Source organism: Ornithorhynchus anatinus, chromosome 1 (assembly GCF_004115215.2).
Source record: "Ornithorhynchus anatinus isolate Pmale09 chromosome 1, mOrnAna1.pri.v4, whole genome shotgun sequence".
NCBI lineage: Eukaryota > Metazoa > Chordata > Mammalia > Monotremata > Ornithorhynchidae > Ornithorhynchus > Ornithorhynchus anatinus.
Window position 1 is genome coordinate 34,419,918 of NC_041728.1, and position 60,948 is coordinate 34,480,865.

Here is a 60,948-nt window from a genome sequence, read left to right on the forward strand (position 1 = left end):
ACTCTCCCCACCTTCAAAGCCTTACTGAAGGCACATCTCCTCCGAGAGGCCTTCCCTGGCTAAGCCCTCCTTTCCTCTTCACCCGCTCCCTTTTGCATCGCCCTTATTTGCTCCCTTGATCTTGCTGAGGTTTATCTGTCAATCTATCAGTCAATCTATCCACGACATTTATATCATTCATTCATTCATTCATTAAATTGTATTTATTGAGCACCTACTGTGTGCAAAGCACTATATTGAGCGCTTAGAAGAGTACAATTATTGGCTCTTACGAAGTGCAGAGCACTGTATTAAAGATTTAGGAGAGTACAATTCCACAGAATTAACAGATACTTTCCCAGCTCTTTATGAGTTGACAATCTAGAGGGGGAGACAGACATTAATATGAATAAATAAGTAGTTTATAATATTTAATTTAAAGATAGGTCCACAAGTGCTGTGGAGAAGGGGGTGGGGTGAATATCAAGCACCCAAAAGTCACAGATCTGAGTGCATAGATGACGTAGAAGGGAGAGGGAGCCAGGGAAAACAGGGCTTAATGGGGGAAGACCTCTTGGAGGAGATGGGACCTTAGTAAGTCTTTGAAGGAGGAGAGAGTGGCGGTCTGGTGCCTATAAGCGAGGAGGGAGTTCCAGGGTAGGGGGAGGGTGTGGGAAAGGGTTTGGCAGCAATTCAGATGAGATCGGGGCCCGGTGAGTAAGCTGGCACTAGAGGAGCGGAGTGTGCAGGCCGGGCCAAAGTAGGAGGGGGCGAGCTGATTGAATGCTTTAAAGCAGATGATAAGTTTCTGTTTGATGCGGAGGGATGCGGAGGTGGCTGGGCAACCACTGGAGGTTCTTGAGGAGGTGGGAAATGTGGACTGACCCTTTTATAGAACAATGATCCGGGCAGAAGAACCAAGTATGGACTGGAGTGGGAAGAGACAGGAGGCAGGGAGGTCAGCAAAGAGGCTGACGCAGTAATCAAGGCGGGACAGAAAGAGTGTTTGGATTGATATAGTAGCGGTTTGGATGGAGAGGAAAGGGTGGATTTTTAGCAGTGTTGTAGAAATGACAGGATTTAGTGACAAATTGAATATGTGGTTGGAATGAGAGAGATGAGTGGAGGACGATGTCAATGTGATGGGCTTGAGACATGGAGCAGCGTGGCTCAGTGGAAAGAGCCGGGCTTGAGAGACAGAGGTCATGGGTTCTAATCCCGGCTCCGCCACTTGCCAGCTGTGTGACTTTGGGCAAGTCACTTAACTTCTCTTTGCCCCAGTTACTTCATCTGTAAAATGGGGATTAAAACTGTGAGCCCCACGTGGGACAATCTGATCACCTTGTATCCCCCCAGCACTTAGAACAATGCTTTGCGCATAATAAGCACTAACAAATCCCACCATTATTATTATTACAGAGAGGATGGTGGTGGTGTCTAGAGTGTTTGGAAAGCCAGGGCTAGGACAGGGTTTGGATGGGAAGATAAGGAGTTCAGTTTTGGACATGTTAAATTTGAGGATGTTCCAGGGCATCCCTCCACTGGGGTTTTCTAAATAACCCAGGATTCATTCATTCAATAGTATTTACTGAACGCTTACTATGTGCAGAGCACTGTAATAAGCACTTGGAATGTTCAATTCGGCAAGAGATAGAGACAATCCCTGCCCATTAACAGGTTTACAGTCTAATGGGGGAGAAAGACAAAAAACAAGACCACTTAATCATGATAAATAGAATCAAGGGGATGTACACCTCATTAACAAAATAAATAGGGTAATAAAAATATATACAAATGAGCACTGTGCTGAGGGGAGGGGACGGGAGAGGGGGAGGAGCAGAGGGAAAGGGGGGAAAGGGGGCTTAGCTGAGGGGAGATGAAAGGGGAGCAGAAAGGGAGCAGAGGGAGCAGAGGAAAAAGGGGAAGCTCAGTCTGGCAAGGCCTCTTGGAGGAGGTGAGCAGTCAGTAAGGCTTTGAAGAAGGGAAGAGAGTTAGTTTGGCAGAGGTGAGGAGGGAGGGCATTCCAAAACAGCGGTAGGACATGGGCCAGGGGTCGACGGTGGGATAGACATGAACGGGGGGTGGCGAGGAGGTGAGCGGCAGAGGAGCGGAGCATGTGGGGCGGGCAGGAGAAAGAGAGAAGGGAGGAGAGATAGGAGGAGGCAAGGTGACGGAGAGGTTTGAAGACCAGAGTGAGAAGTTTTTTTTCGTGTGAAGGTTGATAGACAACCAGTGGAGGATTTTAAGGAGGGGAGTGACATGCCCAGAGCGTTTCTGCAGGAAGATGATCCGGGCAGCGGAATGAAGAATGGACTGGATGGGGGAGAGACAGGAGGAAAGGAAATCAGAGAGAAGGCTGACACTGTAATCCAGTCGGAATATTATGAGAGCTTGTACCAGTAAGATAGCCGTTTGGATGGAGAGGAAAGGGTGGATGAAAAAGCAGTGTGGTCCGGTGGATAGAGCCTGGGTCTCGGAGTCAGAAGGACCTGACTCTGCCACTTGTCTGCCACTTGACCTTGGGTGAGTCACTTCACTTCTCTAGACCTCATTTACCTCATCTGTAAAGTGGGGATTAAGACTTTGAGCATCTTATGGAACAGGGACTCTGTCCAGCCTGAATATCTTGTATTTCTCCTGTTGTTTAGAATGGTGCTTGGCACTTGGAAAGCCCTTAACAAACACCATAATTATTATTTAGGCAATAGCTAGCAGACACATTCCTGTCCACACAGGCTTACAGTCTACCAGAGAATGAAAACTGCTGTAGTTATTAAGTGCTTACTGTGCGTCAGGCCCTGTACTAAGCGGTGGGGTAGATAGATACATGATAATCAGTTTAGGGGACTGTCTCAGTAAAAGGAGGAGGACAGGTATTGATTCCCCATTTTGCAGATATTCAGTAGGAGGTCAGGTGAGAACAACCCACTCATGTTGGAAACTTCAGTGATAGTGTTTTTTCCCACTGAGAGGTTTCTTCTAGCCCTGGGCTAACAGAGAGGGGAGGAGGTTTGGGAGCTCAGGCTCCTGGGTTTTGCCCCTGATGGATCTCGTGGTTTCTTCCCATTGATAAATCTTACCCTGGCAAGGGTTGGTTTACTATTAATAATAATAACAATAATTTTGTTAATCACTTACTATGTACCAAGCATTGTACTAAGCACTGGGGTGGTTACAAAAAAATCGGGTTGGACACAGTCTCTGTCCCAAGTGGGGTTCACAGTCCCAATCCCCATTTTACAGATGAGGTAACTGAGGCCCAGAGAGTGAAGTGACTTGCCCAAGGTCACACAGCATACAAGCAGTAGAGCTGGGATTAGAACCCATGACCTTTGGACTCCCAGGCCCATGCTCTATCCATTCCACCAAGCTGTTTCTGGGTTTCTTCATTTTGCCCCCGATGGATCTCATGGTTTCTTCCCAGTGATAAATCTCACTCTGGAAAGGGTTGGTTCAAAGTCTGGAGAGGAGAGAGACAAGGCCAGTGTGCTTCTGAAACAGGCCATCTTGGAGAAGCGTCTGAGGCAGGGCAGGAGTTTCAGATTCAGGCTGCTTGGATTCTTTGTCCCTGCTGGGGAAGTTTCAGGGCTTCCAGAGACCATGGTAGTTCCAGAGGGGAAGCCAGACCCTCCCCACACACAATAATATCCCAGCGCTTGGGTGCCACGGAAGCAAGGCAGGGAAACCATCTTCTGGTGGAGCCCCCTTCAGGGTGAGATCTGGGATCTGGGTCCAAATGCTGGGTTGGAGGACCAATCAATCAATCAATTGTATTTATTGAGCGCTTACTGAGTGCAGAGCACTCTACTAGGTGTTTGGGAGAGTAGAAATAATAATAACCGTGGTATTTGTTAAGCGCTTACTCTACCAAGCGCCGGAGTAGATACAAGCAAATAGGGTTTGGATACAGTCCCTGTCCCACATGGGGCTCACAGTCTCAATTCCCATTTTACAGAGGAGGTCAATGAGGCCCACAGAAGTGAAGCAACTTGCCCAAGGTCACACAGCTGACAAGTGGTGGAGCCGGGGCTAGAACTCACGACCTTCTGATGCCCAAGCCCGGACTCTATCCACTGTGCCGTGCTACAGTATAACACAGTTGGTAGACACGTTCCCTGCCCGCAAGCAGATTACAGTCCGGGGGGGAAAGGGATGTTAATTTTAATCAGCAAATGACAGATATTGACTTAAGTGCTATGAGGCTGAAGGATGGTGCGGGGGGCGGGAGCGGGAGGGAGTAAAGGGAGAAAATCAGGGAGACGTAGAAGGGAATGGGAGAAGAGGAAATGAGGACTTAGGGAAGGCCTTTTGGAGGAAAGGTGCCTTTAACAAGCCTTCAAAGGTGGGGAGAGCAACTGTCTGTCTAATGTCAAGAGGGAGGGCATTCCAGGCCAGAGGCAGGACGTGAGTGAGAGGTCAGCAGCAAGATAGAGGTAGGCTGGCATTAGACGAACGACTTGTGAGGGCTAGATTGTAGTAGGAGAGCAGCAGGTGAAGTAGGATGGGGCAAGGTGATTAAGTGCTTTCAAGTGGAGCGTGAAGAATTTCTGTTTGATGCGGAGGTGGATGGGCAATCACTGGAGGTTCTTAAGGAGTGGGGAAATGCGGCCTGAACATTTCTGTAGAAAAACAATCTGGGCAGCGGAGTGAAGTATGGACTGGAGTGAGGAGAGACAAGAGTCAGCGAGGAAGCAAGGCAGGATAGATCAGGGGTGAGCATGGGGATAGGACACCCCTGAAACCCAAGAAAGCCCCGCGGGTGGGGAGGCTCACATGAGTCCTTAACACCACCCAGCCAGGTTCAGCAGTTCAGGAGGGCGTCACATGCCCCGGAGCTTCAACCTCTACTGGGCGCTGGGTCAGGGTGGCAAGCCGAGGCATGACCGGCCTGGCTCTCGCCCGCGGTGGCTCACCTCGCCTGGCAGTGCCCTCGTCTACAGGTCGGAATGTGCAAGAGAGGTCCCACCCCCCGGCCGGCCCCACTTGGGCGGATGCCGACAGCGATTATGAGATTCTGGCTTTCAACCCCGGCTGCGGCCTCTTTTATTCCCTTTATGGTATATGATAAGCACTTACTATGTGCCAGGTACTGTACTAAGCACTGTGCTAGACACAAGCTAATAATGATAATTCTGGTATGTGTTAAAGCACTCACTATGAGCCCGGCACTATACTAAACCCTGGGATGGATACAAGAAAATCGGGTTGGACACAGTCCTTGCCCCACATGGGGCGCACAGTCTCAATCCCCATTTTACAGATGTAGGAAGTGAGGCCCGGAGAAGTGAAGTGGCTTGTCCAAGGTTACACGGCAGATAAGTGGCAGAGCTGGGATTAGAACCCAGGTCCCTGTGACTCCCGGGCCCACTGGGCCACACTTGCGTTCACCTGTATACTGTAAACTCATTGTGGGCAGGAATGTGTTTGTTAATTATTTTGTACTCTCCTAGCACTTAGTACACACAGTCTGCACACAGTAATCACTCAATAAACATGATTGAATTGAATGACCTGCAGAGTCTATTAGTGGGCTTCCAATCCCCCCTTTAAAGCTGGAACCTCCAACGCAGGTCTTAAATTCCCTGGAGTTTTTTAATGATATTAAGATTTACTATGATATTAATATATGATATTGATTATATTAATATTTACTAGATATTGAAGATTTACTATGTGCCAGGCACTGTATTAACAGCTAGGGCTAATAGAAGTTAATCAGGTTGGACACAGTCCCTGTCCCACGTCGGGCTCACCATCTTTATCCCATTTTCAGATGAAGCAGCCGAGGCCCAGAGAAGTGAAGCGTCTTCCCAAAGTCACAAAGCAGATACGTGGCAGAGCCAAGATTAGAACCCAGGCCCTTCAGACTCCAAGGACCGGGCTCTATCCAGTAGACCACGCTGCTTCTCAGGAGTTAAGGGATGACACAATTTTCAGTGGCTTCCTAACGGTCCTCAAAAAAACTCCATCAATCTGTTGCCCTGAATGAGTTCTTCAATTCTCTTTCTTCTTAGTGGACATCGAGCGGTAGGCATATTTCCCTTAGAGAGAAGAGAGCGCTTAGTTGGACACTGAAAGGCAAGTAAGATCTCTGGCTTGGCATCTGCACTTAGCCGGCCTCTCCGGGGAGGTCCAGACAATCACCATCACCCCATCTGGCGAACCTGACTGGCCAGAGGTGTGGGTATGAATTGATTTCTCTGGCTTTGGACATCCTGGTACAATGCAACTATAATCATAATAATAATAACTGTAGTATTTGTTTAGCACTTATTATGTGTCAAGCACTGCTCTAAGCGCTGGGGTTGGTACAAGCAAATCAGGTTGGACACAGTCTCTGTCCCAGTGAGGCTAGCAGTCCTCATCCCCATTTTACAGATGAGGGAACTAAAGCCCGGAGAAATGAAGTAACTTGCCCAAGGTCACACAGCAGACAGGTGGAAGATCCTTCTGACTCACAGGCCCATGGTCTAGCCCATGCTGCAGTTGGATTTGAGAAGGAGCCTGTCCGAATGGGAAGAGTATGGGCCTGGGAGTTAGAGGATTTGGGTTCTCGGCCTGGCTCTGCCACTCATCTGCTGTGAGACCTTGGGTAAGTCACTTCGCTTCTCTGGACCTCAGTTCCCTCGACTGTGAAATGGGGATTAAGACTGTGAGCCATGTGGGATAAGGATTGTGTCCAACCTGACTATCTTGGAGCGTGACTTAGTGGAAAGAACATGGGCTTGCGAGCCAGAGGATGTGGGTTCTAATCCTCACTCTGCCACTTGTCTGCTGTGTGACTTTGGGCAAGCCACTTAACTTCTCTGTGCCTCAGTTACCTCATCTGTAGAATGGGGATTAAGACTGTGAGTCCCACGTGGGACAACCTGATCACCTTGTACCTCCCCCAGCGCTTAGAACAGTTATTGGTACATAGTAAGCACTTAACAAATATCATAATTATCATAATTATTATTATTACTTCAGAGTTTAGTACAGTGCCTGGCACATAGTGAGCACTTAACAAATCTTCATCCTCAAGTTGTTTCCGACCCATAGCGATTCCATGGACATACTCTCTTCAGAACACCCCGTTTCGGTCACAAACTCATTCTGGGATGTGTGGCCACAGAGTTTTCTTGGTAAATATACCGAAGTGGTTTACCACTGCCTCTTCCATCCAGGAAAATCTCCAGTTTCTGCCATTGTCTTTGATCAAAGCTTTGATCTACCCCAGTGCTTAGACCAGCGCTTGGCACATAGTAAGCGCTAAACAAATACCATAATTATTATTATTATTATTATTACCCACCTCTGACTCTTTCCCGGGCCGCTGGCTGCCCCAGCACAGGTGAATCGATTTCATCCACCACTTTGGCTTAGACCTTTCCATTATGGGTAGTCCTACATGGCTTAACTCTTAGCTTCATCAGCGGACACAGACTCTCCTGCCCTGATGAGACATGGATTCATAGGAGAGGCTTGACAAATACCACAAAAAGATACAGATAATGGTTCTTGCTTTGCAACTAGGGGCATTGAAGTTTCTTCAGTCTGCTTCTTCTTCTTAAGTGCTTACTATTCATTCATTCATTCAATAGTATTTATTGAGCGCTTACTATGTGCAGAGCACTGTACTAAGCGCTTGGGATGAACAAGTCGGCAACAGATAAAGACAGTCCCTGCCGTTTGACGGGCTTACAGTCTAATCGGGGGAGACGGACAGACAAGAACAATGGCACTAAACAGCGTCAAGGGGAAGAACATCTCGTAAAAACAATGGCAACTAAATAGAATCAAGGCGATGTACAATTCATTAACAAGATAAATAGGGTAACGAAAATATATACAGTTGAGCGGACGGGTACAGTGCTGTGGGGATGGGAAGGGAGAGGTGGAGGAGCAGAGGGAAAAGGGGAAAATGAGGCTTTAGCTGCGGAGAGGTAAAGGGGGGATGGCAGAGGGAGTAGAGGGGGAAGAGGAGCTCAGTCTGGGAAGGCCTCTTGGAGGAGGTGATTTTTAAGTAAGGTTTTGAAGAGGGAAAGAGAATCAGTTTGGCGGAGGTGAGGAGGGAGGGCGTTCCAGGACCGCGGGAGGACGTGACCCAGGGGTCGATGGCGGGATAGGCGAGACCGAGGGACGGCGAGGAGGTGGGCGGCAGAGGAGCGGAGCGTGCGGGGTGGGCGGTAGAAAGAGAGAAGGGAGGAGAGGTAGGAAGGGGCAAGGTGATGGAGAGCCTTGAAGCCTAGAGTGAGGAGTTTTTGTTTGGAGCGGAGGTCGATAGGCAACCACTGGAGTTGTTTAAGAAGGGGAGTGACATGCCCAGATCGTTTCTGCAGGAAGATGAGCCGGGCAGCGGAGTGAAGAATAGACCGGAGCGGGGCGAGAGAGGAGGAAGGGAGGTCAGAGAGAAGGCTGACACAGTAGTCTAGCCGGGATATAATGAGAGCCCGTAATAGTAAGGTAGCCGTTTGGGTGGAGAGGAAAGGGCGGATCTTGGCGATATTGTAGAGACTATTGTACTATTTGCTAGGTACTATGTTAAAGGCTGGGGATAAATACAAAATAATCAGCTGGATATAGTCCCTGTCCCACATGGGGCTCGCCATCTGAATTTAAGTGAATTGAATCCTCATTTTACAGGTTAGGTAACAGGTACAGAGGATCAGTCAATCAGTGGTATTTATTGAGTGCTTATTTCATGCACTTGGAAGAGTTCAATACAGCAGAGTTGGTAGGCGTGATACTTCCCAACAAGAAGTTTACAGTCTATAAGGGTTTGCCCAAGGTCCCACAGAAGACAAGTGTCAAAACTGGGATTAAAAGCCCCCGCTCCTTCCCCTGATTTTGGGATTTAAAAATCAACGGTTATTCATTCATTCATTCCATGGTATTTACTGAGTGCTTACTGTGTGCAGAGAACTGTACTAAGTGCTTGGGAGAGTACAGAAAAAAAACAAAACAAAACAGGATCAGGGTTGGAAGCAGACCTGAACTCCCGCTTGGGAGTTTGTTTGGTATCTTTAAATCTCTTCTTTAAAATCCTGGTGCTGACACAGCCCATCTGCAGATTGCTGTCAAGATTAGGATGAGGCTCTGATGTCTATTTCCGTGTCACTTCACACCTCTGAGGTCAATCAGTCAGTGGTATTTATTCATCCAATAGTATTCATTGAGCACTTACTATGTGGCAGAGCACTGTACTAAGCACTTGGGAGAGTACAAGACAGCAGAATTAATGGGCACATTCTATGCCCATAATGAGTTTACGGTCTAGAGAGGGAGGCAGACATTGATATGAATAAACATGTCACTCATACTATATTCACTCATTTACTGAGCACTTACTGTGTTCAGAGCACTGTACTAAGCACTTGGAAAGTACAATTCAACAACAGAGACAATCCCTAACCAACAGTGGGCTCACAGTCTTTAAAGATATGTACATAAGGGCTTTGAGATAGGGATGGGGTGAACATCAAATGCCAAAAGATCACAGATTCAAGCGCAGAGATAGCACAGAAGGGAGAGGGAGGTGGGGAAAAGGGGGGTTAATCAGGGAAGGCCTCTTGGAGGAGATGTGATCTAAATCAGTCTTGGAAGATGGGGAGACAAAAACCTTTGCTCCACCAATGAATACCCCACCTGCTCCATGCATCTCAAGCAGCGTGGCTTAGTGGAAAGACCCCGGGCTTGGGAGTCAGAGGTCATGGGTTCTAAATCCCAGCTCTGCCACTTGTCAGCTGTGTGGCTTTGGGCAAGTCACTTAACTTCCCTGTGCCCGAGTTACCTCATCTGTAAAATGGGGATGAAGACTGTGAGCCTCATGTGGGACAACCTGATAACCTTGTTATCTTCCCCAGCTCTTAGAATAGAGCTTGGCACATAGCGCTTAACAAATACCATAATTATCATTATTATTACCATCGTCAAATACCATCATCATTATTATTTTCACATCGCGAAAAACGCACTAAGCGGCAAGTGATCCGGTCAGATTCATTCAAACGGAAAGCTTCTCTCTCTTTTATTTCCTGCCAATGGTTTACTTTACGTAAGGGAGGGTGCCTCATTGCTTTGAGCTCTATCAATCCATAAATGGTCTTTACTGAGCACTTAGGGAATGGAAAGCACTCACTGTACTAAACCCTCTGGAGAAGTGCAACGGATTAAGAGGCATGGAGACTGATGGTGAGGGAAATGGTGTTTGTTGAATCCTTACTCTGTGCTAAGTGTAAAGAGGCTGGGTCGATTTAGAAGTCACCTGAGCTGCAAACAGTGGGAGTCGGGTGGAGGGAGGAGAGAGAGACAGAGAAAGAGAAAAGGAGAAAGAGAGAGAGAGGGAGACAGAGAAAGGGAGAGAGAAAGAGGGAGCGAATGACCATGGCCTAGAAAAGCAGTGTACTCCAATGGACAGAACACGGGCCTAGGTGTCAGAAGGACCTCCATTCTCATCCTGGCTTCACCACTCTTCTGCTGAGTGACATTGAGCAAGTCACTTCACTTCCCTGTGCCTCAGTTACCTCATCTGTAAAATGGGGATTAAAACTGAGAGCTCCCTATGGGACATGGATTGTGTCCAACCTGATTATCTTGTACCTATCCCAGCACCTAGTACAGTCTGGCACATAGTAAGTGCTCAATAAGTACTATTGAATGAATGGTAAGCACTTAATAGATACCATAAAAAAACAAAAAGCACTGGGGCATATACGAGGTCATCAGGTTGGACACAGTCCCTGACCCACATGGGGCTGAATGTCTAAGGGGGAGGGAGTAAAGTTATTGAATCCCTAGTTTATTGCTGAGGAAACTGAGGTGCAGAGAAGTGAAGTTAATTGCCCAAGGTCATACAGCAGGTCAGGGTCAGATCAAGGAGCAGAACCCATGTCCTCTGACTCCCAGGCCCAGGCCCTTTCCAGTGGACCGCACTGCTTCTCTCGAGGAGTTTACACTCTAATGAACAGATCTAAGTATGCTCCAATCAATCAGTCAATCAATCGAATGCATTTATTGAGCACTTACTGTGTGCAGAGCACTGGACTGAGCCTTTGGGAGAATAAAACAGAGTTGGTTGATACATTCTCCGCCCACATCGAGTTTACAGTCAATCAGTGGCTTTTATTGAGTGCTGTTGTGTGCAAAGCACTGAACTAAAGACCTGGGAGAGTACAATAGAACGGAATTTGCAGAGACTTCTCTGCCCACAACTAACTTACAGTCAATCAATCAATGGTATTTACTGAATGCTTACTGTGTGCAGGGCACTGTACCTAAGTACGCTTAGTACTTAGTACGCTGGGGAGAGTACATGCCGCCGACCCCTGGCCCCCATCCTGCCTCTGTCCTGGAACTCCCTCCCTCCTCAAATCTGATGGACAATGACTCTCCCCCTACCTCAAAACCTTACTGAAGGCCCATCTCCTCCAAGAGGCCTTCCCAGACTAAGCCCTCCTTTCCTCTTCTCCAACTCCCTTTTGAGTCAACCTGACTTCTTCCCTTTATTCATTCCCCTCTCCCAGCCCCACAGCACTTATAATAATAATAATAATGTTGGTATTTGTTAAGCGCTTACTATGTGCAGAGCACTGTTCTAAGCGCTGGGGTAGACACAGGGGAATCCGGTTGTCCCACGTAGGGCTCACAGTCTTCATCCCCATTTTACAGATGAGGTAACTGAGGCACAGAGAAGTGAAGTCACTTGCCCAAGGTCACACAGCAGACAAGTGGCAGAGCTGGGATTTGAACTCATGACCTCTGACTCCAAAGCCCATGCTCTTTCCACTAAGCTCTTTCCACTTATGTCTGTATCTGTCATTTATTTATTTCTATTCATGTCTGTCTCCCCACCTCTAGACTGTGAGCTCACTGTGGGCAGAGAATGGGTCTGTTTATTGTTATGCTGCACTCTCCCAAACGTTTAGTGCAGTGCTCTGCATATCGTAAGCGCTCAGTAAATATGAGTGAATAAATAAATGAATGAATACAATATAACAATATCGCCAAGATCCGCCCTTTCCTCTCCACCCAAACGGCTACCTTACTATTACGGGCTCTCGTTATATCCCGGCTAGACTACTGTGTCAGCCTTCTCTCTGACCTCCCTTCCTCCTCTCTTGCCCCGCTCCGGTCTATTCTTCACTCCGCTGCCCGGCTCATCTTCCTGCAGAAACGATCTGGGCATGTCACTCCCCTTCTTAAACAACTCCAGTGGTTGCCTATCGACCTCCGCTCCAAACAAAAACTCCTCACTCTAGGCTTCAAGGCTCTCCATCACCTCGCCCCTTCCTACCTCTCCTCCCTTCTCTCTTTCTACCGCCCACCCCGCACGCTCCGCTCCTCCGCCGCCCACCTCCTCACCGTCCCTCGGTCTCGCCTATCCCGCCGTCGACCCCTGGGTCACGTCCTCCCGCGGTCCTGGAACGCCCTCCCTCCTCACCTCCGCCAAACCGATTCTCTTCCCTCTTCAAAACCCTACTTAAAAATCACCTCCTCCAAGAGGCGTTCCCAGACTGAGCTCCTCGTCCCCCTCTACTCCCTCTGCCATCCCCCCTTTACCTCTCCGCAGCTAAAGCCTCATTTTCCCCTTTTCCCTCTGCTCCTCCACCTCTCCCTTCCCATCCCCACAGCACCGTACTTGTCTGCTCAACTGTATATATTTTCGTTACCCTATTTATTTTGTTAATGAATTGTACATCGCCTTGATTCTATTTAGTTGCCATTGTTTTTACGAGATGTTCTTCCCCTTGACGCTGTTTAGTGCCATTGTTCTTGTCTGTCCGTCTCCCCCGATTAGACTGTAAGCCCGTCAAACGGCAGGGACCGTCTCTATCTGTTGCCGACTTGTTCATCCCAAGCGCTTAGTACAGTGCTCTGCACATAGTAAGTGCTCAATAAATACTATTGAATATTGAATATAACAGAGTTAGCAGACTCTTTCTCTGCCCACAACCATCTCACAGTCAATGATCGGTGGTATTTATTGCCCTGTGAAAAATGCAGAAGGGACTGGGCCATTTTTGAGTGCGTCCACGGCCCAGAGGGATTCCCACTTTGGGCCTACTTCCCCCTTCTCAGTCTCAGTTTCAGTCAAGAGCCCACATCCATCCAGAGTCAAAGAACCTGGGTTCTAATCCTGATCCACCACTTGTCTGCTGTGTGGCCTTGAGCAAGTCACTTCACTACTCTGGGCCTCAGTTCTCTCAGCTGTAAAATGGGAATTAAGGCTTGTGGAGCGTGGGCTGGTTTCCAACCTGATTAGCTTGGATCTACCTCAGTGTTTTGTAGTACAGAGCTTGGCACATAGTAAACACTTAACAATCCCCCCAAAAGGTAGTATGACCTAGTGGATAGAGTATAGGCCTGGGAGTCAGAAGGACTGTTTTCTAATCCCGGCTCCACCACTTGTCTGCTGTGTGACCTGGGGTAAGTTGCTTCACTTCTCTTTGGCTCGGTTACCTCATCTCTAAAATGGGGATTAAGACTGGAAGTCTTATGTGGGACAGGGACTTTGTCCAACCTAATTATCTTGTATCTACCCCAGTGCTTAGTACAATACCTGGCACATAGAAAGCGTTTAACAAATATCAAAATTATTATTATTATCATTATTATTTTTAAAAATGGTAGGAGGGAGAAGGAAAAGAGAAGCGGCATGGCCTAATGGAAAGAGCACGGGCCTGGGAGTCATAGCAGCTGGGTTCAACCCTGGCTCTGCCACTTACCTGCTGTGTGAGCTTGGGCAGGTCACTATGCTTCTCTGGGCCTCAGTTCCCTCATCTAGAAAATGGGAATTAAGACTGTAAGCCCCTTGTGGGACATGGATGGCATCCAACCTGATTTTCTTGTACCTACCCCGGACCTTAGTAGTGGCACATATTAAGCACTTGACAAGTACCATTATAAAAATAAAAAACAACCACCAAAAAACCACACAGACACAAACATCTTGAAGGAAGTTTTTGATGAGCGTGCCGGGGTGTGTGAGGAAACCAGTTCCTGGAGCCATGAGCCAGGAAGTAGCAAAACAAGTTTCCCCGTTATTTCACTGGATTCACTCTCCTCCTCCTCCCCTTCCTCCTCCTCCCAGAGCCCCAAATCCCCAGAGATGCTGCATCCCTCCTGGTCGGCTCCCACCTTGCCTGGTGCCCACACCCCCAGCAGTTTTTGTGTGGCGAGGTTAAGGCATTATGTAAGGAGGGAAATAAATAATGGATGATTAGCTCCACTGGTGACAGATCGTTGCAGCAGCAAAGTCTGCAGGAGCTACGGTGCAAATCGAGCTACGGTGCAAATCTGGAAATGCTCCTCTTCCCCCGCTCAAAAGCAGGGACTCAACTTGCGTGAACCCCACGGATGTGGGCCTGTGAATCGGGGCTGGGGGAGGTCAGGGGCGGGGTGGGGAGGCCTTCCAGATTCTAGTTTCTAATCAGCCACGGGATTGCTGGGAGGGGCAGCTTCGGTCCTGTAGGGACAACCCGATCATTGGAGTTTCCGTGGGATGAGGAAGCAGCATGGCTTAGTGGATAGTGCACAAACTTGGGAGTCAGAAATTCATGGGTTCTAATCCTGGCTCTGCCACATGCCTGCTGTATGACCTCAGGCAAGTCACTTCACTTCTCTGGGTCTCAGTTATCTCATCTGTAAAATGGGGGTAAAGAATGTGAGCCCTATGTGGTACAGGGTCTGTGTCCAACCTGACTAACTTGTATCTTCCCCAGCTCTTAGAACAGTGCTTGGCATATAGTAAGTGCTTAACAAGTACCATAATAATTATTATGATTATAAATTGGGTAAGAGGGAACGCTGATGGGGAGGGGGGAATCCGAAGCAGGGTCATTCCCAAGAGCAGGTTCATTCAGTCATTCGACTGTATTTATAGAGCACTTACTGTGTGCAGAGCACTGTAAGCTCTTGGAAGAGTACAACAGAACAATAAGGTTCTAGGGTGCTATCCCAAGGTCAGTGCTCTGATGAGGGAGAGTGAATCTCCTGGGGGTTTTTATGGTAGTTGTTAAGCACTTACTATGTGCCAGGCATTATTCTAAGCTCCCTTTCTAGACCATAAGCCCACTGTGGGCAGAGAATGTGTCTGTTTTATTGTTCTATTGTACTCTCCCAATGCTCTGCACACAGTAAGCGCTCAAGAAACATGGTTGAATGGTCAACTGGGGAAGATCCAAGCTAATCGGTAGAACACAGTCCCTGCCCCACTTGGGGCTCACAATCTTAAAACCCATTTGACAGATGAGGGCACAGAGAAGTTGATTGACTCGCCCAAGGTCACGTAGCAGACAAGTGGGGGAGCCGGGATTAGAATTGGTCAGGCAGTCGGTCATAATTATCGAGTGCTTATTGTGTGCATAGAACTGTACAGAGCTCTTGGGAGAATACATTACCACAATTTAACAGGCACAGTCCCTACTCAAAGTGAGCTCACAGCCTAGAAACCAGGTCCTTCTGACTCCCAGACCCGGGATCTATCCACTAGGCCCTGCTGGCTTCATTCTGTGGTCCTGGGCCTCGCACAGCTCCTTGAAGATGGTGGTTGCCCATTCGATGTTATTCTCATCCGACCTTCCTCTGCCGGCTCTTGCTCGGCCTTTTCCATTTTATTCCGGGCTCAGGCACCCACCCAGCCGGGAAGCAGGCTGGACAGGTCTCCTGGATGTGGAAAATTGGAAAACGAAATGGAGATAAAAACAGCAATCGAAAAATCAGGCCTCCTGGTGGCGGGAAATACCACCCCCTAGTTGCACTTATGTCTGTAGATGAAATTGTATTTATTTTGGTTAATGTCTTACTTCCTTTCTAGACTGTAAACTCGCTGTGGGCAGGGAATGTGTCTGTTATATTGTTCTATTGTACTTTCCCAAGCGCTCAGTACAGTGCTCTGAGCACAGTAAGCACTCAATAAACATGATAGACTGAATTACTGCAACAATTTTCAAAAAAAAACCCCAGTTTTCCTGGCGGCTATGGTATTAAAAACATGGCTAATTAAGGATCCCATGAAACTTCTACTCAATTATTAATGGATTTAATATCACCATGATCATCAGTAGCATTAGAATTAATTGAACGCCTACTCTTGGCTCAGTGGAAAGAGCACGGGCTTTGGAGTCAGAGGTCATGGGTTCGAATACCGGCTTGGCCACTTGTCAGCAGTGTGACTTTGGGCAAGTCACTTAACTTCTCGGTGCCTCAGTTACCTCATCCTCTCTGCTGCCTTTGACACTGTCGACCATCCCCTCCTCGTCCATACCTTATCTCACCTTGGCTTCGCGGACTCCGTCCTCTCCTGGTTCTCCTCTTATCTCGCTGGCCGGTCATTCTCGGTCTCCTTCACAGGCGCCTCCTTCCCCTCCCATCCTTTAACTGTTGGAGTTCCTCAAGGGTCAGTTCTTGGCCCTCTTCTGTTCTCCATTTACACTCACTACCTCGGTGAACTCATTCGCTCTCACAGCTTTGACTACCATCTCTACGCAGATGACATGCAGATCTACATCTCTGCCCCTGTCCTCTCCCCATCCCTTCAGGCTCGCATCTCCTCCTGCCTCCAGGATGACTCCACCTGGATGTCGACCCGCCACCTAAAACTCAACATGAGCAAGACTGAGCTCCTCATCTTCCCTCCCAAGCCCGGCCCTCTCCCAGACTTCCCTATCACCATGGATGGCACGACCATCCTTCCTGTCTCTCAGGCCCGCAATCACGGTGTCATCCTTGACTTGTCTCTCTCGTTCACCCCACACATCCTATCCATTACCGAGACCTGCCAGTTTCACCTTTACAATATCGCCAAGATCCACCCTTTCCTTTCCACCCAAATGGCTATCTTACTGCTACAGGCTCTCGTTATATCCCGGCTAGACTACTGTGTCAGCCTTCTCTCTGATCTCCCTTCCTCCTCTCTCGCCCCGCTCCGGTCTGTTCTTCACTCCGCTGCCCGGCTCATCTTCCTGCAGAAACGATCTGGGCATGTCACTCCCCTTCTTAAACATCTCCAGTGGTTGCCTATCAACCTCTGCTCCAAACAAAAACTCCTCACTCTAGGCTTCAAGGCTCTACATCACCTTGCCCCTTCCTACCTCTCCTCTCTTCTCTCTTTCTACCGCCCACCCTGCACGCTCCGCTCCTCTGCCGCCCACCTCCTCACCGTCCCTCGGTCTCGCCTATCCCGCCGTCGACCCCTGGGTCACGTCCTCCCGCGGTCCCAGAACGCCCTCCCTTCTCACCTCCGCCAAACTAATTCTCTTTCCCTCTTCAAAACCCTACTTAAAACTCACCTCCCCCAAGAGGTCTTCCCAGGCTGAGCTCCCCTTCTCCCTCTACTCCCTCTACGCCCCCCTTCACCTCTCCGCAGCATAAACCTCTTTTCCCCCCATTTCCCTCTGCTCCTCCCGCTCTACCTTCCCATCCCCTCAGCACTGTATTTGCTGCTCAACTGTATATATTTTCATTACCCTATTTATTTTGTTAATGAAATGTACATCGCCTCGATTCTATTTAGTTGCCATTGTTTTTACGAGATGTTCTTCCCCTTGACTCTATTTATTGCCATTGTTCTTGTATGTCTGTCTCCCCCGATTAGACTGCAAGCCCGTCAAATGGCAGGGATTGTCTCTATCTGTTGCCGACTTGTTCATTCCAAGCGCTTAGTACAGTGCTCTGCACATAGGAAGCGCTCAATAAATACTATGGAATGAATTAATAAAATGGGGATTAAAACTGTGAGCCCCACGTGAGACAACCCGATTCCCCTGTGTCTACCCCAGCACTTAGAACAGTGCTCGGCACATAGTAAGCGCTTAACAAATACCAACATTATTATTATTACTGTGCACAGAGGACTAAATTAGACGCTCGACATTGGCATAGATACTCATTTCTCTTGATCTGTGTTGCTCGGTTTTTCCAAATCTCTAATAATGATAGTATTTATTTAGTGCTTACTCTGAGTCAAGCACTGTACTAAGCACTGGGGTAGATTCAAGTTAGTCAGATTGGACAGAGCCCCTCTCCTTTATTGCGTTCACCAACTCAGTAGGAGGGATTGAATCCCCATTTTATAGATGAGGAAACTGAGACCCAGAGAAGTTAAATGACTTGCCCAAGGTCACACAGAAGACAAGTGGTAGAGCCAGGATTACATCCCAAACCCTCTGACTCCCAGGCCTGTGTTCTTTCCACTAAGCCACGCCACTGTCTCTCTCTCTCTCTCTCTCTCTCTCTCTTGCTGCATGGAAATTCTGTGGTGGTCCAAATGAAAGGAGCAGTGAGGCTTAGTACAAAGAGCATGGACCTGGGAGTTAGGCAGATCTGGGTTCTAATCGCGACTCTGCCACTTGTCTGCCATGTGACTTTGGTCAAGTCACTTCACTTCTCCAAGCCTCAGTTCCTTCATCTGTAAAAGGGAATTAAGGCTGTGAGCACCATGTGGGACGAGGACTGTGTCCAACCTTATTAGCATGTACCCGCCCCAGCGCGTAGTACAGTGTCTGGCACATAGTAAGGGCTCTACAAATACCATAAAAAAAAGGAAGCAACACTCATGAGTTCTGCTGTTCTAATGGTCCACAGGCACTGAGGGAAGACACACTACCAACGTGAGATATCATGGCCTAGTGGCAAGATTATAGTCCTGGAGTCAGAGGTCATGGGTTCTAATCCCAGCTCTGCCACTTGTCTGCTGTGTAACCTTGGGCACAAGCCTCAGTGCCTCAGTTACCTCATCTGTAAGATGGGGATTGGGACTGTGAGCCCCATGTGGGACAGGGACTGTGTCCAACCTGATTACCTTGTACATACCCCAGTTCTTAGAACAGTGCTTGGCACATAGTAAGCACTTGACAAATACCATCATTATTATTATTTTCATATCTTGCTCCACCACCAGGGCCTGCATAAACAATTTCCCCACAACCAAAATGGAGCCAATAATATCGCTTCATCACACTCTTCATTTGAATGATACTCTCAAAATATCTTTTTTTCTCTTCAAATTACCTTAATATTAGGCAAACGGCTTTGCATAAACTACAAAACCTACCGCATACTAAATGCTTCAGCTGCTTTGGAGTACAGTGAAATGCTTTCCCAGAGGGAGAAAATGTTGTTAGAGATGCTACATGGGGGCGGGGGAGGCGGGGGCGGGAGGGAGAGGGAGAAAGAGACAGAAAAAGATAGGGAGACAGAAAGATAGAGAGAGGGAGAAAGAGCAAGATTGAGAGAAAAAGATAGGGAGAAAGAGAGGGAGAGGAGAAAAATAAGAGAGAAAGAGAGAGTTAGAGAAAGAAAGAAAGCAAAAAGAAAGACACACACACACATACATGCTGGCTGCCTGGGAGTTTGAGAGTTTAGACTCCCAAGCCCTCTGTCCTGCATTGTTGAACACTGGCGAGATGTTTCTTCCCCTTGACGCTGTTTATTGTCATTGCTCTTGTCTGTCCGTCTCCCCGGATTAGACTGTAAGCCCGTCAAAGGGCAGGGACTGTCTCTATCTGTTGCCGACTTGTTCATCCCAAGCGCTTAGTACAGTGCTCTGCACATAGTAAGCGCTCAATAAATACTATTGAATGAATGAATGAACACTGCAGAGCCATGACCCCCACAAGAAGGATGGACGGGTGAAGATTTGGTCAGTTGGCATTTTTCTTCACTGGGCTGGGAAGTGGGGGGAGATCCAGGGGAGGGCAGAAGGGAGGGGAGAGGGGGAATGAGGAGAATGTCTGTGTTACTGTGATCAATCTCACAGATCACAGGTAGGTTCCACTGTTTGTATTTTGTCTTTCCCTCACCTGCCTAGAGTGGGTTCCTAAAGGGCAGGGACTGGCTTATCTCATTTTTACATATATTTTCACATACCCAGAATGACCTCACGCTCATAGTAAGCATCCAACAGATGTTCAGGACGAGGACAGGGCCTCCAACATCTGACATGTCTACCGACTCTGTCATATTGTTCTCTTCCAAGCACTTAGTACAGTGTTCTGCACCCAGTAAGCGCTCAATAAATATCACTGATTGAACACAGCTAAAAGTCAAATAAAACAAAAAAACTAGCATTCTTAGAATCAAAATGAGATGGTTCTTCTGGCTTTTGCTGCTCTTGCAGGTTGGGGCCTGTTGAAAGGCAACTTTTTTATAATATGGAAAATATGATGTGTATTTTTTTTAAAGGCATGGGGTTCTCGAGATTCTCGATCAGGAGAAGGATGGTTATTATTTCCTATTTCTAAAATTCAAAAATAACCGCCCAACTACCGGTCCTCCTCAGAAGTTTCAGACAAAGTTCTGAGCTATGATCGGAGCTAAGACGGGAAACTACAGAACTGTCAGAACTAGCCAGGATAGCGTGAACGATAGCATCAGCCCCCTGAGACTTTCCAATGATCCATCCTTCCACCCATAGTATTTAGCAATCGCTAACTGTGTGCAGAGCACTGGATTAAGCCCTATCCAGCCTGAAGCAGTGAATGTTTCTGGAGTTGGGTAAAAGCCGGTGATGGAAATGCTGTAATTTTCCCAGGTAAACCGTGAGGTAGGATGCAATTAGAAACACTCCAAAAATAGCTCTAGTTGGCATGAGACCAAGACCTGCATGACTGAGGTTACAGCAAGAGCGATTCAAATATATACTTTTACCATTTGTAAGGACAACCACTTCAAGGAGAGAAGAGGCAAAGCTTGGGGAGAGGATTATTCAACAGGCTAACAGAACTTTCACATGCAGAGGTGAGGTTGGAGAGGCAGACTCCTCCCCACCGCGAAAGACACAAACACAGAGAAGCAGCGTGGCCTAGTGGCTAGAGCCCAGGCCTGGACTTCAGAAGGACTTGGCTTCTAATTGCTTGTCTGCTGTGTGACTTTGGACAAGTCACTTTACTTCTCTGGGTTTCAGTTCCCTCATCTGGAAAATGACGTTGAAGGCTGAGAGTTCCACGTGGGACCTGATTATGTTGTAATAATAATAATAACTTTGGTAAGCGCTTACTATGAACCAAGAACTGTACTAAACCCTGGGGTGGATACAAGCAAATCGGGATGGACACAGTCTCTATCCCACGTCGGGCTCATGGTCTCGAAACCCTATTTGACAGATAGATAACTGAGGCCCCCCTCTCAGGGTCACACCTGGAGAGTTTCCAGTCCTCTACCAGTCCTCAGCTGCAGAAGGGAGAGTCAAGCAGAGGCCTACCCCTTCCATTCCTAGTTTGGGCAGTGGTTAGCGAGTAGAAGGCCATCTGCTACAAATCAAAACTCACCCGTAGTGGGTGGCAGCAGCATGGGAGAGTCGAAGTGGAGACTCGAGTTTACTGAGGGGAAGATGGTGATGGAAAACCGTTTCTGGCTTTTGACGAAGAAAACTCTACGATCCACTACCAGAACGACTGCTGATGGACAGCGGGGCATTCTGGGAGAGATGTGTCCGTGGTGTCACTATGGGTCTGAAATGACTCGATGACATAAGACAAGACAACTGAGGCCCAGAGAAGTGAAGCAAATTGCCCAAGGTCACACAGGAGACATGTGGCGGAGCGGGATTAGAACCCATGACCTACTGACGCCTAGACCCAGGCTCAATCCACTATGCCATGCTGTTGTTTCTGTCCCAGCGCTTAGTACGTTGCCTGGCAGAGACTAGGCACTTAGGAAATACCAAAAAAAAAAAACAGAGAGAAAGCTTCATGGGTACGAAGTTTTCCTCTTGTGGACATGTACACAGCAGAAGGACATACTGCAACCCAGGTGGGGACAAACTCAATGTCGGTGTGGAGTGGCTGGGCCTAAAAAGGCCTCTTTAACCATGACAAATTCTCATTAAAAATTATTTCAGCTCTAGCAAGGAGAGGGGTCTAGGCAAACTTGGAGAAACACTCCCAGATCCAGCTCAGGTGACAATGACTCCCCCTTAAGAGGCACTCAATCAATCAGTCAATCAATCGATGATATCTATTGAGTGTGTACTTTGTGCAAAGAACCATACAGCTCCTAGGAGAAGACAACAGAATTAGCAGACAGGTTCCCTTCTCATAATCAATCAATCAATCAATCAAGGGTATTTATTGAGTGCTTACTATGTGCAGGGCACAGCGTGGCCTAGTGGAAGGAGCATGGGCTTGAGAGTCAGAGGATGTGGGTTCTGATCCTAGCTCTGTCATTGTCTGCTGCTGGGTGACCTTGGGCATGTCATTTCACTTCTCTGGGCCTCAGTTGTCCTGTCCTGTCTTATGCCATCAAGTCGTTTCTGATCCATAGCGACACCAAGAATGCATCTCTACCAGAATGCCCGGCTCTCCATCTGCAATCGTCCCGGTAGTGAATCCATTCAGTTTTCTTGGTAAAAATCCGGAAGCGGTTTACCATCGCCACATTCCGCACAGTAAACCTGAGTTTCCATCCTCGACTCTCTCCTATGCCGCTACCGCCCAGCACGGGTTGAGTTTTGATTTGTAGCAGATGGCCTTCCGCTTGCTAGCCACTGCCCAAGCTGGAAATGGAATGGACAAGCCTGACTCTCCCTCCTGTAGCTGAGATTGGAAGAGTACTGGAAATTCCCCAGATGTGACCCTGGGGGGTGGGCCTCAGTTGCCTCATCTGTAAAATGGGGATGAAGACTGTGAGCACCACATGGGACAGGGACTGTGTCCAACCTGATTACCTTGTATCAACCCCAGTGCTTAAAACAGTGGTTGGTACATAGAAAGCGCTTAATAAATACCATTATTATTATGACTACTATTGTGATTGCCGATATAAAGCAGACACTTTCCCTGCCCATGAGTTTACAGTCTAGAGGGGCAGATGGTGAGTTTAGGGTCTAGAGGGAAGAGGGAGTGCTAAGGTGAACAATAAAGACATGTACATATATTTAAATTATATACTATAAATTACTCCTTTATCTCTATTGATGTCTGTCTTCCCCTCTCGACTGTAAACTCACTGTGGGCGGGGAATGTAACTGCCAATTCCGTTGCAGTGCAATAATAATAATGTTGGTATTTGTCAAGCGCTTACTGTGTGCAGAGCACTGTTCTAAGCGCTGGGGTAGATACAGGGGAATGAGGTTGTCCCACGTGAGGCTCACAGTCTTCATCCCCATTTTACAGATGAGGGAACTGAGGCACAGAGAAGTGTTCTCCCCCAAATGCTCAGTAAGGTGCTCTGCACACAGTAAGCACTCAGTAAATACTATCGATTGATATAAAAATGAGCTCAGTGAAATGCAGCATGGCCTAGGGGAAAGAGTATGTCTCTGGGAGTCAGAGGACCTGGGTTCTAATCCCAGGTCCACTAGTTGACTGCTGTTTGATCTTGGGCAAGTCACTTTGGTCTCTGTTACCTCGTATGTAGAACAAGGGTGAGTACCGCGAGCCCTTTGTGAGACAGGGTTAGTGTCCAACCCTATTATCTTGTATCTACCCCAGTGCTCAGTACAGTGCCTGGCACAGAGTAAGCGCTTAAATACTATTCAAAAAAATGCAAACACTGAAATGACCACCAATATTGACAATGCTGCAGTGTGGCACAGAGAAGCAGCATGGCACAGTGGCTAGAACATGGGCCTGGGAGTCAGAAGGTGGTGGGTTCTGATCCCAGCTCTGCCACTTGTCTCCTTTGCGCCCTTGGGCAAATCACTTCACGCCTCAGTTTCCTCATCTGGAATATGGGGATTGAGACTGGGACAGGGACAGGGACTGTGTCCAACCAGATTTGCTGGTATCCACCCCAGTGCTTAGTACAGTGCAAAGAAAGCACAGAGCAAATACCACAGTAATGATTATTATTGAGGAGCTGGGCAGGGGGATCCCACCTGGCAATGTGCCGCACACTTGCCACTCTCTCAGAGCCCCTACCCCAAAATACAGAAACGGAGGAAAGGCCAGTGGAAGCCACCCAGAGCCCTCACTTTGCCCTCCTTCAGCTAAGGCCTGGTCTTTCAGCAGCCAAGAACCCCCACCTCGTTCCCGGCCCCTTGCTGTAACTCCGAGACCGGCCCCCCCGTCCCGCTTTGGCAAGACAGCAGTAGGCCGAGACGTAGACTTCAGCCTTCTATACCACACTATTTTTGCCCCTTATGTATTTGTCTGCTAGTCTCCTAAGGATCAATTAGCTGTCTCCAGAGATCACCGGCAATTTAGAATGGGGAATAACACTTTAAAGGTATAGCTGTTGCCTCAGCTGCTCTCCCAAGCGCTTGATACAGTGCCCTGCACCGTTGTAAAGGCCCAATAAACACCACTGGATTAACTGGACCAATCAACCAATGCTATTCATTGAGCACTTACTGTGTGCAGAGTACTGAATTAAACGCTTGGGAGAGCACAGTAAAAACAGAACGAGCAGACAGGTTCTCTGCCTAGAAGGAGTTAACCGGTGAACTGGATGACCAAGTGGGAACCGGTGTTTTCTTTTTTGTTGTTTGTTTGATGACTCAAGAAGAACACACTCTCACTCTGCCTGTGTCTGCCCCACCACCCCCCGGCAGGTACATTCCACACCCCACAGACACCATCCCGAGGGCCTTGCTCACCTAGTGAGGGGCCCACCCCGGAAGAAGCGCTCAGTACAGTCCCTCCTCCCCCACAACCCAAGCCCAGCCTGAGCCCTGAAAAGGCAGGCGGCTCCTTTAAGGATCCGTGTGCCTGCCTGAAATTGCAAGAAGGTGTCGGGGGCTTTTTTGTCGCCTGTCCCCCTCCTCCATCCGATTCACGTTGTGTCTCGTGTCGTGTCCTGTAGTGTTGTGTGTAGGGCGGCCGGCCACACGTTCATTTCTTTGCTGTTTCCCCGTTGTGTTCCAGAGGCCGACTGTGTGGACGCCGGCCTGGGGTGGGGCGGGGGAGACACCTCTCTCTCTCTCCCTCACGCCTCAAAACCCAGCATCGCCCCAACCACCCCAGCGACTGGACCCCTCCATTCATTCATTCATTCATTCATTCATAGCCGGGCGGGGCAGGGCGGAGAGAGGACGAAGGGAGGCCTTGGGGGGAGGGGGGAAAGAGGGAAAAAAGGGGGAAGAGAAAAAGGGGGGAGAGGGGAAAGAGGGAAAGGGGGGAAAGAGAGGGGAGGGGAAGAAGAGGGAGGGGAAGAGGGAAAAAAGGGAGGGGGGAAAGAGGGAGGAGGAAGAGGGAAGAAGGGGAGGAAAAGGGGGAAGAGGAAAAGGGGGAAGAAGAGGGAGGAGAAAGAAGGGAAGGGGAAAAAAGGGGGAGAGGGGAAAGAGGAAAGGGGGAAGAAGGGGACAGGTGAAGAAGGGGGGGAAGATGGGAAAAGGGGGAGGAGAAGGGGAGAAAAGGGTGAGGGAGGAAGAAGGGGAAGAGGGAGGGAGGAGGAGGGAAAAGGGGAGGGTAAAGAGGGGAAGAAGGGCGGGAGGAGGAAAGGGTGAGGAAGAGGGGAGGAGGGAAGAGGGGCGGAGGGACGGAGGAGGAGGAGGAGGGCGGAGGGAGAGAGAGGAGGGTGTGCAGGCAGGCAGGCGGGCGGGCAGAGCGGGCAGACGGGTGGGCAGGAGCACTCTCCGGCCGCTGGCAAGAAGAATGGGCGGCAGAGGCAGGAGGTCGGCCAGGGGGGCGACGGCCAGTCTTGAGCTGGGGAGGCGCTGAACCCGACCGGACCCCCTCGGGACCCTCCCCCGGACATGGAGAGGAAGAGCCGGGCCTCGGGGAGGGCTGCCCCCGGCCCCCCGCCCCAAGACCCTCCAGCCGCCGCGGGCCCCCAGGACCGCCCCCAGGACCGGCCGCAGGACCGGCTCCAGGAGGAGCTGCAGGAGGAGCTGCAGGAAATGCAGCAGCTGCAGGAGGGGCAGGGCGGGGAGGACGAGGAGGAGGAGGGGGCTTCGGGGCGGGGAGTCCGTCCGTCGGGGTCGGGGTCCCGGGGAGGTGATCCAGCGCGCCCAGGACTTCAAGAGCCAAGGGGCGCAGTGCTACAAAGACAAGAAATTCCGCGAGGCCATCGGCAAGTACCACCGCGCCCTCCTGGAGCTCAAGGGCCTGCCCGCCCACCCCCGGACCCCCGCCCTCGCCCACCATCAGGCCCAGCTCGTCGAAGCAATAGAGGTCGACTGCTACAACAGCCTGGCAGGTCAGTCGCCCCCGCCCAGGGACCGGCTCGCCCCGCACCTGGCCCCCTTTGGGGGGGGGGGAGGCTCCTCCCCGCCAGGTCCAGGGATGGCCCGAGGGCGGGATTCGGGGCCACCCACTCCAGGCGTCCGGTAGGGGCGCCAGCGACCAGCAAGCGCTGACTACATACCCCGGTGGACCGCTTCGTTCATTCGGTCGCATCGACGGAGCGCTTACTGCGGGAGGACCCCTGGACCAAGCCGTTGGGACCTGACAATAGAACCACAAACGGGCACATTCCCTGGCCACCCCGGGAGGGATGGATAGAAGGAGGAGGGAGGGATGGAGGGGAGGAGGGGAGGAAGGGAGGGAAGGATGGATGGATAGAGGAGGGAGGGATGGAGGGATGGATAGAGGAAAGAGGGAGGGATGGATGGATAGAGGAAAGAGGGAGGGATGGATGGATATAGAGGAAGGAGGGAGGGATGGAGGGAGGTAGAGTGGGTGGAGGAAGGAATGGACGCTGGACTCGCCCTCCCCTGCCCCAAATAACTTGGGCGGGCAGGTGGGGTCTGGAAGGGGCGAGGGTGGACCGGACCGACCCACCCTGCGGCAACCGCTCCACCTGTGAGGGGTAGGGGGAAGGGGGTGGGCATCCCCGGCCTGGACCGGCCAGGAATGGCCCGGCCTCCTCCGGGCCGGAGGGTCACCGCGGCTACCGGGCTCCCTGGACCACAGCGGCTCGACGCCTCCCCTCCCATGTGACGACCCCTCTAAGACCACCCCCTTCCCCTGCTTGTCCTTCTCCTCCAGGCAGAGGGCAAACCTCCCTTTGGTAATAACAATAATAATAATAATAATAAGCGCCTTCTTTGTTAAGCACTTACGATGGGCCCAGGCGCTGTAGTAAGCGCTGGGGTAGATGCAAGCAAATGGGGTTGGACCCAAACCTTGTCCCACGTGGGGCTCAAACCCTATTTGACAGATGAGGGAGCTGAAAGGCAGAGAAGTGAAGTGACTCGCCCAAGGTCACAGCACAGATAAGTTTCAGCCATCTCAGGGAGGAGAAGGTGGCTTTGCTCTCTCCTTTCCCCAAACGGTCCTAGCCCCTCTCCCCATCCCGGAGACTCCGGGTTGATGCAGGGACTCCTCCCATTTAAAGGATTAGGGTTCAAGCTTCGACCTGGATTATGCCGCATTCTCTCCCCGCTTATCCATCAATCAACGGTATTGAATGAGTGCTTACTATGTGCTGTACTAAGCGGTTGGGAGAGGACAATGGAGCAGAATTGGTGGACAACTTTCCCTGCCCGCAATGGGCTTACAGCATAGAGGGGAGAGACGGGCATTACTATAAATCAGTGGTATTGATTGAGGGCTTCCTATGTGCAGAGCGCTGTACTGAATGCTTGGGAGAGGACAATAGAGCAGAGGTTGTAGACACATTCCCTGCCCACAACAGGTTTACAGACTAGAAGGGAGACAGACATTAATATAAATCAATCAAGGGTATTGATTGAGCACTTAATTGGACACTGTATACTTATTATGTTAATAACTATTTTGCATAATTATTATGGTATTTATTAAGTGCTTACTATGTGCTTGGCATTGTTCTAAGCGCTGGGGTAGATAGAAGGTAATCAGGTTGTCCCCGAGCACTTGGGAGAGGACAAGTATAATAGAGTCAGTAGATACATTCCCTGCCCACAGCCAGCTTACCATCTTTTCAGCCAAGTCAGACATTTACTTCTCAGGGCTGGGAGTTCCCTCCAGGAGATAATAATTATTATTATTATGTTGATCATGGTATTTGTTGGGTACTTACTATGTGCCAAGCACTGTTCTAAGAGCTGGAGGAGATACAAGGTAGTCAGGTTGTCATTCATTCATTCATTCAATAGTATTTATTGAGCGCTTACTATGTGCAGAGCACTGTACTAAGCGCTTGGGATGAACAAGTCGGCAACAGATAGAGACAGCCCCTGCCGTTTGATGGGCTTACAGTCTAATCGGGGGAGACGGACAGACAAGAACAATGGCAATAAACAGCATCAAGGGGAAGAACATCTCGTAAAAACAATGGCAACTAAATAGAATCAAGGCGATGTACAATTCATTAACAAAATAAATAGGGTAACGGAAATATATACAGTTGAGCGGACGAGTACAGTGCTGTGGGGATGGGAAGGGAGAGGTGGAGGAGCAGAGGGAAAAGGGGAAAAAGAGGGTTTAGCTGCGGAGAGGTAAGGGGGGGTGGCAGAGGGAGTAGAGGGAGAAGAGGAGCTCAGTCTGGGAAGGCCTCTTGGAGGAGGTGAGTTTTAAGGAGGAGGTGAGTTTCCCATTTGGAGCTCACAGTCTTAAGGCCCGTTTTGCAGATGAGGTGACTGAGGCACAGAGAAGTGAAGTGACTGGCCCAAAGTCACACAGCCGACAAGTGGCAGAACCAGGATTAGAACCCACATCTCCTGACTCCCCAGCCCATGCTCTTTCCACTGAGCCACGCTGGAGGTGGAAGGATTCAATTCAATCTTATTTATTGAGCCCTTACTCTATACAAAACACCATACTAAGCGCTTTGGAGAGTACGATACACCAATCAACGGATGCATTCCCTGCCCACAACAAGCTTACAAGTCTAGAGGGATCTAGAACAAGATTGTAGAAAGGTTTACTGATCAACCAGGCCGGTGGGGGAATCATATCTTACACTAAATGCCCAAGTGAAAACCTGAAAGCGGCCGCTACCTCAGCATTTTCACTCTACCCTAATAATAATAATGATAATAATGATATTTGTTAAGCACTGACTATGTGCCAGGCACTGTACTGAGTTCTGGGGTGGATACAAGCAAATCAAATGGGACATAGTACTTCGGGCTCACAGTCTCATTCCCCATTTTATAAATGGGGGAACTGAAGCCCAGAGAAGTGAAGTGACTTGCCCAAGGTCACCCAACAGACAGGTGGCAGAGGAGGGGTGGCACCCCGGGCAGGGGGAAGCCAATCGATCAACCACACTTATTGAGCACTTACTGTGTGCCGAGCAGAATACTAAGCCCTTGACAGAGTACAATACGACAGAGAAAAGCAGCATGGTGTAAGTGGATCGAGCAGGGGCCTGAGTGTCAGAAGGTTGTGAGTTCTAATCCCGGCTCTGCCACTTGTCTGCCGGGTGACCTTGGGTGAGTCACTACACCTCTCTGAGCCTCAGTTCCCTCAACTGTCAGATGGCAATTGAGACCGTGAGCCCCACGTGGGACAGGGAATATATACAAACCCTATTTCCTCAGATCCACCCCAGCACTTAGAAGAGTGCCTGGCACATAGTGCTTAGCAAACACCATTATTATTATTATTATTATTATTAGTTAGAAGGAAAGAGGGGCCCTTTCCGGGGGGGGGGGCAGTGGTATGCCGGGATCAACACGGTCCAACCTCACCTGGGAGAGATCCTGGAAGAATCAATCTGCTGTTGCGGCAAGAACCCACTTTCCCGTAACCTTTCGGAATGGCCGAGGGGAGGCAGAATTGGGGGGGCGGGAGGAATGCGTGAGCCTTGGAGTGTGGGCGACTGTGTGAGGGAACTGGTATGGCTGCATAATGGTGGCCTATGGGGTATTCCAAGCGCGTGCTCTCTTTGTTTCTGCTCCTTGCCAAAAAAAGCGGGGCACTGCCCTGTCCCTCCGGGGCAGAACCCTGGCAGAGGGGGCTCCCCTCTCCACCCCTTCCCAGGCCCGGCGGTCACCCCAACTAGCAGCTCTGAGCAGGCCAAGTCCTCAGGGGAGGGGGGAGAGGGGTATCCCCTCCTTTTGTTGACCATGCAGTGGGTGGGCTCCAGTTCTAACCCACCCGAGGGCCCTTTGAGTCTCCCCTTCTCTCCCGCAAACACCTTGGGCCCAGGGCTGCTGTAGTAGTAACAAATCCAGGGAGGAGGAGGAGTCAGGACTGTCTGTCCCCTCCTAAAAGCTGGAAATATCAGCAAAACAGCGTCTCCCCCCCCTCCCCCCCCCCCCCCCGATCCATTAGGCTGCCTGCCAGGCGGCTGATGCTTTTGCTTCTCCACCCCAGATACAGTTGCATTTTAGAAGCTTCTATTCTCCCTTACCCCACCCCACCCCAAGTACTCTTTGGGTAGTAGGAATTAGGGACCTCTAGTCTCCACCCTTTTTTTTTTAAAGGTATTTGTTAAGTGCTTGCTACGTGCCAGGCGCTTCACTAAGCGTTGGGGTAGTTCCAAGCTGATCGAGTTGGACCCAATCCCTGTCCCACGTGGGGCTCACAGTCTCGATCCCCATTTTACAGATGAGGTAACTGAGGCATGGAGAAGTGAAGTGACTTCTCAAGGTCACCCAGTGGACGCGTGACAGAGCCGGAATTAGGTCTTCCTGACTCCCAGGCCAGTGGTCTTCTCTTCCAGTAGGTCATGCTGCTTCCCTTCCCCTTCATCTCCTCCTCTCCCCCTTGCCCTCCCCACATTCCCAGCCTTTGCCCCCACGCCCGGAGGGGGATTCTCCCAGAAGGCCCTAAGCTTCCTCCCGCCCTCTGCCTCCCTGTGAGTTCCAGTTAACAGGATCAATGAAATCAGATCCCCTTTTTAAAAAAAGAACAAAGCAATCAGAAACCGGCCATTTCACTATCCAGTCCGGACCCCCCGGACCACTGAGAGAAAGGGAAGAAAGCAAAGATTTATGTGGCAAGAGCAATGCAGTTGGGTCCAAGGACCTCTCCAGGAGGACAGCAGTTTGGTTGTGGAATGCTTTGGCACCAAAGTCACCTCGGGGGCTGTTTAAGTCCGTCATGGGGGATTCCCCCTTAGAGTTTGGCCCGGCTCCGTTAGAATGGTGGGTTTCTGGGAGAATGGATCGTTTCTGCTTCCGAGACTTAGTACCCCCAGCCCCAGAGAGTGGGAAAAAGGATTTCTACCTCTTGGCCTCGCTTTTCGCTGCTGTGGCTAGAAGTCTCAGAAAGAGGAGTGTGATTCTTCCCAGAGATGGTAATTTGGCTCCCAGACCCGCCATTTGCCCTTTTAATGTTGAAGAGCTGGGGAGACCGTGGATAAAAGCAAAAAGCCACCATCGGTCTCCATCCGGGAAGGGAGCTGGTCACAGAGGAAGGACTGTCTCGCTCTGATCTCAGCATGTCCCATCGGAAGAATTTGGGTTCTAATCCTGGCTCTGCCACTTGTCTGCTGCTGTGTGATCTTGGGAGAGTCACTTCATTTTCTGTACCTCGGTTCCCTCATCTGGAAAATGGGGATTAAGTCTAGGAGACCCATGTGGGACAGGGACTGTAGCATCCAACCTAATTTGCTTGTATCCCACCCCACTGCTTAGTACAATATTTCAGTGCTTAACAAATACTGCAATTATTATTATTATTATCTGAAGCTCCCCTCGGCCTCAGGGTAGCGTCCGGCTGTGTGTGAAGGGTGGAGGCTGAGAAGGTAGTGGAAACCGGGAGGGCCCCAGGATGGGGCTGGGTCACTGAGGGAATCAACCCCTGGCCCTTCGGGAGCTGAGACTGGAAGGCCCCAAGGGGACATCGCCACAAAGCATTCGGGATGGGACACCAGAGGGACCACCGAAGGGGGCCGGACAAACCTGCCAAGAACGTTAGTTCGGAACCGGCCCCAGGGCGCCACAGGGGCTTGCCCGGTTCGTTCATTCATTCATTCAATTCGACCATATTTATTTAAACGCTTACTGTGTGCACAGCCCTGAACTAAGCACTTGAGAAAGTACCAATACAACAGTAAAGTGACATTCCCTACCCACAACAAGCTCACAGTCTAGAGCTGGGGAGAGAGACATCAATACAAATTGACAGATATGTACATAAGTGCTATGCGGCTGGGAGAGGGCGGAAATGGCAAAGGAGCAATGAGGGAAAAAGTGGGGCTTAGTCTGGAAGGCCTCTTGGAGGAAATGGGCCTTCAATAAGGCTTTGAAGCGGGGCAGAGTAAATGTCTGCCAGATTTGAGGAGGAAGGGCATTCCAGGCCAGAGACAAGACGTGGGCCAGGGGTCGGTGAACAGGGAGGGGCAGAACATGCTGACCATTAGCCCTAACCTGGCACCAGGGAATCCAGCAGGTGGATGGTCTACCCTCTGCCTCGAGGGCCTCCCTGGGTTTCTCCGAGGCATCTCAACTTCCCAGTAGGCTGAAGGAGGGAATCAGTAAGTTGTATTTATTGAGCACTTTCTATGGGCAGAGCACTGTACTTGGGAGAGTGTGATACAGTAATAAACAGGGACATTCCCGGCCCACAATGAGTTTACTGTCTAGGCGGGGAAACAGACATTAATATTACAAATGAAATACAGATCTGTACATAAGTGCTGTGGGGGTGGGAGGAGGATGAATAAAGGGAGCAAGTCAGGGCGATGCAGAATGGGAGTGGGAGAAAAGAAAAGGAGGGCTTAGTCAGGGAAGGCTTCTTGGAGGGAATGTTCCTTCAATAAGACTTTGGGAGGCGGGGAGAGGGGTGGACTGTCATATATGAAGAGGGAGTTCTTCCAGGCCAGAAGCAAGAGGGGAAGAGGTTAGCGGCAAGATAGACGAGTTTGAGGTACATTGAGAAGGTTGGCATTAGAGGAGAAAGTGCGTTGGGCTGGGTTGTAGTAGAAGAGTAGTGAGGTGAGGTAGAGAAGGGGCAAGGTAATTGAGAGCCCTAAAGCCGCCGGTAAGGAGTTTTGTTTGATACGGAGGTGGGTGGGCCACCCCTGAAAGTTCTGGGAGTGGGGAAATGTGCCCTGAATGTTTTTGTAGAAAAATGATCCAGGCAGCAGAGTAAAGTAGGGACTGGACTGGGGAGAGACAGGAGGCTAGGAGGTCAGCAAGGAGGGTGATAACGGTAATCCAGGCGAGAGAGGATAAGTACTTGAATTACTGTGCTGGCAGTTTGGAGGGAGAGGAAAGGCAGACTTTAGCGATGTTCTGAAGGTCTAACTGAAAGGATTTATTGATGGATTGAATATGTGGGTTGAATGAGAGAGAGGAGTCAAGGATAACGCCCAAAGTTACAGGCTAGTGAGACAGGAAGGATGTTGGTGCCTTCAACAGTGCTGATAAAGTCAGGGGACGGTCAGGGGTTGTTGGGAAGATAAGAAGTTCTGTTTTAGACTTAGTTTGAGGTGATGGGAGGACATCCAATAAGAGATGTCTTGAAGGCAGGAGGAAATGCAAGGCTGCAGAGTGGGAGGGAGAGCAGGGCTGGAGATGGAGATTGGGGTTTCATCCGCTTAGAGGTGGTAGTTGAAGTCATGGGAGCGATATGAGTTCTCCAAGGGAGTGAGTGTAGATGGAGACTAGTAGGGGACACAGAACTGAACCTTGAGGGACCCCCACAGCTAGAGGGTGGGAGGCAGAGGAGGAGCCACGAAGGAGACTGAAGAATGAGCAGCCAGAGAGATAGGAGGAGAACCAGGAGAAGACAACGTCAGTGAAGCCGAGGTTGGATAACGTTTCCAGGAGAAGGGGGTGGTCGTGTATTTAAACGACCCTCTCTGCTACCCTTAAGAAATGGATTTTTTCCCATCAGCCGCTTCTCTGGCTTAAGAAAGCCGAAAGTACACAGGATATAGACCCAGGAAGAGAAGCAGCATGGTCTAGTAATAATAATAATAATAATGTTGATATTTGTTAAGCGCTTACTAGGTGCAGAGCACTGTTCTAAGCGCTGGGGGGAGACACTGGGGAATCAGGTTGTCCCACATGGGGCTCACAATCTTAATCCCCATTTTACAGATGAGGTAACTGAGGCCCAGAGAAGTTAAGTGACTTGCCCACAGTCACACAGCTGACAAGTGGCAGAGCTGGGATTCGAACTCATGACCTCTGACTCCAAAGCCCATGCTCTTTCCACTGAGCCACGCTGCTTCTCCAATGGGTAGAGCCCGGGCCTGGGAGTCAGAGGACCTGGGTTCTAATCCCAGTTCCACCTTGAGCCCACTCTGTGACCTTGGGCAAGTCGCTTCACTCCTTTGTGCCTCAGTTTTGACACCGGTAAACCAGGATTAAGTACGTTCCCCTCCCACTGTAGACTGTGAGGCTGGGTGGGGCAAGGACTGTCAACCCTGCCTGCACTATCATCCACCTCCTAGCGAAATGCCTAGCACAGAGTAAGCCCTTAAATACCATTACAAAAAGCAAACCAACCAAGAAACAGACCCCCTCTGGGCTCAGTCAGCCCAGCTGAACCTAAATCAACAGCAACAGCCAAGACTGAAACGCCGCTGGTGTAACGCTGGAGTTGATCTGGGCCTTTGCAGGTCCTCAAAGCTTGCAAAAAAAAAATATTGATTTGGTTAATTGCTCTCAAATGAGATAGAGAGATGAAAAGCTCAATGTGAAAGCCAAGATCGCAAGGGGGGCTGGTGGAGGCACAGTCACTGCATGACCTTGGGGTAGGTTTCCCCCATCTCAGTGGGCTCTGTAAAAGACGCAGCTCCTCTCAGCTGGGAAGAAAAAAGATACCTCCTAGTGACATGAGGGAAGGTCAGATGGGTCACCTTCATTCACAATGAGTGCTTACTATGTGCAGAGCACTGGACTGAGCCCTTGGAGAGTCCGGCGACACATTTCCTGACCACAATGAGCTTACAGTCTAGAGGCCCTGTGAGGGAGGCTAGTGAAATACGCAACTGAATGTCCAAGGGTAACACTTATTCATTCATTCAGTGGTATTTATTGAGCACTTACTGTGTGCAAAGCACTGTTTCTAAGCATTTAAGGGATTCTATAGAAAGTGGAAGAGGTACAAGTTGGGCTGGAGGCAGGAGACGTGGACTAAATGACTTTTTGAAGCCCTATCAGCTCTGGACTTCAAACCAATTTAGTGAGAAGCAAGAGGGGCCTGGTGGATAGAGCACGGGCTTGGGAGTCAGAGGACCTGGCTTCTAAAACCTGACTCTGCCAATTGCCTGCTGGGTAACCTTGGGGAAATCACTTCCCTTCTCTGGGCCTCAGTTTCCTCACCTGTAAAATGGGGATTCAATACCCGCTCTCCCTTAAACTTAGACTGTGAGCCCCATGTGGGACAAGGACTGTGGCCAACCTGATGAACTCATATCTACCCCAGTGCTTAGAACAGTGCTTGACACATAGTAAGTGCTTACTAAATACCATTCAAAAATTAAAACAAAAACAAAAAACTGCTGGAAAGCCTTACTAGAGAGAAGTGGTGCATCAATCAGAGACATATGGCACATATGTCATCGCGAGACGGATCAAGTTCTAATCCCGGCTCCACCACTTGTCTGCTGTGTGACTTTTGGGCAAGTTACTTTACTTCTGTGGGCCTCAGTTAACTCATCTGTAAAATGGAGATTAGGACTGTGAGCCCCACGTGGGGCAGGGACTGTGTCCAACCTGACTTGATTGTATCTACCCCAGCTCTTAGTATAGTGCCTGGCACATAGTAAGCGCTTAACAAATACCATAATTAACCAGCAAAACAGAAAAGAGGAACAAACCGCTCAAATGTAAATACCTTGAGAGCAGGGATCATCTCAACTCCTAATTACTATTATGGTATTTGTGTTAAGTACTTACTGTGTGCCAAGCACTGTACTGAGCAATGGGGCAGACTCGAGATAATCATATGGGACACGGTCCCGGGTTCCACATGGAGATCCCAGTCTAAGCAGGAGAGACTACACCAACTCTTTTGTACTTTCCCAAATGATCAGTTCAATACAGTGTAGTACAGTGCAATTAGTACAGTGCGCTGTGTAGAGGAAGCGCTCACTAAACGTTATTGGTTCATTGATCTCTCAAAAAGATCACCACAGTCACAAGCCACAATCCAGGCTGCACATATTCCCCGGGTCCAAGGTTCCTGAGGGTCTCCAGGGAAACGTAGGCATCATGGTTTGATGATTGATGATGACTACGGTATGTGGTAAGCGCTGTAGTAAGCACTGGGCTAGATACAAACACAGTGAGGTTGGATAGAGTCCCCGTCCCCACATGGAGTTCACAATCTAAGTTGGAGACAGAACAGGTATTTGAATACCCATTTCACAAATGAGGAAACTGGTGGGTCTCATAATCCAAGTAGGAGAGGGAAACATATTTAATCGCCAGTTCAGTTAACAAAATTGAGACCCAAAAAGTGAACAATTAAGTGAAGCAACTTGCCCAAGGTCACAGAGCAGACAAGTGGCGGAGCCGGGATTAGAACCCAGGTCCTCTGACTCCCAGGCCAGGGCTGTTTTTCTGTCAGGCCACACTGCTTCTCAGTTCAGGCACTCCAAAAAGATGGCTACAGCAACAGCGAGAAATGCAAAACGCATTTTGAGGCCAGAGCTTTCTGATGTGCTCTGGATGTATTTCAACAGCCTCAGCTTAGTGTCCGCAAAGTCCCGTGTTAGAGGAGAGTACAAAGAAAACACACACATACACACTCACAGAGAGAGAGCCTTGTTTCCTCACACTAAACACACACACACAGTCACCCCCTGGATGAGGTGCTGAAAGGCTGGGTTGCCTTCATTGTCCTGTCCTTCTACTCCCGGCTTAGATTTGCAGCTTGTCAGGGATTTACCAGGGAAAAAAAACAGGTTGAGCTGGTCAGCAGAACTACCCAACTGGAAAAAACTGTATGGCCCAGTGGAAAGAGCTCAAGGTCAGGAGTGCTTACCTGCTGTGAGACCTTGGAAGAAGCAGTATGGTGTAGTGGATAGATCCTGGGCCTGGGAGTCAGAAGATCATGGGTTCTAACCCCGGCCCCACTGCTTGCCGCTTGTCTGCTGTGTGACTTTTGGGCAAGCCACTTCACGCCTTCATACCTCAGTTCTCTCACCTGTCAAATGGGAATTGAGGTGTGAACCTCATGTGGGATAGGGTCCGTGTCCCACCCGCCTTGCTTGTATCCACCCCAGAGCTTAGTACAGTGCCTGGCCACAGAGTAAATGCCTAACAAATACCACAATTATTATTAGTGGGCAAATCCCCTTAATTGGTGTCTTAGTTTCCTCCCCTGTAAAATGGAGTTAGTGTGTACCGGTCTTCTCTCTGAGTTGGTGAGTCCCATGTGGGATGGGGACAGCGGCTGAACTATTGGTGTCTGCCCCAGTGCTTAGCATCGTGGTGATTGACTGCTGTAAAGCCAAAGTTGAGGAGTTTCTGTTTGAGGTGCAAGTGGATGGGCCACCACTGGAGGTTCTTGAGGAGTGGGGAAACATGGCCTGAACGTTTTTGTAGAAAAATGATCTCGGTGGCGGGGCGAAAGTATGGACTGGAGTGGGGAGAGTCAGGAAGCTGGGGAGGTCAACCAGGAGACTGATACAGTAATTGAGGGCAGGATAGGATAAGTGCTTGGATTAATGTGGTAGGAGTTCAGATGGAGAGGAAAAGATGGATTTTAGCAATGTTGTGGAGATTGAACCTACAGGGATTGGTGATGGATGAATATGTGGATTGAGCAAGAGAGGCCCACAGAAATAATAATAATGAAAGTAATAATAATGGTATTTGTTTAGTGCTTCCTATGTGTCAAACACTGTTCTAAGCCCTACAGCAGATACAAGCTAGTTTGATAGTTCATATCCCATATAGGGCTCAGAGCCTTAACCCTCATTTTACAGAGGAGGGAACTGAGGCCCAGAGAAGTGAAGTGACTGGCCCAAGGTCACATAGCAGACAAAGCAGCGGAGCAGGGATTAGAAGCCAGGTCCTTCTGACTCCAGGCCCAGGCTCTATCCACTAGGCCTTTTGCTGCCTTTTGGTGGAGATGTGATTTGAATAAGGCTTGGAAGGTGGAGAGACGGTCTGAGAGATATGAAGGGGGAGGGAGTTCCGGGCCAGAGGCAGGATGTGGGAGAAGGGTCGGCAACAAAATATAGAAAGGCTATTGTGTGTGAAGCACTGTACTAAGCATTTGGGAGAAGCAAATGACATGTTCCCTGCCCTCAAAGTGTTGCCAATCTAACCGGGGAGACCGACAGAAACAAAATATTTACAAGGAATGGGCGCAGGAGGAAGAATGGGGCAGTCTAATTGTATCAGAGTGAAGCATCAGAAATCAATCAATGGTATTTATTGAGTGCTTACTGTGTGCAGAGCACTGTAATAATAATAATAATAACAATGGTACTTGTCAAGCACTTACTATGTGCCAAACATTGTTCTAAGCCCTGGATAGATACAGTTTAATCAGGTTGGGCACATAGGGAGGGCATTTCAGGCCAGAGGCAGGAATGTGGGCGAGAGTTTGGCGGCAAGATAGATGAGATCGAGCATAGTGAGATGGTTGGCATTAGAGGAGTGGAGTGTGGGGGCTGGTTGTAGTAGGAAAGTAGGGAGGTGAGGTAGAAGGGGGCGAGGTGGTGGAGTGTTTTGAAGACAATGGTGAAGTGTTTCTGTGGGAGAGTTGATATTGAGCCCTTGGGAGAGTACAACATTCCAGAGTCGGTAGACACATTCCCGTCCCACAACAAGCTGACGGTCTAGAGAGGGAGACAGACATTAGTAGAAATAAATAAACGACGGATATTGTCAAAAGTGCTTGTGGCTGAGGTGTGGGGTGAATAAAGGGAGCAAATCAGGGCAACGCAGAAAGGAGCGAGAGAAGAGGACAGGGAGAACTTAGTCAGGGAAGGCCGCTTGCAAAGGATTGTCTTCAGTAAGGCTCTGACGAGGGGAAGAGAGTGGGGGTTTGTCAGATATGAAAAGGGAGAGCGCTCCAGACCAGAGGCGGGAGGTCACCCCATCAGCTGGAGAGCACTGACACATTGCCAAGAAGGCTGTGCTCTATGCAGAGGGAGACGTATACGAAAGACACCGTCCTGGGTTTCGGGGAATGTTCTGGGTGACCTCTGGGGGCAGGACTCTCCTGCCAAGTGGCTGGTCCCAGGCTCACCTCTGAAATGGAAGTCTTTTTTATGGTATTTGTTAAGTGCTTACTATGTGCCAGGTACTGACCACTGGAGGAGATACAAGTTAATCAGGTTGGACACAGTCCCTGTCCCACTTGGGGTTCATCCCCGTTTTGCAGATGGAGGAAACTGAGGCCCAGAGAAGTGAGTGACTTGCCCAAGGTCACACAGCTGACAGGTGGCAGAGCCGGGATGAGAACCCAGGTCCTTCTGACTCCCAGGCCTGGGCTCTAACCATCAGGCCACGCTGCTTCTCGGCGCATTGAACTGGGCACCACATTTATGAAGAGCTCCGAACCAAGTGCACAGGAAGCAGTGTGGCCTAGTGGCAAGATCACGGGCCTGGGAGTCAGAGGACCCAGTTCTGCCCCCTGCCTGCTGGGTGACCTCCAGCAAGTCGCTTAACTTCTTTGTGCCTCAGTTTCCTCATCTGTAAAATGGGGATTCAATCCTACTCCCTCCTATTCAGACTGTAGTGGAACAGGATCTATGCCCAGGCTGATTATCTTGTAATAATAAATAATCATTAGGGTACTTGTTAAGCACTTACTATGTGCCAAGCACCATTCTAAGCGCTGGGGTGGATACGAGTTTATCAGGTGGGACACATCCCCTGTCCCACATGGGGCTCACACCCTTAATCCCCATTTTCCAGATGAGGGAACTGAGGCCCCAGGAAGACAAGTGACTCACCCAAAGTCACGCAGCAGACAAGTGGTGGAGCCAGGATTAGAACTCAGGTCCTTCTGACTCCCAGGCCCATGCTGTACGTGTCCACTAAGCCACGTTACTGCCTATCAACCCCAGTGCTTAGGACAGTGTTCGGCCAATCGGAAGCCCTTGATAAAGGCAGTAATTATTATTATCATCGATGATTATTGGTGCCAACTTCAGACATGGTTGTCTTAAAGCAGGGAAAAATCGGGCCATACCCGTCTCCCTTCTGCTTCGATACGACAGCCTCGTGTAGCTTTTCTGTAACAAGGTCATTATGTTCCTTGCGTGCGTTGTGTGCAATAGAGTGCCACGATGTCATGCAGAAGGCTGATGGAATGGAACCCTTGATAACAATAATGAAAGGGGGTCTTTGTCATGCCTTGTCCCCCTCCCCCAGCTCAGGGACTGGTGGGTGTCTGGGAAGCTGGGTCGCTCTTACGTTGGGAGCTGGGAGGGCCTCCCTGGCATTACCACCCCTATCAACTGGAATGCCCATCCCCTGCATCCCCCACCCCCCCGGCCCCTTCCTCCCAGTGCCCAGTGGCCCCAGAGAAGCAGCGTTCCCTAGTGGCTAGAGCCCGCCCCTGGAAATCAGAAGGACCTGAATTCTAATCCCAGCTCCGCCACGTATCCAATGGGTGACCTTGGGCAAATCACTTCACTTCTCTGAGCCTCAGTTACCTCCTCTGGAAAATGAGGATTGAGACTCTGAGCCCCACGTGGGACAGGGACTGTGTCCAACTTGATTTGCTTGTACCCACCCCACTGCTTACCATAGTGCCAGGCACATAGTAAGCGCTTAACAAATACGATTAACATTATTATTATGATTATGATTATCTCTGGCCTCAGAGCACAAGCCACTCCCAGGCTGTCCAGCCCTGGAGCCCTGAATCCACAGCCCCAATCCTCACCTCTGCTCCCAGAAGCCCAGAGACAGACACCAGTGAATGAGAGAAGGAGAGGGGGGAGGGTGACAGAGAGACAAACAGAGACACCTAAAGAGAGACACAGGGGAATAGCTGGAGAGAAATTGTATAAGATAACCAACAGGAATCAATCAAGGGTATTTACTGAGCGCTTAACTTTGTGCAGTGTCCTGTCCTTAGCACCAGAGAGAGTCCAGTACAGCAGGAATGTGAGAGGGCTAGTTGGAGAGAAGGTAGGAGAGGAAAACTTCAGGGAGAAGGAGGTTCTTCTGCCCCGCCCTCACTATGTGCCAAGCACTGTTCTAAGTGCTGAATGATATAATGATAATAATAATAAATTAACTATCAAATAATGGTATTTGTTAAGCATTCATTATGGACCAAGCAATGTAGTAAGCATTAGGGTAAGTGCAAGGACTCCACCACCTGTCTGCTGTGGGATCTTGGGCAAGTCATTTTATTATTATTATTAATGCTATTAATAATCATAATAATGATATTTGTTAAGGGCTTACTATGAGCCAGGCACGTATAAGAACTGGGGTGGATACAAGCAATCAGGTTGGACACAGTCGCTGTCCCACATGGGGCTCATAGTCTTATCCCCATTTTACAGATGAGGTAACTGAGGCACAGAGTCACACAGAAGACAAGTTGAGGAATTTGGGATTAGAACCCGCATCCTCTGACTCTCAAGCCCAGGCTCTTTCCACTAAGCCACGCTGCTTCTAAGTCTCAGGCCTGTGCTCTCTCTCTCTCTCTACTGCACCAGGCTGCTTCTCTGTGTCTCAATTACCTCATCTGTAAAATGGGGATTAAGACTTGCGGGCCCCATATGGGATATGGACGGTGTTCAATCTGACTACTTTTGCCTCTGTGTCCCTGGTTGGCATAGTAAATGCTTAACAAATACCATAAAAATAGAAAATAAGTAGAAGATAAGCCGACCAGACATAGTACCTGTCCTTCACAGGATTCACAGTCTAAGGGGGAGGGGGAGCAGGTATTAAATCCCCTGTTTACCGAAAAGGAAACTGAGGGACAGAGAAGTGAAGCAACTTGCCCACAGGAAGTGGAGAAGCAGAGATCCGATCAGAGTCCAGGTGTCCTGACTCCCAGGTCCTTGTGGGTTCTTTCCCACAGTTCTTTTCTTTTCTCATGGCTGGTTTTCCTAGGTAGATCCCATCAGGGGATCGTGAGGCAGTGTTGTGGAGGTTTTAAGCTAACCAGGGACTAGAAGTTAATGACTGTAAGGGCCCCAAATAATAATGATGATGATGATAACTCTGATATTTAAGTGCTTACTATGTTGCCAGGGCACTGTGCTAAGTGCAGGGGTGGAAAAAGCAAACTGGGTTGGACATAGTCCCCGTCACAAACGGGGCTCACAGTCTTAATCCCTATTTTACAGATTCATTCATTCATTCAATTGTATTTGAGCGCTTACTGTATGAAGAGCACTGTACTAAGTGCTTGGAAAGTGCAATTCGGCAACAAATAGGGACAATCCCTACCCAACGGGCTCACAGTCTAGAAGAGGGGAAACAGACAACAAAACAAAACAAAGCAAGTGGACATAATAATAATAATAATAATGTTGGTATTTGTTAAGCGCTATGTGCCAAGCACTGTTCTAAGCGCTGGGGGAGATTACAGGGTAATCAGGTTGCCCCATGTGAGGCTCACAGGTAATCCCCATTTTACAGATGAGGGAACTGAGGCACAGAGAAGTGAAGTGACTTGCCCACAGTCACACAGCTGACAAGTGGCAGAGCCGGGAGTCGAACCCATGACCTCTGACTCCGAAGCCCAGGACTCTTTCCCACTGAGCCACGCTGCTTCAGGGAAACAGCCCAGAGAAGTGAAGTGATGAATGCATTAGAGGACAACAGAAAACTGCTTGAAAACACGACCCAGTCAGTCAATCATATTTACTGAGTGTTTACTGTGTACAGAGCACTATACTAAGCACTTGAGAGAGTTTAATATAACAATAAATAGACATTCCTTTCTCACAATTACTCCTGCCTGTGGGTTGGCTTACTGGCAGACTAGAGAGTTGGGAAGCAGCATAGCCTAATGGAAAGACTCCAGGCCTGGGGTCAGAGGACTGGGTTCTAAACCCACCTCCGCCACTCTCCTGCTGCATGACTTTGATCCAGTCACTTCCCTTCCTTTGCTTCTCAGTTTCCTCAACTGCAAAATGGGGATTCAATACCTCTTCTTCCTCCTACCTAAGTAGGATTTAGGACTGTGACTTCCATGCAGTACAGAATCTGGTCTCATATGATGAACTAGTATCTTCCCCAGTGCTTAGTGCAGTGCTTGGTGCATAGTAAATGCTTAAGGGATACCATCAATATTATTAATTATTATGATAAAGAGGGCATCTTTAAGGATGCCAGTTTCAATCCTGTTATCCACTAGGCCACGTTGCTTCTCTCACAGACCAATCAATCAATCAGTCATATTTATTGAGCACCTCCTGTGTGCAGAGTACTGGACTGAGCAGTTGGGAGCATCCCCATGTGGGACAGGGATTATATAATAATTATGGTATTTGTCAAGCGCTTACTATGTGCCAGACACTGAACTAAGTGTCGTAGTGGATGCAAGCACATCGGGTTGGACACTGTCCCCGTCCCACGTGGGGCTCACAGTCGCGATCCTAATTTACAGATGAGGTAACTGAGGCACAAAGAAGTGAAGTGACTTGCCCAAGGTCACTCAGCAGACAAATGGAGGAGGTGGGATTAGAAACTGTACCTACCCCAGTGCTTAAAATAGTGTTTGACCCATAGTAAGCACTTTACCAAAATCATAAGAAAAAAATCCTCTGGCTTGAAGGTACAATCCAAAGGGCAAAAGGAAAATCTCCTTTTACAGTGAAAGAAGAGGGGCATTCAATCCTTCTCAAGGACACGTCTGACTCTACCCTCCAGACTGTAAGCTCGTTGTGGGCGGGGAATGTGCCTGTAATATTGTGCTCGCCCAAGCACTTAGTGCAGTGCTCTGCACACAGCAAACACTTCATAAACATTATCACTACTACTATTACTAGTGAAACTCAAGTAGACGAAGCTTCGCGGTCGGTCCTTGTGTACCAGGACTGCATTCATTCATTCAATTGTATTTACTGAGCGCTTATCTTGTGCAGAGCACTGTACTAAGCACTTGGAAAGTGTAATTCAGCAATAAAGAGAGATGATCCCTGCCCACATCGGGCTTACAGTCTAGAAGATCTTGCTGCTGATGCACTGCCTAGAAATTACTGGATGTAGTAGGATTTATTTCTGAGATGTGCCCCAACTAGAAGCAAAGGTAATTCCAGGGAAATAATCAATCAACCCACGGTATTTAGTGAGTGCTTACCCTGTGCAGAACACCGTACTAGGCGCTTGAGGAGAGGACCATAGAATAGAGTCGGTAAGAGCTCAAAATGTACAGCGGGGAGACAGACATGAACATAAATAAATCCGTGATGCAAGTGCAGTGGGGCTGAGGGAAGGGGTGAATAAAGGGAGGAAATCCAAGTACAAGGGCGACGCAGAAGGGAGTGGGAGAGGAGGAAATGAGGGTGTAGTCAGAGAAGGCCTCCTGGAGGAGATGTGCTTAAGAAGGGGGTCGCTCTGTCACGTATGCCCTCCCAACTGCCCCGCCACCTCAGTCCTGCCTCCCAGCCCCAGTTTGGCCCTGATTCCCAGATTTGGATTCCCTCTTGCTGATGACAACCAATCGGTCCTATTTACTGAGTGCTTACTGGGGGCAGGGGCCTGTACTAAGCACTTGGGAAAGTACAGTAGAAAAGAGGTGATAGATGTGACCCCTACCCACAAGAAGCAGCGTGATCTAGTGTATGGAGTGCAGGCTTCGAGGTCAGAGGGACCTGGGTTCTGGTCCCAGCTCCACTGCTGTGTGACCTTGGGCAAGTCACTTCACTTCTCTGGGCCTTGGTTACCTCATCTGTAAAATGGGGATGAAGACCCCGAGCCCCTTGTGGGACAGGGACTGTGTCCAACCCCATTAGCTTTGTATCCCACCATAGCGCTTAGTATAGTGCCTGGCACAGAGTAAGCACTAACAAATACCCTAATTATTATTCTCTGGGATTTGGTTGCCTCATCTGTAAAATGGGGATTAAGACTGTGAGCCCATGGGGAGAGGGACTGTGTCTGGCCTGGTTTTCTTGTATCTCGCCCGGATTTTAGTTCAGTGCCTGGCACATAGTAAGTGCTTAACAAATAACACAATTATTATTATTATTATTACTAAGATTTGGAAGAGTACAGTAAAACAGTTGGTAGACACAGTCTTTGCCCTCAAGAAGCTTAGTCTAGTGGGTAAGACAGATACTAAAATAAATTACAGATGGGGAAGCTACCGAATAAAAGGCAGGTATAAATATATATATATGTATATGTGTATATATATATATATGTGCCGAGGAGGTGGAGTGAGTATTTAAATGCTTACAGACTCAAGTGCAGAAGTGACTCAGTAGGGTGGGAAATAGGGTGAGGAGCTGAAAGATTAGTCAGGAAAGGCTTCCTTGAGGAAATGTGATTTTAGTAAGGCTTTGAAGATGGGGTGGATGGACGTCTGTCGGATGTGAAGGAGGTGGGAGCTCCAAGAAGGGGGGCGGGGAGGTCCTTGAGCAAGAGGACGACAGAGACAAAGAGAGACGAGAGAGAGACCCAGTGAGTAGATTGGCATTAGAGGGGCGAAGTGTGTGAGCCGGCTGGTTGTGGGAGAGGAGCGAGGAAAAGCAGCGGTGCGCGGTGATTGAAATGTCTCACCCGGAGAGCTGATTTCAAGCCTTGTGCTTGGATATTTCCACAATGCTTTTTCAGCTAGGCAGTCTACCCTAGGTAGAGGAATAGGCTGTCTGAACACCAGGATAGGCCTCTATCCCCTGGATTCTAAATTCTTGCTAGATCATAAGCCCCTTAAAGACAGAGAATGTATCTATTTACTCTGTTGTACTCTCCCAACTGCTTAGTGCAGTGCTCTGCATACAGTTAGGACTCGATTGATTCACATTCCTGATGAGATTTCTTTTATGGTAAATGTTAGGCACTAATCACTGTTCTAAGTGCTGGAGTAGATACAAGAGAATCAGGTTGGCCACAGTCCCTGTCCCACATGGAGCTCACAGGCTTAATCCCCATTTTGCAGATGAGACAACTGGGGCCCAGAGAAGTGAAGCGACTTGCCCAAGGTGACAGAGCAGACAAGTGGCAGAGCCATGACTAGAACCCAGGTCCTCCGACTCCCAGGCCCCGTGTTCCATTCACTAGGCCTTGCTGCTTTTCATGAAGGATCTCAAAGCAACTTTCCTCAGGTTCACTCTTAAGCCCTCCCTCCAACTCCCTAGAGAAAGATCGACATCGCTCTTCCCACTTTACAGAGCAGGAAACCAGGACTCAGTAATGAAACAGGATTTTGCCCACATCCTGGGGAGCGTCTGTGCCAAGCTTGGCGGGTGGTGACCTAGGGGTCACAATACCCAGCCCGCTTCCCCTCTTCTCAGTTTTGGGGGACCAGCCTTAATGTATTAAGCTTGGAGTCTTTATATTAAGTAATAAGTAAATTATATTTATATTAATATGTCTTCCCCGCTGCACACAGACTGTAAGCTCACTGTGGGCAGGGAATGGGTCTGTTTATTGTTATATTGCACTCTCCCAAGCACTTAGTAAAGGGCTCTGCACACAGAAAGCACTCAATAAATCTGATTGACTGAATGACTAAATATAAGGAGCAAAATTCAGAGCTCTGAGCACTATTCTAGAGTCAATCTCTGGGGGAATACGCTAGGGATATCTAGGATGGGAATGGTTTGAAGGAGAAAGCATAAGTGGCCTGGAAAATCCCTGGAGAACAGCTATGACTCCAAGGAATCAATGCACTCTGTGCAGAGTATGAGCTCCGTAAGTACAATTGAATGAATGATTTGTACATTCCAAGCGCTTAGTACAGTGCTCTGCACATAGTAAGCACTCAATAAATACTATCGAATATAGGGAAAAGGTAAGAGGTTTTTCTGAAACCAAACCAAAAGACACCCAGAGTGGAAAATTCCCTGAACTGAGTAGTGAACGTCACCTGAATCTGGTAACTCTCAGTAGAGGAGGAGAAGGGCCATTGAAGATTGTGTTGGAAGTCACATTTGGACAATAACTTTGAATTTGGCAAACCTAGACCTTTCACACTCCCTTACCAGTGAGTGTAAATTACAGATACATTTCACATCTGTAATGTATTTATATTAAGGTCTGCCTCCCCCCATAGACTGTAAGCTCATTGTGGGCAGGGATTGTATCTGTTTATTGTTGTATTATACTCTCCCAAGGGCTTAGTACATGCTCTGCACACAGTAACTGCTCAGTTGATATAATTAAATGAATGAATTAAAGGGTGTTGCTTCTCCTTTATCCCAGCTGCCATAAGAATTCCCAGCTGAATGTCCGGCCAAAAGAAGGGGAAGGACCCTCAAATTCCCAACCTCAGCCTCAAACTTTAGTCCTTTTTTAAAAAAAAGATATTATCGCTGGGGTGGATACAAGTAAATTAGGTTGGACACAGTCCCCGTCCCATGAGGGGCTCGCAATCTCAAACCCAATTTTATAGTTGAGGTCACTGAGGCCCAGGGAAGGGAAGGCCCAAAGTCACACAACAGATGAGTGGTGGATCCGGGATTAGAACGCAGGTCCTTTTGACTCCCAGGCCTGGGGTCTATCCCCGAGGTCGTGCCACCACGCCCACGTGGATCTATGGGAGAGTGTTGCTGGTCGGGCCCACCCATGTTCAGCCAGTTCTTCAAGTCTCAGACGTTCGCTAACGGGTCAAGAATTGCCAGCCCAGTCTGAGAGAGGAGGAGAGTCTGACAAAAGAAATAGAGGAGACGGTTCACCAGCGTTTTCATAAACTGCATTATGAGCCACCTCAAGATGGACCCTCTCATTTCGGCTAATCCCAAAGCTTCCCCTGTCATTTGAGGGAGAAGGGAAAACACGGGTGTGTCATAACTGGGAACCAAGGAAACGGAGCGGCGGGCCATTCCTTTCCAAGATTTTTCTGCTGGTTGTTCGGAATGTTTCATGTGGCTTTTGTGTGGGAAAGCCCAAACATCTGGCCACTGTCGAGCCTTTCAACCATGTCACAGACCTGCGAGGAAGGAGGTGGAAAGTTTTGTCCCCATTTCCCAGGGGGAGAAACTGAGGTCTAGAAAGGTCAAGTGACTCATCCAAGGTCTCCCACTCAGCTAGTGCCGAGTCTGATGGAAAATAATAATAATAATAATGTTGGTATTTGTTAAGAGTTTACTATGTGCAAAGCACTGTTCTAAATGCTGGGTAGATAGAGGGTAATCAGGTTGTCCTGTATGAGGCTCACAGTCTTAATCCCCATTTTACAGATGAGGTAACTGAGGCACAGAGAAGTTAAGTGACTTGCCCACAGTCACACAGCTGACAAGTGATGGAGCTGGGATTCAAACTCATGACCTCTGACTCCCAAGCCCAGGCTTGTTCCACTGAGCCACGCTGCTTCTCTAAACTTAAGGTCACCTGACTTGCAGTTCACTGTCAATAAATGGCTCAGAGAAGGGAATTCTGAAAATAACTTCTTCTAGATTCAGGCAGTGTGATTCAGGCAGATAGAGCTAGGAGTCAGAAGGACCTGGGTTCTCATCTTGGCTCCGCTACCTGACTGCTGTGGAACTTTGGGCCAGTCACTTGGCTTCTCTGGACCACCTCTCGCCCCATCTCCAAAGACCTACTATAGGCTTCCCTGACTAGCCTCTCATATCCCCAACCTATTCTTCCCTCTCCCAGGGTCACCTCTCTGCTTGAGTCCTTATCAATCAATCAGTGCTATTTATTGCGTGCTAACCACATCCAGAGTTCTCTACTAAGCGCTAGGGAGAATATAATATAACAAAGTTGGTGGTCACATTCCCTGTCTGCTGTGTGACCTTGAGCAAGTCGCTTCACTTCTCTGAACCTCAGTTACCTCATCTGTAAAATGGGGATGAAGACTGTGAGCTCCATGTGAACAGGAACTGGGTTTAACCTAATTAACTTGTAGAAGCAGTGTGGCCTAGTCGATAAAGCATGGGCTTGGGATCCAAAAGGACCTGTGTTCTAATTCCCACTCCACCACTTGCCTGCTGTGTGACCTTGGATAAGCCACTTCACTTTCCCTGATCTGGAAAATGGGAATTATTAGACTGTGAGCCCCATGTAGGACATGGACTGTGTCCAACCTTGAAGCTCACATGTATCCCAGCACTCAGTACAGTGCCTGAACATAGTAAGTGCTTAATAAATGTCATTAAATAAAATAGGGTCTTCCCCATGCCCCCAGCCCCATGGCGCAGCAGCTTTCTCTCTGCCTTTAGAGCCTGGAAGTGGGTAACCTGTGGGCAGAGGAGCAGGGCATATAGGCACAGGTCTGTGATTCCCGGCCTCCTCTGCCCAGCTCTGCCAACTTTCCTGGGCGAGAGCAACCAAAACTTGCTCAGTATCTGATCTGCGCCTCCTGATCAGCCCTCTGGGGGCCACCCACCTGCTTAAAGTCTTTCCCTTAATAATAATAATTCCTAATTGTTGGTATTTAAGTGCTTACTATGTCCCAGGGACTGTACTAACCACTGGGGTAGACACAAGCTAGCCAGGTTGGACACAGTCCCTGGCCCGTGTGGGGCTCACAGTCTTCATCCCCATTTTTCAGATGAGGGAACTGGAGAGCCAGGATTTTGTCTTTTACTTTCATGGAGTGCCCCCAAGCAGCTAGTACAGTGCTCTCACCATTAGGTGCTAGGCACCGTCCTCTGCCCACAACAGGTGCTCAATATATACCACTGAAAAACGTGAATAGAGAATGGAAAGGCTCATATAATTTTTTTTTCTGGGGGGTGGGGAAGAAGGCGGTACTTAAGTGCTTAGCAATCTTACTATGTGCCAGGCACTGTACTAAAGACTTTCCCTTTCTCTTCTTGCCTCCCCATCCTTGAAGCCTGCCTGCTCCAGGCTGAGTTGGTGAACTACGAGCGAGTCAAAGATTACTGCCTCAAAGTCCTCAAGAAGGAAGGCGAGAACTTCAAGGCGCTCTATCGGTCCGGAGTGGCTTTTCTACCACCTTGGTGATTTCGACAAGGCCCTCCACTACCTGAAGGAAGCCAGGTACCGTCAGCCCACAGGTAAAGCAGCTCAAAATAATCATCATAATAATAACAATAATAATAATAATCGTGGTCTTCGTTCAGCACTTTCTGTGCACCAAGCACTGTTGTGGAACAAACTCCTCAGACCCCACATGGGACTCACAGTCTGAGCAGGATTGAATCTCCACTTGGTAGATGAGGGAACTGAGGCCTCATTGAAGTCACGCACCCCAGGTGTCACAGCAGACTCTTGGCAGAGCCGGAATTGGAACCCGGGTCCTCTGACGCCCAGGCCCGAGCTTTTTCCACTAGGCCGCATGGCTTCTCACTGGCCATTTCTGTCTCACTGAGCTCTTAGTACTAAGCGTTTAGTTCGGGGCTCTGCACATGGTCAGCGTTCAATAAATATGACTGATTGATTGATCGAGCCTCTCCCGGGTTTTTGGGTTGACCTTGGAATTTTGGCCACTGAGGCTGGGGGGCTGGGCTCTGCCTACCCTGGGGGGGTGCTGAGAGGAAGCAGGGGAGAAGGAGGGAAGTCTCTGTCTCCCCTCGCTCCATGTCCCACCCCTTATCCCTCTCCCCATCTTATGCTCTCCCCACTCTCCTTACTGTATGTCCCTCTCTCTTTTTCTTCCTCAACACCTCTCCCTCTTCTCCCCTCCCCACTTAGCCTCTCCTTTTTCTCCTCTTCTCCCACTGCCTCTGACTTTGCTTTCTTTATTTTTTATTTTTTATTTGCTAAGTGCTTACTATGCTCCAGATACTGTACTAAGCAACACTGGGGTGGATCCAAGCTAATCGAGTCTAACCCAATCCATGTTCCCCATGGAGCTCACGGTCTTCATCCCTATTTTTCTGATGAAGGAACTGAGGCCCAGAGAAGTGACACGACTTGCCCAAGTCACCCAGAAGACAAGTGGCGAAGCGAGATTAGAACCCAGGTCCTTCTGACTCCTAGGTCTGGGCTCTATCCATTAGGCCATGCTGACTTCACCCTCTTTCCTGGCCTCACCCTGTTCAACTCCCCACTCCCCACTCCTCCAGGGCCTAAGAATTCATCAGTCTGAAACATAGGCATGAAGTTGGGAAGCAGTGTGGCCTAGTGGTGAGAGCACGGGCCTGGGAATCAGGAGACTTGGGTTCGAATGATGGCTCTGTCACGTGCCTGTTGTGGGACCTTGAGGGAGTCATTTCACCTCTCTGGGCTTAGGTTTCCTCATCTACAAAGGGGAGATTGAATACAAGCCTCCCTACCTCTTAAATTGCGGTGGCACGGGAACTGTCTGACCTGATTATCTTGTAACTACCCCGGTGCCAGGCACAGAGTAGGACACAACAACTTATACTGGAAGGCCCCTGCGGGACAGGGGACTGGCTCCAACTTGATTAACCTTTATGTACCCCAGTGTTTAGAACAGTGCTTGGCACATAGTAACAAAGCACTCAACAAATACATAATCTGACCCCATTCCTTCATATCTTATCAAAACACTTGCCCTCTCCTTTCTTCCCTCCTTAACAGCCATCTTTAACTGTTCACTCTCCAGTGGCTTCTTCCCCATTGCTTTCAAGCATGCCCGTCTCCCCTAGCCTAAAAAACCCTCCCTTGACCCCACGGCTCCCTCCAGTTATCTCCCCATCTCCCTCCTACCATTCCTCTCCAAACTCCTTGAGCGAGTCGTCTACACCCGCTGTCTCAAGTTTCTCTCCTCCAATTCTCTCCACGACCCGCTCCAATCTGGCTTCTGTCTCCTTCACTCACAGAAACCGCCCTATCAAAGGTCACCGATGATCTCCTTCTTGCCAAATCCACTGGCCTCTACTCCGTCCTGATCCTCCTCAACCCCTCAGCCGCCTTCGACACTGTCGACTACCCCCCTCTCCTGGAAACATTTTCCACCCTCAGCTTCACGGACACAGTCCTCTCCTGGTTCTCCTCCCTTCTCTTTGGCTGCTCATTCTCAGTCTCTTTCACGGGCTGCTCCTCTGCCCCCCACCCCCTAGCTGTGGGAGTCCCTCAAGGTTCAGTTCTGGGTCCCTTCTGTTTTCCCTCTACACCCATTGCCCTGGAGAACTGATTCATTTCCATGGCTTCAACTACCACTTCTATGCGGATGATACTCAAATCTCCATCTTCAGCCCTGATCTCTCTCCCTCTCTGCAGTCTTTTATTTCCTCTGCCTTCTGGCCATCTCTACTTAGATATCCTCCTGCCACTTCAACCTTAACATCTAAAACAGACTCCTTATCCTTATCCCACCCAAACCTTGTCCTCCTCCTGACTTTTCCATTACCATAAACGGCACTACCGTCCTTCCTGTCTCACAAGCCCATAACCTTGGGCTCTCATTCAACCCACATATTCAATCCATCATTAAATCTCCACAACGGTTAAATCTCCATCATTAAATCTCCACGGTTCGACCTCCACAACATTGCTAAAATCTGGCCTTTCCTCTCCATCCACATTGCTCCCATGTTAATCCAAGGCACTCATCCTATCCTGCCTTGAGTACTGTATTAGCCTCCTACCTGACCTCCCTGATCTCCCTTCCTCCTGTCTCTCCCCAATCCAGTCCGTATTTCCACATCATTCTTCTACAGAAACTTTCAGGCCATGTTTCCCTAAACCTCAAGAAACTCCAGCGTTTGCCCCTCCACCTCCGTGTCAAACAGAAACTCCTCCCCATTGGCTTTAAAGCACTTATCACCTTGCCCTCTCCTACCTCACCTCCCTGTTCCTCCTACTACAGCCCTGCCCACACACTTTGCTCTGCTAATGCCAACCTTCTCACTGTGCCTTGATCTCGTCTATCTCGTCGCCGACCCCTCGCCCACGTCCTGCCTCTAGCCCAGAATGCCCTTTCTCATAACCGACATACAATTACTCACCCCCACTTCAAAGTCTTACTGAGTCCTTCCCTAATTCCTCTTTTCCTTTTCTTCAACTCCCTTCTGCATCGCCTTGACTTGCTCCCTTTTTTCATCCCCCCTCCCAGCCCCACGGCCCCCTGTGTACATGTCTGTACTTTATTGATTACTATTTTGGAGGTGAGATGGGAGCAGCCTGGGATCCTAAGCCCAACCGCACAGCACTTATATATGTATCTTTAAGTTATTTATCTTTAATTACTTATTTATTCATAGTATTGTCTGTCCCCTCCCCTAGATTGTGGGCTCTTTGTAGGCAGGGTATTATATTGTTATTATATTGTTTATTATATTGTTGAATTGTACTCCCCCAAGCGCTTAGTACAGTGCTCTGCACATAGTAAGCACTCAGTAGACTTAGCACACTGCCTGGCACACGCACATAACAAATACCATAACAAACTTCACTTCTTTGGGCTTCAGTGTCCTCAGTGCAAAATGGAGATTTGATATCTGTTCTTCCTCACACTCAGACTGTGAGCCCCATGTGGGAAAGAAACTGTGTCCCATCCAATTATCTTGTGTCTACCCTAGTGCTTAGCACGTAGTAAGCACTTAACAAATCCTATTGTTATTATTATCACCATTATTATTATGGTCGTCCACCATGTCCAGTCTAAATCTCCCTCTCACTTCGGATACGCAGCAGGTGGGAGGAGACCAGTCAGTGGTACTTACTGAGCGCCTTCTGTGTGCAGAGCACTGTACTAAGTGCTTGGGAGAGTATGATATAGCAATATAACGGACACGTTCCCCGCCCACAGTGAGCTTACAGTCTAGAGGGACTAGCCTACTGGACAGTGGAATTCTAGATCCCAGGAATACCTCGACGTAAGGTTGAGAAAGAGTCCTGGTCTGGCTGAGCATTCAGGTGGGCGGTCAGTATCTGGGGCCTGGTCTGTCCACGGCTGGTGTGGAAGCAAACTGCTCAGACTCCACTTTGTGTTTGTAAGGCTATGTCAGAGACAAGTTCATCACTACTAACACTTTTCTAGCTCTAGTAGGGAGTCACGTTGACAGGCAGGGTTTCGCATGGTGTAGTCGATAAAGCAAGGGGCTACGAGTCAGAAGGTCATGGGTTCCAATCCTGGCTCCGCCCCTTGTCTGCTGTATGACCTTGGGCAAGTCACTTCACTTATCTGGGCTTCAGTTACCTCATCTGGAAAATGGAGATTAAGACTGTGAGCCCCATGCGGGACAGGGACTGCGTCTAACCCTGTTTGCTTATAAACACCCCAGGGCTTAGTACAGTGCCTGGCACATAGTAAGCACTTACCAAATACCCCAATATTATTACTATTAGTCAAGACCAACTCAACTTTAAGCAATACAGTGTTTCTTTATAAACAGTTGGTGCAACACCCTAGCTTCACATGTGATTAAAGAGCACAAATCATTGAATATATCTTAATAAAAACAGCAGTAAATTCTACTTGAGCTAGTTATTAGCTCTGCCTGGTTTTCTCCATGATAAGGATCTGGTGGGCAAACATGGCATAGTGAGCAACAGCCTGGCATGGTGGATAGAGCCCGGGGCCTGGGAGCCAGAAGGACCTGTGTTCTAATCATGGCTCTGCCTCTTGGCTGTTGTTCATTCATTCAAGAGTATTTATTGAGCACTTACTATGTGCAGAGCACTGTACTACGCGCTGGGAATGTACAATTCGGCAACAGATAGAGGACAATCCCTGCCCATTGGTGGGCTTTACAGTCTAATCGGGGGAGACAGACAGACAAAAAACAATAGCAATAAATAGAATCAAAGGGATGTACATCTCATTAACTAAATAAATAGGGAAATAAAAATATATACAAATGAGCAGATGAGCACAGTGCTGAGGGAAGGGAAGGGAGAGGGGGAGGAGCAGAGGAAAAGGGGGGAAAGGAAGCTTAGCTGAGGTAGGTGAAGGGAGGGGCAGAGAGGCAGCAGAGGGAGCAGAGGGAAAAGGGGAAGCTCAATCTGGGAAGGCCTCTTGGAGGAGGTGAGCTCTCAGTAGGGCTTTGAAGAAGGGAAGAGAGTTAGTTTGGCGGAGATGAGGAGGGAGGGCATTCCAGGACAATGGGAGGACGTGGGCCAGGGGTCAACAGCGCAATAGGCGAGAATGGGGGACAGTGAGGAGGTGGGCGGCAGAGGAGCGGAGCCTACAGGGTGGGCAGTAGAAGAGAGAAGGGAGGAGAGGCAGGAGGGGGCAAGGTGATGGAGAGCCTTGAGGCCTAGAGTGAAGTTTTTTGTTTCGTGCGGAGGTTGATTGGCAAACGACTGGAGGTTTTTAAAAAGAGGAGTGACATGCCCAGAGCGTTTCTGCAGGAAGATGATCCGGGCAGCGGAATGAAGAATAGACTGGAGTGGGGAGAGAGGGGAGGAAGGGAGATCAGAGAAAAGGCTGACACAATAATCCAGCCGGGATATTATGAGAGCCTGTACCAGTAAGATAGCCATTTGGGTGGAGAGGAAAGGGCAGATCTTGGCGATATTATAAAGGTGAGATTGGCAGGTCTTGGTGACGGATTGGATGTGTGGGGTGAAATGAGAGAGGCTGTTATGTGACCTTGGGCAAGTCACTTAACTTCTCTGTGCCTCTGTGCATCTATAAAATGGGGATTAAGACTGTGAGCCCCATTTGGGACAGGGACTGGGTCCAATCTGAGAACCCCTATATCTACTCCCAGCATTTAGAACAGTGCTTGGCACGTAGTAAAGCACTACTATTATTAATACTATTATTATTATTATTATTGTTACTATCAATAAGCAGGTTAGGAGTCCTGAACTGTCTCAAGACCTTGACAAACCAAACTTCCCGGTAAACTGATAGACAGATACCTAGATAGGACAGAATAAATGAGAGGAGAAGAAGATATGTGATATGCCCACTTGGAGAAAATGGCAGCTTGGCCAGACAAAATGGAGTCCAGCCCCAAAAGCCCATCACCTTCCATCTCTTGGTATCCCACCGAGGACTGTAGTCACCGGAGTTACCCTCGTTCACTTAAACAAGGAGTTCGGGAGACAATCCAACGGGTCTAGAAACAAAGCAGCTCAGAACGAACGTTTGGATGAGAAGGAACTAATCCAAGGCCCGGACCACTGTGCTTCCACACTGGCCTCGCCTTTTCCTCCCCCAGTCCCCAAAACAAAGGCCCAAGGAAAGAAGAGCCGTTGCCTTCTCTCAGTTTGACCTGTGACCTCTTGGGAAGCAGGAGGGTCTCTCGGCAGTGTTTTGGTCACCCAACTGTGGGGTGTCCTTCTTCCTCCTTTCTTCCACATGCACATTGTGCTCGGTAGTGTCCCTGTCTCCCTGGCCATGGTTCTGCACCTCGATAAGGCTCATGGTCTCTCTGGCCTCCTGGGATTCTGGATTATCCCCTCACTCTGGCCTGGTTGAGTTCCTCTGTGCTTTATTGATCGCTGCAACCTGCTGGGGTCTCTGGGGTTGCTCTGTAGGTGAGGGGATGGGGAGACGGGCGAGATCGGGGGACCTGGGTCAGGGGTGAGGATGCAAGACACATGCCAGAGACTCCACTGGATCAATGGTTCCTCCCACCCAGACCAGTGTGATCTGGTGGTGGCGGTGTCCACAGGTGCTCTCTGATTAGCCCTTTGTGCCCCTCAACGTCTCCATCGCTAGACCTGAACGATTTCTTAGCAAACCGTTCTAAGAGAGGAGGTTGGACTGGAAAGGGAAGAGGCTGGAGGCAGGGAGGTCCATGAGGAGGCTGAAGCGCTGACAGGGCCTGTTCTAATCCTCGCGTCTGCAAGAGTTCCCACCAAGGGGAGCCGGGCAGAGGCGGGGGTGGGGATCTTGCTTGGCATTCCCTTCTCAAGTCCGAATTCTAGAGCCACAATTTGGTCTTCATTTTTGTTGAAAACTTCTGAGAATCCCTGGAGGCTTAAGTCTTGTGACCATGGAGCAGGTGGGGAAGAGGCCAGTGGAAATAAAGTCACCCACAGAGACAAACAAGTCACACACCATCAGGCAAAACCATTTCTTCACAAGGAACACACAGACACACAGAAATGCATACACTTGTGTGTGGGTGTGTCCCATGTGAATAAATGGGTGCATGTGAATAATAATAATAATAAAATGATAATAATTATGGTATTTGTTAAGTGCTTACTATGTGCCAGGCACTGTACTAAGAGCACATACAAGCAAATTGGATTGGACACAGTCCCTGTCCCAAATGGGGCTCCCAGTCTCAATCCCCATTTTACAGATGAGGGAACCGTGGCCCAGAGAAGTGAAATGACTTGCCCAAGGCCACACAGCAGACAAATGGCAGAGCCGGGATGAGAACCCACGACCTTCTGACTCCCAGGCCTGTGCCCTGTCCACTATGTCATGTGATACAAGTAAAGCGGGTTGGACGCGGATGCTAGCCTACTTGGGGCTCACAGACTTCATTAACCCCATTTTATAGATAAAGTAACTGAGACACAGAGGAAATGAAGTGATTTGCCCAAGGGCACACAGCAGACAAGTGGTAGTGCCAGAATTAGAACCCAGGTCCTTCAGACTCCCAGGCCTGGGCTCTCTCCACTAAGCCACGCTGCTCTGGGGCTCGTAGTCTTAATCCCCCTTTTATCCCTGAAATAACTAAGGCACAGAGAAGTGAAGTGATTTGCCCAAGGTCACCCAGCAGATAAGTGGTGGAGCCTGGATGAGAATCCAGGTCTTTCTGACAGCCAGGCCTGTGCTGTATCCACTAGGCTACACTCCTTCTCTAGTGAACATTAAGAATGACCACAATTAAGACACTAGTTAGAGGCATCTGCTTCTAATGAAACAGAGGTCTTTGGAGCCTATTGAAATTCCCCTCCACTTTTCCGATTTTGTCTCCATCTTCTTCCCTCCACACTGGGCATGAGTATGTGACTTTTCCGCATTGCCACCTGGTTGCCATGGCAGAGCCATGGAAATGCCCAGGCAAAGCCAGTCCCCGAGAACTGCCCAGGTCCCACTGGCATCATTCCCGAGTGCTGAAGGGAGATGCCGCCTGCCTCGGAGAAGGCCCTTCCCTCCACCCTGCCCCCTTCTCTCTCCCTTCCCCTCCCCTCACCGGAGATCAAGGTAGAGAGGCAGTGTGGTCTAGTGGCCTGGGAATCAGAAGGATGTGGTTTCTAATCCCGGCTCTGCCACTTATTAACAACAATAATAATACTTAACAACTCTGGTATTTGTCAGGCGCTTACTCTCTGCCACGCCCTGTACTAAACTCTGGGTGGATACAAGCAAATCGGGTTGGACACAGTCTCTGTCCCATGCGGGGCTCACAGTCTCAATCCCCATTTTACAGATGAGGGAATTAAGGCCCAGAGAAGTAAAGTGACTTGCCCAAGGTCACCCTGCAGATAAGTGGTAGAGCCGGCATTAGAATCCATGACCTTCTGACTCCCAGACCCGTGCCCTATCCACTACGCCATGCTGCTTTACACTTGTCTGCTGTGGGACCTTGGGCAAGTCCCTTCGCTTCTCTGTGCCTCACTTCCTCTGTAAATTGAGGATGAAGACTGTGAGCCCTATGTGAGACCGGATCTGTGGCTGACCCTATTATCTCGTATCCACCCCAGCGCTGAGTACAGTACCTGGCAAGTAGTGGGCACTTAAATAATAATAATGTTGGTATTTGTTAAGCACTTACTATGTGCAGAACACTGTTCTAAGTGCTGGGGTAGATACAGGGTAATCAGGTTGTCCCACATGTCTTCATCCCCATTTTACAGATGAGGTAACTGAGGCACAGAGAAGTTAAGTGACTTGCCCACAGTCACACAGCTGACAAGTGGCAGAGCTGGGATTCGAACCCATGACCTCTGACTCCCAAGCCCGGGCTCTTTCCACTGAGCCACGCTGCTTCTCTAACAAATACCACCATTATTATTCGGTAGCCCAGTGGCTCAGAGCCTCAACCCGACCCTAGTGGGTTGTTTCGTGCAGGGTGTGGTCAGAGAGAGGGAAGATTAGAGAGTAGGGGGTCCTACCCCATATTAGATCGGAGGCGTCCATGGCCACCAGCTCCCCCTCACCCTGTGCCTCCCCACCCCCTCCTCTAGGTCATTTCTCACAGGTTCTCTCCTCTCCCCGCAGACACCAACGTCATCCGGTACATCCAGTTGACAGAAATGAAGCTCAGCAGATGTTCCCAGAGAGAGAAAGAAGCCTCCTAACAAGGAATCCGCCTCCGTAGAAGAACCTACAGTTGCCCTTGCTGTCCCTGGGTCCCAGCGGTGGGAGGGCAGGGGAAGGCTGGGGGTGGGGGGGATCATCACCCAGGGTTTGCCCTCCCTCCCCCGCCACCCCTACTTCTCCCTCCTGTTCTCCGACTCCCCTCTTAGTGTGCTCACCTTGCCGAAAGAGAGAGAGCGAGAGGCGGAGAGCTGGAAGCTGGCCAGTGGCCAGCCCAAGGGGCAAGCTGGGCCAATGAAAAGTCCTGGGTCGGAGAACTTGGGCCCAGGGGACTGGTGGGGTCCTGGTACACACACACACACACACACCCCGAACCATAAAGACTCCTGGGCCTGTAGTGGCAGACCCCTTGGTGGGCCGGTTCAAACGGGAGTGGCAGAAACGTGGGACGCGGGGAAGTTTAGGGCACCTCCGAGAAGGTCACGGAACCGGCCCCCCTCTCCTTCCCTCTCTTCGGCTCCCGCCCCTTCCATCCCCTCGCCCCCACCGTTGCCCGCATCCTGAGCCTGCTGGTAGCCCATGTCCTCCAGCACCCCGAAGCCCACCCTCCCCACCATCCCGTCCCTGTGAGCCTCAGCCTTGGTCGGGGGAGGGGGAGAGGGAGCTGGGTAGGGGGTGGGGGGTGAGAACGTAAGTCACTTGGGAAGGGGCGGGGGGGGCCAAGGCAAAAGTGGTTTGTACAGACTGGAGAGGGTACAAATTGGGGGCTCATTAATTGCAAATAAAATCAGTAAGTAGGCAATGGTCCCACTTATTTCTTGTTGAAATGAGCTCAATCTGGGCAGGGAATGTGTCTGCTTATTGTTATAGTGTACTCTCCCAAGCACTTAGGACAGTACTTTGCACACAGTAAGCACTCAGTAAATATGATTGAATTAATGACTGACCCTGATAGTAATGATTGTGGTATTTGTTTAGGGCTCACTATGTGCCATTCACCCAACTAAGCTGTGGGGCAGATGCAATTAATCAGGTGCCACGTGGGGCTCACAGTCTTAAACCTCATTTTACAGATGAGGTAACTGAGGCACAGAGAAGTGAAGTGATTTGTCCAAGGTCAGACAGCAGACGATCACCCTCTAGACTGTAAACTCACTGTGGACAGGGAATGTGTCGGTTTATTGTTGTTTTGGACTCTCCCAAGCACTTAGTACAGTGCTCTGCAGACAGTAAGCACTCAATAAATATGATTGAATGAATGAATGCCTGAATGAAAAGTGGCAGAGCCGGGACTAGAACCCAGGTTCTCTGACTCCCAGGCCTGTGTCTTTCCACTAGACTACACTGCTTCCCTAATCTAGCCTAGTGCTCTGAGCCCGGTACAGTTGCTTCCCTCCCTTTCTTCGGGGAAGCAGAGTGGACTAGTGGAAAGAGCGTGTGCCTGAGAATCAGAGGACCTGGGTTCAAATCCCAGCTTCATTACCTACCTGCTGTATGATCTTGGACCAGTCACTTTCCTTCTCTGGACCTCTGTCCTCTCATCTGTCAAATGGGGCTTCACTACCTGCTCTCCCTCTTAGTGAGACTGAGACCCAAGTGGGGCCTGATGATCTTGGACCTACCCGGGATCTCGATACAGTGCTTGGCGCAGAGTGAGCGCTTAAACTCCACGATGACTGGAGCTCAAGCCTGGATTCAACCGGCAGGAGGTCCTCGATCGTGAGCCTTCGGGAGGTCCCTCTCTGGGAAGTGAGGGTGAAGACACCCCTTAAGATGGTCTCAATATCTCGGCTCCCCTCTCAACCCTCTCAAAGTCCCCCAGGGCTATTTCTAGAAACAGAGAGCAGCTAATGCTGCCAGAGATTCACTGGAGAAGCAGCGTGGCTCAGTGGAAAGAGCATGGGCTTGGGAGTCAGAGGTCATGGGTTCTAATCCAGACTCCGCCACTCATCAGCTGTGTGACTTTGGGCAAGTTGCTTAACTTCTCTGAGCCTCGATTACCTCATCTGTAAAATGGGAATTAAGACTGTGAGCCCCACGTGGAACAACCTGATCACCTTGTATCCCCCCAGCACTTAGAACAGTGCTTTGCACATAGTAAGCGCTTAACAAATACCAGCGTTATTATTACTATTATTATTATTGCAGTTCATGCATCTCTTTATTGGGTCCCCAC

General features: G+C 49.3%; 1 protein-coding gene across 1 annotated transcript; it reads left to right on the forward strand.

Annotated features, from left to right (window-relative positions):
- Positions 1-25,562: 25,562 nt before the first annotated feature.
- Positions 25,563-59,448, forward strand: TTC9 (tetratricopeptide repeat domain 9; the record flags this gene model as incomplete). The annotated part of the gene is given in 4 exon segments (XM_029058537.2): positions 25,563-26,037; positions 49,560-49,672; positions 49,674-49,743; positions 58,734-59,448. Coding segments are annotated over 4 exon segments (738 nt in total), but the record flags the coding sequence as incomplete, so codon positions are not given.
- Between the last annotated feature and the right edge of the window lie 1,500 nt (positions 59,449-60,948).